At 41.7% G+C, this 52,117-nt stretch overlaps 1 protein-coding gene across 1 annotated transcript; it reads left to right on the top strand.

Moving 5' to 3' along the window:
- Positions 1-3,532: 3,532 nt before the first annotated feature.
- TMEM237 (transmembrane protein 237) lies at positions 3,533-50,090 on the top strand. The gene is made up of 13 exons (XM_056536193.1): positions 3,533-3,669; positions 9,899-9,930; positions 10,052-10,062; positions 10,184-10,246; positions 12,970-13,062; positions 15,672-15,789; positions 16,035-16,195; positions 43,074-43,197; positions 43,279-43,470; positions 43,572-43,645; positions 44,139-44,232; positions 48,999-49,120; positions 49,554-50,090. The coding sequence occupies exons 1-13, from the start codon at positions 3,655-3,657 to the stop codon at positions 49,616-49,618; spliced, it is 1,164 nt and encodes a 387-aa protein (XP_056392168.1). The 5' UTR covers positions 3,533-3,654; the 3' UTR covers positions 49,619-50,090.
- Positions 50,091-52,117: the final 2,027 nt, after the last annotated feature.

Below are 52,117 nucleotides of genomic sequence, written 5' to 3'. Positions count from 1 at the left end.
GTGTATCATTGAGTAGTGATGCTGTGTATCAGTCTTTACCTCCTTTAGACTCTGTGGGCCGGGAGCTCTGCATCAGACTCATGGAGTAATACCATGAAGGCAGAAAAAAACACTAACACCATCAAAAACGCCAGAAAAACTGCCAAAACGCTGGAAAAAGCTGTCAGTTTTTCTGGTGTTTTTGCTGGTATTTAAAAAAAAAAACAAGTGGTAACCTTAGCCTAATACCACACACAAACTCGGGACAAGAGTGGAGTTGCTGGGAGTTGTGGTTTTGCAACAGATGGAGACACACGGGGGGGGGGGGGGGGGCGGGGTATCAAAACCTGTGCAGAGGAAAAGTTGACCAGTTGCATATAGCAACCAATCAGATTGCTTTTCTCTGCACAGGTTTTGATATATCTCCCCAACTGTTTGGAAAAGACTGGGCTATATAGTCTATTGCCATCATGTATAGCAGGAAGAGCCGAGCAGATATGTATAGTTATGGAAAAAGATTTAATATAACCTGTCATTTAAGAAATAAATTCCTGTTCCTTCTATTCTTAGGAGTCCAGTGGATGGATTTTTAAAACGGCCCATAAATTTGGTGGGTTTTTTTTAAACAAAAAAAATGCTATGTGTGAGACCAACCTAAAACACATAAAATATGTATCTCAAAGCATGTATGCCAGTTTTTTTTTTTTTTTTTTTGCTGTATATTAAGCCTGAATTTGTGCATCTACCGACTCCAGTAAGTTAAACAGATTTGTAAATTACTTCTATTGAAAAATCTTAACCCTTTCAGTACTTATGAGCTGCTGAAGTTGAATTATTCTTTTCAGTCTAAGTGATCTCTGATGACATGTGTCTCGGGAACTGTCCAGAGGAGAAGCAAATCCCCATAGCAAACCTCTTCTACTCTGTGCAGTTCCCGAGACAAGCAGAGATGTCAGCAGAGAGCACTGTTGCCAGACAGAAAAGAACAACTCACCTTCAGCAGCTGATAATTATTGGAAGAATTAAGATTATTTGAATAGAAGTAATTTACAAATCTGTTTAACTTTCTGGAGCCAGTTGATACAAAAAAAAATCCATTTTTTCCCCCCCTGGAATACCCCTTTAAGACTCTAAAGTATACATATTAGAACTTTGTGTGCCACCTTCTGGCCAATTGTGATAATGCAGTTGTCTTATTTCATATTACTATCTAAAAAATATTTGGTTTCCTATCATGCCAGTGATGAATAAAACATTTGAAAAATTTATCATGTGTCCATAATATTTTTATATGTGAAGATATAAGTGATTTATAGCAGGAAATGTTATTGAATGCATAGAATGCCTTGTCATGCTTCCAGACCGCACATATCTGAACAGGGGGCTTCCAGCACAGTGGCCCCTTTTTAATCAGAACACCTGGAAAATCTCTTGATGCTTAGGCAAGTTACAGCCGAGCATAGTATAGATGCATTTCCCGGGCAAGTCCCAGGCCTGCCGCAGGTCTAATGAAGTAACCGCAACATAGGGAGCAATGATGCTTTCTGTTTGGGCAATTAGACCCACAGTCGGGCTAAGACGTGCGGCCATATTATGCTTATCTGGAAATGTCATTTAGAAAAACATACATGGTTTATTAGGCTAAAACGCAAAAGTATGCCACAATTGCTGCACTGCACTTTTTTTTTTGCGGAAGAAATGCTGCGGTCAGATGTTGTCAAGGGAGTCAATAGGAAATTCTAAAAAGGCCAAACCCACTTTGTGTTTTTGATTTTGGCATTTTTTTCCCTGCTCTCACCGGTAGTTTCTCATAGTTGCAGCATGCTGAGACTATGGTGTGTTTTTGCAAGAAAGTCTATGGGAGGGGGGAAAAAAAAGCAAGAAAAACATTATGTTAGTTTAAGTGGCAGCATCACTACTTACCTTCGCCAGCCGTACAGTTTACCGTGGTGCCCAGTGCCTGTCACTATACTGACCAGAATCCCTGTTCCTAGTAGAACTGAGCTATGTAGGTCTTACCTTGTATACCTCTTGCCCATCGCAGTAAGGCAGCGATCTCTATACAGTGATCCCTCAACTTACAATGGCCTCAACATACAATAGTTTCAACATACAATGTTCTTTTCTGGACCATTGTAACTTGAAACCAGACTCAACATACAATGCTACAGACAGTCGAGATCTGTGAGACATTTCACAACTGGAGGAACTGACCAATCAGAATGGGCATTTTACTGGTAAAACCCCTGTATTACTAAAGTGCATGCACTGACCGGCTGTCTGGTAGCGCCCCCTACAGTACAGGGAGGAACTACAAATCCTGTACTACTCCTTACCTGTGCCAGAGAATGAGCTGCTCCTTTGAACACAAAGTAAGTTGAGATGAGCGAACTTACAGTAAATTCGATTTGTCACGAACTTCTCGGCTCGGCAGTTGATGACTTATCCTGCATACATTAGTTCAGCTTTCAGGTGCTCCCATGGGCTGGAAAAGGTGGATACAGTCCTAGAAGACTCTTTCCTAGGAACCTGTATAGGAACCTGAAGAAGCTCCTGTCCTCTTCATAAACCATTGTTTCCCAACCAGGGTGCCTCCAGCTGTTGCAAAACTACAACTCCCAGCATGCCCGGACAGCCGTTGGCTGTCCAGGCATGCTGGGAGTTGTAGTTTTGCAACAGCTGGAGGCACCCTGGTTGGGAAACACTGACATAGACAGTGATTTACAGCTCCCAGCAGATCTTTCTTACTTTTATATGTAAGGATTTGCTTTATCTCTATTAGTTATCTATTTATTTTTCTTTAGCCCTCACCTTTTCATTTTTGACGACATTTTGGTGGCTTCAGTACCAATTACCAGGTTTCCATAGAGTTATGGTCTCAACATACAATGGATAAAACTAGAGATGAGCGAATTTACAGTAAATTCGATTCGTCACAAACTTCTCGGCTCGGCAGTTGATACTTTCCCTGCATAAATTAGTTCAGCTTTCAGGTGCTCTGGAAAAGGTGGATACAGTCCTAAGAGACTCTTTCCTAGGAATGTATCCACCTTTTCCAGCCCTCCGGAGCACCTGAAGGCCGAACTAATTTACGCAGGATAAGTTTTCGTGACGAATCGAATTTACTGTAAGTTCGCTCATCTCTAGTTTCAACATACAATGGTCGTCCTGGAACCAATTAATTTGGCTAAACACAACACACTACTGGAAAGTTAACACTGAAAAAAAGTGCATTGTTTTTTTTTCAGCAAAAACACAAACAATCCGGATTTTTTTTTTCTGAATTTGATTGTTCCCAAATAATATTCAACATTTATGTATAAAAAACAGATTTACTGCTGAGAAGTAAGAGGAGAAAAGGTTTATTAGTCATCTATAAGACAATACTCGAATAAGAAACCAACTCCAGCCTCGTGATGCTGTAGAAAGAACCCACCTAGACCATCTTTCCTCTAGACACAACCTTGCCCCAACAGTGCGGCACGTGATGATAACAGCCAATGGAAACAGCTTCTGCTGACTAATCACACATCAGCATTCTGCAGCCCAATGGGAGCAAAAAGCGGAAGTTGTAGGTGACACCGGAAGTAGTTACCGTGCCTGGGTTCTCATGGCAACGGAGTAGAAGCTCTTATGCTGCAGCTTGTGATCGCGGTATAAGGCAGACGTCGTACTATGGACAGGACCCGGGTGAGCGCTATGTCTGCCCTTATATCCATCATACTAGACCAGTGTTTCCCAACCAGGGTGCCTCCAGCTGTTGCAAAACTACAACTCAAAGCATGCCCGGACAGCCGTTGGTAGTTTTGCAACAGCTGGAGGCACCCTGGTTGGGAAACACTGTACTAGACGCATGAGTCCAGCAGAGAATACTGTTATTGTGTTACATGATGTGCACGTAGTAGCAGGATACAACATTCACAGTGAATGGATACAGTCCTTTCTTCACAATAAGAGTCATTATGAATTCGGTTCAGGTGTTTCCTAGTGACATCTGTTTATGGGAAAGTTGGGTGAGAATCTAGAACTGTTTGCACAGTGGAAATGTGAATGTTTAGTAACAGGGAGATAATGGTAATATGCATGTTCCCATGATGGTTTGGTGCTTCCAGTGCTGAGGGGACATACTAAACAGCAGTGTGGGATGATGGGATGATTGACTGAGCTATATCATTTCATAGAAGTGTATGGATCTAGTGAAGTGTTTCCCAAACTGGGTGACTCCAACAGTTGCAAAACTATAACCCCCAGCCTAAGGCTGCCCGGGCATGCTGGGAGTTGTAGTTTTGCAACAGCTGGAGGCATCCTGGTTGGGAATCATTGGTATAGTTTTTACACAGCTTTTCTTGAAACAGAAAAGGACTGGAAGGGGTAACTCCACCGTGTGAACAGGGCAGCAGAACCCCACTGAAATTAAGGGGACTCTGCTACAGCTGAATGTCTGCGCGGAATATTCAGGCGAAACTCCGCATGGACATTCGGCTGTGTGAACATACCCTTGCATACCTACTGGGACACTAAGTAGTCCTGCAGCAGCATCATGCTTGTCTATGAGTCATGGACAAGAGATGACTGATGGACAAGGCTGCAGGAGCAGATGCACCAATCATCTTCCACCACCACAAGAAAGGGACACGCCCCCTTCCCCAGAGAGGATTTCTAACACTGTGAGCTTAGGAAAAGAGGGATTTTTATCATAAATATAGGTGACAGGTTATACATGGTCAGAATTAGGTACTGAGTAACTTTTTTTTTGTGAAATCTGACAGGTACACTTTAAGGATCGTGATCAGAAACATGTTATCAATGCATTTTTTCGGTGGTTGCTCTGTTTTGTATTTTTGATTGAAGCTATTAAATATTGCCATTTGGTGAATAATACCTTATGAAGAATACAGTCTACTCATAATCATCTGTTGCGGGGACCACTCAGCAACTTTCTTGATTTTAAAATTTTGGCAACCACCATAAGCTCCAGAAAGAGTGCAGATTGCTTTTATTCCCTAACAGCTATCCATTGGTGTCCGATAATGTCTGCGTTTCTTACCAGGAAGTACAGCTGTCAGATTGGATTGTTTTAGGAAAGGAATGGAAGGAGATGAACTTGGTTTGAGAACAATATATCACACTGTACAGATGTAGAATCATTGGTAGCCTTGTATAAGTCTGTATGTTGCTTAAAGAGTAGCTCCCACCATCCTTTATTTTTTATTTATTTTTTCCCCTGTCCCTGCCTATTGCCCATCTATCCCCAGGGGTGTGGAAATTTAATTAAAAAGCTACTTTTCTACGGGAAAGGAGCAAAATCTACTTGTCCCTCATGAAGATCTACTTGTCCTGGGCAATTTTCGCTTTTACACTCGGTTTTTTCCTCCTTGCCCTATAATAGCCATAACTAACTACTACATAAACTAACTACTACATAAACGCGCGGATGTCCGCCATTAACCCCTCCGATGCCGTGATCAATACAGATCACAGCATATGCAGCTGTGCGGTACTTTGCACGGATGATCGGATCGCCCGCAGCGCTGCCGCAGGGATCCGATCATCCAGCATGACGGCCGGAGGTCCCCTCACCTGGCTCCGGCCGTCTCCCGGGGTCTTCTGCTCTGGTCTGCGATCGAGCAGACCAGAGCAGAAGATGACCTATAATACACTATAAGATGTCCTATACATAGCACTGCACAGTATTAGCAATCAACTGATTGCAATGAATCCCTATGGGGACATAAAAAGTAAAAAAATGTAAAATAAAAAAGTAAAAAAAAATGTGAAAAATCCCCTCCCCCAATAAAAAAGTAAAACGTCCGTTTTTCCCATTTTACCCCCAAAAAAGCATAAAAATAAAATTTAATACACATATTTGGTATCGCTGCATGCTTAAAAGTCTGAACTATTAAAATATATCGTTAATTATCCCATACGGTGAACGGCATAAATGTAAAAAAATGAAAAGAAGTCCAAAATTGCTGCTTTTTTGTCACATTTTATTCCCCAAAAATTTATAAAAAGTAAAACCTAATCAAAGTGGTACTGATAAAAACTACAGATCATGGCGCAAAAAATGAGCCCTCATATCGCCCCATATACAGAAAAATTTGAAATTTATGGGTGGTCAAAATAGGGCAATTTCAAACATACTAATTTTGTTAAAATGGTTTGAGATTTTTTTTAAGCGGTACAATTATAGAAAAGCATATAATGATGGGTATCATTTTAATCGTATTGACCCACAGAATAACGAAAACCTTAAATTTTTCCTGGAAAGTGTACCGCGTGAAAACAAAACCTTCAAAAATTTGCTAAATTTCAGTTTTCTTTTCAATTTTCCCACATAAATAATATTTGTTTGGTTGCGCCATACATTTTATGGTAAAATAAGTGATGTCATTACAAAGTAAAATTGGTAACGCAAAAAACAAGCCCTCATATGGGTCAGTGGATGGAAATATAAGAGAGTTATGATTTTTAGAAGGCGAGGAGGAAAAAACTAAAATGCAAAAATAAAATTGGTCTGGTCCTTAAGGCTAAAATGGGCCATTTTCTGACCCCTGTAGCTTATTTTTTTCGAGGCTGTATGAGGGCAAATTTTTTGCACCATAATCTGTTTTTTGTATTGGTACCATTTTGGTATTGACCTGAATTTTTAATCGCTTTTAACTTTTTTTCTGGGATATTATAAAAATTGTAATTCTGTGTTTTTGTTTTTTTTATTTACGTAATTTTCCGTACGGGATACATAATATTTTAAAATTTCGTACAATTGCGCACACAGCGATACCAAATATTTATTTTTATTATGTTTACATGTTTTAAAGGGAACCAATCATCAGATTTTACCCTATATAACGCTTGGCAAAGCGTTATATAGGGTAAAATCTTTATTTTCACCATTCCCGGGGAATGCTCCTGCCCCCAGGGATGGTGAAGATATGAAGTTATAAACTAGTCGCCGCCGTAAGTAGTCACCTGGGCGGGGAGCTCTTCTCATCTGCTCCCGTTCTTCGTCCGGCAGCGACGCCCCCTCCGCTTGATTGACGGGCCGCGTCATCACTCTGCTCCATCTGTTCAGTGAGCGGAATGATGACGCGACCCGTCAATCAAGCGGAGAGGGCGTCGCTGCCGGCCGAAGAACGGGAGCAGATGAGAAGAGCCCCCCGCCCAGGTGACTACTTGCGGCGGTGACTAGTTTATAACTTCATATCTTCACCATCCCTGGGGGCAGGAGCGTCCCCCGGGAATGGTGAAAATAAAGATTTTACCCTATATAACGCTTTGCCAAGCGTTATATAGGGTAAAATCTGATGATTGGTTCCCTTTAATATAGGAAAAGGTGGTGATTTGAACTTTTAATATGGAAGAAGTTAATGTGTGTCTTTTTTAAACTTTTATTTAAACCTTTTTTTTTTTTTTTTACACTTTAGTAGTCCTTTAGGGGACTTTTAGGAGGAATCATTAGGATTCCTCATACAGATCTATAGAGTTCTATTGAACTCCATTGATTTGTTTGCTCTGCGATCCATTGATAGAGCCTAGTCCAGCCAGGCTCTATCAATGACAGAGCCATGGACACCAGGGAATCAGAGATAAGCCTTCCTGAAAAATTCACCTGTCCGGCGCCCGGAACTGCATGTCTCGGGCATTGGGCGATAGGAATTCCACATCCCTGATCCCTAAACCATCCCCCCCTTCCCTGCCTTTAAATTTTTTTTTTACTATCTTAGAAATGGCTTTTTCTCTACCTGGTAGTGTGCTCACTTACCAGGCAGACTTTGACGTCACTGATGCCTGCTGGGGGCCGACTTCTGCCCTTAGCTTATCTATACAGGCCGTGATTGTTTTCCTAACTGTGTACCTCCAGCTTTTTCACAATTACAACTCCAGCATGCCCTGAAATCTATTGGCTGTCAGGGCATGCTGGGAGTTGTAGTGGTGAAACAACTGGAGGCACCCTGTGTTGTAAACAATATATCTTTGTTACGGCCGCCACCTCCCCCCGAAACAACTCCCCCCCCCCCCCCCCCACTCCCATGCAGCCATTATATTGTTTTACTTGAAATTTTCTTTCATATAAGACCTCAGATTAGACATACCCAAGTACAGGACACATGCGTTCTGAGGCAGCAGCAGCACAGCACTGAGATTCAGTGCGCGCTGCCGCACTTATATGCCAGAAGGCGGGGTCGGCGCGAGGCCAGGGGGCCAATGCGCGCAGCCCCGGCGTTCATAGCGCTCCCGCCTGTCTGATTGACAGCTAGGGGGCGAGTGCAGGCTGACAGAATTCGGACTATGCCTGGCCGGGATCAGTCCGAATTCAGGTTGTATATGCAACCTCATGGATCGGCGGTTGCTGACTTTAGCCTGCATGAATTAGCTTAACTTTCAGGTGCTCAGGTGGGCTGGAAAAGGTGGATACAGTCCTAGAAGACTCTCTCCTAGGACTGTATCCACCTTTACCATCCCACTGGAGCACCTGAAAGCTGAACTAATTTATACAGGCTAAAGTCAGAAACTGCCGAGCCATGAGGTTCGTGACGAATCGAATTGCTGTAACGTCGCTCATCTCTAGCTATATGTGCAAGGATGAGAGGAAGAGTGCTCATTAATAAATAAGTGGAGGAGGGCAGCCCTATTAATCTCTCTACTATATATGGCCTTGGTTCATTAGCATCCGCATTTATAATGGGTTAAAATCCCTTAAAGCAATGGTCTCAAACTTTGGCCCTCCAGATGTTGCAAAACTTCAACTCCCAGCATGCCCGGACAGCCAACAGCCTTACAGTGTCTTACAGTGTCCCTGTAATTTAGAAGAACATTTAACGTGTCAGACAGAGACGTCAAAAGTTTTGATCGCTCAGGATCTGACTGTTCAGACCCCGACCAACTCTAGATATTGCTGGGAAAAGTGTGTTATAGTGTGCTTCACTCTGTATGTACATTACCAGCAATTCCCTTTGGAGCAATCCATGTAGTAGTGAAGTGGTTAGACTGCCCCCAGCCCTTTAACAGCCCTTTTGTTATAAAGCTAGAAGGCTCATAGAGATTGTGTTTATTACCTCATATACACAGCACTATATATCACTTTGCATTGTACATTCATCATGCCTCATTGGAGATACATACTAGTTCACTTTTGTGTGCCATACCCTTACAGTTTGATACAGTCTGTATGATGTGTGTCACCCATTGTTATCCTAGCAGTCTACTCTGCGTTGTATAAAAGCTGTGACCTGTTCATAAAGGACAGAAGGTTCTAACCTTTATAATCCGGGAGTTTATCTGGAGGATATTTCTGGGGGGGGGGGGGGGGTTAAGAAGATCTGCGTTACCAGTGTTGTGTAAAGGACCTGTCCTGCATCCTACATGAATACTGACTTTTGACGATGGCAAAGCGGCAAGTGGTAGGTACCTGTATGTTGTTTTCTAGATTTCACATTGCCGCAGATGTGGCAGCTATGTAACAGCACAACCATTTTCCTGATATTGCTTTCTCTTCCCTTTTATGTTGTGAAATAATAGGTATATATGTAAATCTTTTCATTGTCACAGACCGACAGTGTTGTGTGATAAGGCAGGTATTGTACATATAATGTGACTACAAAGAAATTTCCTGTCCAGTATTGCATTGGTTTTTGTCGTCGTGTCCTTACACTAGATGTCAGTGGTTGATGTATTTACATTCAATGGCAGATTACACTGGCTATATTGTAGAGACAATAAGAAATCCCTTTGTGTTCAGGGCAGATACAAACAACTGGTGATCTTTCACTGCCCTTTTAATCCCCTCAAGTAACTGTATGTACAGTGTGGAAGCCATGTCAGTATTCTTCATTTAAAGCTACATTTATAAATACAAGTAATATGCTTTCTCCTAATATTTATTTTTCTTTTTTTTTTTTTTTTTTGCCTACTCCAGGCACCACCACGTGCCCTCCCACCAATGCCAAGGTAAAGGGAAGTTTATGTTTTTTTTTTAATGCTCACTTAATTTATTGTCCCTGATTGTGTTTGACTTTATTTATCTGTTTGTTTTTTTTATGTTTGCTTCGACATCTTTTTGGTGTTCAAGCACATATCAAGGTATGTAGATTATCTTTTTTCCTTTCATTGAATTTAGATATAGCATTGTGGAATAATTTTTAAAAAGTTTTTTGTGTCTTCTCCAAATCTGTTTTTGAATTTTTAATTTTTTTATGTTAAGAGGATGAAATTCCCATCAGCCGTCCAAAAAAGAAAAAGTCCAAACCATCAAGTAGTGCATTAGGTAAGAGTTATGTTCTATTCCTACCTAGTATAACTATGTATATGTATTTACATGCCACAAAGTCTTGGGTCGTAAACTGTTTGTTCAGGCACATCAATCTGTAAATGTCAATATACCTTTCTCCAGGAGATTCTGCTCCTGTACAATATCTGTACATGTGCTTAAAGGGGTTATCCAGGAAAAAAAAAATTTTTATATATCAACTGGCTCCAGAAAGTTAAACAGATTTGTATGACTTCTATTAAAAAATCTTAATCATTTCAGTACTTATGAGCTGCTGAAGTTGAGCTGTTTTTTTCTGTCTAAGTGCTCTCTGATGACACGTGTCTCGGGAACCGCCCAGTTTAGAAGCAAATCCCCATAGCAAACCTCTTCTACTCTGCTCTCTGCTGACATCTCTGCTCGTCTCGGGAACTGCACACTGTTGCCTGACAGAAAACAACAACTCAACTTCAGCAGTTGATAATTATTGAAAGGATTAAGATTTAATAGAAGTAATTTATAAATCTGTTTAACTTTCTGGAGCCAGTTGATATATAAAATAAAGTTTTTTCATGGAATACCCCTTTAACGTTTTCAGTGAATACACATATCAATTCTACAGAACAAAGAGGAGCACATACAAGGTCAGTGAAATCTTCAAACCTTATATTAGTAACACTCAAATCAATTTTCTCCAACCTGTGGTTCTGCATCAGTTGCAAAACTACAACTCCCATCATGCCCCGACAGCCAAAGGCTGTCGGGGCATGATGGGAGTTGTAGTTTTGCAACCGATGCAGAACCTTGGGTTGGGGAAAATTGCCTACAAGAAGTCCCATTTAAATTACTCACAGCTCTCTTGACAACCACAATAAACCCGCTATAGAATAGACATTACTATTGTTATATATACCTGTTATAATGCATTAATCTTGCGGATGCAGCCAGGGACAGCTGAGAAAGTAGTCACATGGGTAAATCAGGACCGCCACCATCTTATGTCTCAAAGACAGAGTCCATGGCTCTGTAGTGTTTACGTAGCCCATACATGGGCAGCTGGAGGGGGAAGTTTACTGAGCAGCTGGGCAAAAGCATAATGACATTTAAAGATTTATTTGCCATAGCAAACAGTTTAGGCCTCGTTCAAATCACCGCTGTGCTCTGCTAAAAAGACGGGAGTTGGGTGCTGAAAAAAAAAGTACTGCATGTCCAGTATTTTACTCTGCTCCCCTAAAATAAGACACCCGACAGACCCCATCCAAAGTCATGGGATCCGTCGGGACCCGATGTTACACGTTGTGCTCAGGGTCTGTTAGGTGCAAAAAAATAAATAAATAAAAAGATTCACTGTTCCTAACCAGGGTAGTGCCTAAAAACTAACTTTTATTTGGATCATTAAAAATCACCCAAAAATGTGTTTAATTCCAACACCACTAAAATAAATGTATACAGACCACCGGGAGCAGAATCCTTAATTTGCAACTGTTTGTTACCAAAGTTGAGTAGCAATGTGTCATACCACTAATATATTATACCACCGACGCGTTTCTGCCATATGTTTAAATGGCGTCCTCAGGGAGGCATATAATATGTACAAAATCGGTATGTCAGATCAATACAAAAGATATTATATGTACAAAATCGGTATATCAGATCAATACAAGAGATATTATATAGGTCCTTGGCATGGGTGACAGGTCATACAGCTGCAAAAAGAGATTCTCCTATCCCTATGTATCCTGTTGGGAAAAGCAGCAGATATACATAAATGGTAATATGCTGTCCCTATATTGTATGCCAGGACTCTGTCCTTTGGTCCACAGAGACCTGGTTAATGGGGCGGGCTCGACAACCTGCTGTGGCGCAGGGAGCTGGCTCTGTCCAGCTCTATTCACTCCGGTGTGTGAACTGTCGGCGTCTGTCAGCTCCCTGCGCCACAGCAGGTTGTCGCGCCCGCCCCGTTAACCAGGGTTCTGTGGACCAACGGACAGAGTCCTGGCATACAATATAGGGACAGCGTATTACCATTTATGTATATCTGCTGCTTTTCCCTACAGGATACATAGGGATAGGAGAATCTCTTTTTGCAGCTGTATGACCTGTCACCCATGCCAAGGACCTATATAATATCTCTTGTATTGATCTGATATACCGATTTTGTACATATAATATCTTTTGTATTGATCTGACATACCGATTTTGTACATATTATATGCCTCCCTGAGGACGCCATTTAAACATATGGCAGAAACGCGTCGGTGGTATAATATATTAATGGTATGACACATTGCTACTCAACTTTGGTAACAAAAAGTTGCAAATTATCTGTGGCACAGGTTGAGCATTTCCTTTGTTCCAAGAAGGATTCTGCTCCCGGTGGTCTGTATATATTTATTTTAATGGTGTTTGGAATTAAACACGTTTTTGGGTGATTTTTAATGATCCAAATAAAAGTTACTTTTTAGGGACTACCCTGAACACTCTTTTATAATTTTGTTCTTTTGATATATCTGAATGCTGGGTGGAATAGCGCTAAAGGGCGGTCTGACGGTGGGACCTAACATATCTACGCTTAGTGATTATTACTGTTCCTAACCACCAGGTATATTCACTGGCATTGACAGAGGGAATGGACAGTTGTAATTTAGCTTTGTATATACACCTGGATAATAAGAGCATAGATAAGTGTTTTTGGCTATGAGATATACGTGTTGACAATTTTTTTTCTTTCTTTTTTGCAGAGGATATTTTACAGGACACCGTTTTTAAAAACTTAGAAAGTAAAGAACCTCTTTCACCAGAAAGGCGAAAAAGGAAAAAAAAGAGGTCTGCAGGTAAATTGGACAATATAAAGTTACTGATGTGTTCAAATATGTGTGATTCCATCCCCGAATACCATTTTACTATTTAGATCTAAATAAAATACACATCAAATGGTTTGTAACTATATTACTTTGCTTTATTTTATGAGTTCTGATCCAAAGTCATAGCCGGGATTTGTACATGGTGGCTCAATGGATAGCAGTGTTGGCTTGCAGCGCTGGGGTCTTGAGTTTAACCCCTTAAGGACCAATACAAATAAACTTGTACGCCCCTGAAAGACCAGGCCTGTTTTTTCAAATCGGGGATGTCTGTCTTTATTAGAGAATAACTCTGGTAACGTTTTGCCAATCACGATAATTCTGACATTGTTTTTTTGTCACAAGTTGCCCTTCATATACATGTATTTTATTTATTTTTTTACAATGCAAAAAATCTGGAAATTTTTAAAAAAATTAAGATTTTTGCTATTTTAACACTTATAGGTTGCATATATTAATACTTCCTGACCAAATAGTTTATGAAACTTATACTTTCAGATGTCTACTTTATTTTCACAGCATTTTTTTTTGTTTTTAATTAACACTTTAAATTAATTAGAAGCCTAACAATTTAACTTGAAATTTAGAAAATTTGAAAAGTACATCTTTTTTTTTATGTGCTATGCAAGGTTTGCAGCAATTTGAAGGTGGTAGAACATAGGAACCCCCCCCCCCCCCCCCAAATGACCCCATTTTAAAAACTAGACCCCTCAAGGTATTCGCTAGGGGGTACAGTGAGTATTTTAACACCATAGTTTTTTGGCAGGAATTATTACAATGTCAGTGTTAAAAATTCGAAATTTGCAATTTTTCACAAATGCATCATTTGGGGGGCATATTTTTTGTACATCACTTCTGATATTGCAAGAAATGCACCCTATATTTTATTAAGCTGCTCGGCCCGTGTTTGGAAATACCCCCACTTAGGCCATATTTGGTTCCTTGGCCGCGTGGTAGGACCCCAAAGGAGAGGAGCCCCCTTTGGCTTTCAGGGCATCATTATATGAATAGTCCACATTCATACTGTATTTCTGCAGTATAAGTGTCCGTTGTCATGTCAAAAAAGGGATGCCAATGTATATTGTACCGTCTCATTCAGAAATGAATGGAGCTGCTACAGTATACGTCAGCATCACTCTTTTTGACATGATGCTGATGGATACCTCTAACACTGCGGAAACGCAGTATGAATGGGACGCAGTGTATGGTCACATAGAGTGCATCCGCAGGATATTTCACACCGCGGATGCCCCCCAGCAGTCACAAGGGTAAGATCACTGCTGTGGCTGGGTAGCTCAGTGTGTCCGCTCATGACTTCCGGCAGGAAATCCAACGCTATTAGTGGACACACAAAGCTACCCAGCCGCAGCAGGGAGCTCATTATTGTGACTGTTGGCGGGCATCTGCAGCACGTAATATGCACGTAATATGCACATTATACATTTTTATTTTTCATTATATTTATTTAATTAATGTATTTTTTTACCCTTTTTTTTTTTTACACTTTTTTTTATACTTATTGTTGTTACACTTTGATTTATTTAATATTTTTTTCACTTTTTGTAATGCTTTGGAATACTTAGTATTCTAAAGCATTGCAGATATATGCGGCCTGCTAGTTTTACACTAGCAGGCAGCATATGAGAACTTGCCTCTGGCACATCCTCACAGGCAATAACCGGGGCAGACCTTGGGGTCCTAGTAAAGACCCCAGGCAATAACGCATGTCCCCGCCCACCGGGGATTACACACACAGCACCCCGCGATCGCGCTGCGGGGTGCTGCAGGGGTGACAGAGGGAGCTCCCTCCCTCTGTCATAACAGTTACAGCCCGCGGTCACTTCCGACCGCGGCTGTAAGGGTTAAACTGCCGGGACCGAAGTTTACTTCGTTCCCGGCAGTGCTGCAGGGTCCCGGCTGTGTGTTACAGCAGAGTCCCCACCGCGATCTCGTGGGTGCACTGGGCAGCACCCACGAGAACCAAGGACGAGTATAGACGTACAGGTGCCGGAGCGGCCGCCAAACAGGACGTCTATACTCGTCCTTGGTCGTTAACGGGTTAAATCCTACCAATGGAGTTTATATGTTTTCTTCCTTTTTGTGTGGATTTACTCTAGGTTTCATCCCACACCTGAAATAAACATTAGTTTATTGGCTCTCTTTGAAATTGGTCCTTCTACCCTACTGGGAACTTTGGGGAAAGGGACTAATCTGTTAACAGTCTTTGTGTAGTACTGTTAAACTTGTTGCATATAAGCAATGAGAAATAAATAGTATATTGCATGCCTTGGTTATTTACATTCTGGTAGTTCTCTCATGCAGAAAAACTACCTTCATAGCATGTTCACACATCATAAATGAAGCAGTTTTTTTTTAACCATAATTGGCTAAAAAAATAATTTGTTTATGGTAAATCAAAAAACAACCGGTGTTGCAAGCAACATGTGGCTTTTGGGCCACTGGTTGGGGTCCACTGCCTTATGTGCTTTATCATCCCATTGTAATTTTGTTAAACTTGTTTCTGTAATGCTGATTTTTTTTTTAAAGATGTTTTTTAAGGATTTTTTTTATTTTTATTGTAGAAGCTGAAACCTCTTTCATTCAACATAACCTTAATACTTCAGTTATCCAGAATGGTAATGATGTAGACTCCCAGCCTTCTGAAGAAGGAGTTGTCCGCAAACCACGCAGAAGAGCAAAGTAAGGTTCACTGTAGTGTAATGTAGTTTGTGGCTACACACAAATACAGTTTAGGTGGGCTTATAGTTAAAAAAAAAATCCTCTTTCTCATAAGCACCATATTTAGCAGATCCATTTACACTGCTGCACTAAAAAATACATTCTAGACTAATCTGCTGCACTAATAAATACATTCTAGACTAATCTAGATTCTAGACTAATTTGCATTCTTCTCCATAAATGTATCTATGTATCTTTTCTACTAGAAAAAACAGGCCTGCAGAACCTGGGTTTCCTAATGACTTGGGGGTAGAAGAAGAGGACATCATTCCAGATGGACAGATAAAACTCCAGGAACAGCATCCTGCTTTCATTGTTCCCTCCTTGACAAGCCAACCTGTAGGCAAATTATTTGTGGAAAAGAATAGTAAGTTACATTTATAAGTGCATTTCTTTGAGAATATGTATTAAAGAAACAGGAAAAGTGGTAACATTACAACAATAATATTCCTAATGTGAAATATCCCTAAATCTTCTGATGTATCAGTGTGAGATGCTAGAACCCATCTTCCATGGGGGTATGTGAGCATAGACTGATATCTTTGTCTAAAGTAAAGGATTTGTTGCCCTCAAAACTGTTTTGTTGACAGGAACACATCATAGTAACTTACTCAGGGGAAGACAACAACTGAGGGTCCCTGTGCAAATGTTTTAGTTATATACACTGCTCAAAAAATAAAGGGAACACTTTAACAACACTATGTAACTCCAAGTCAATCACAAATTACTTCTACTTACTTTTCTTAAAAATTACTACAAATTACTTCTATTAAAAATCTTTCCAGTACTTATCAGCTGCTGTGTGCTCCACAGAAAGTTATTTTCTTTTTTAATTTCTTTTCTGTCTGACCACAGTGCTCTCTGTCCATAGGTTGCATCAGGAACTGGCTAGAGAAGCAGCAAATCCCCATAGAAAACCTATCCTGCTCTGGACAGTTCTTGACATGGACAGAGGTGTCAGCAGGGGGCAGTGTGATCAGACAGAATATAAATAGAAAATAGCTTCCTCTGTAGTATACAGCAGCTGATAAGTACTGGAAGGATTAAGATTTTTAAATTACAAATCTGTTTAACTTCCTGGCACCAGTTGATAAAAAAAAAAAAAAAAAAATTCCACTGGAGGACCCCTATACCCCTTAAGGACCGGGGGTTTTTCCGTTTTTGCATTTTCGTTTTTTGCTCCTTGCCTTTAAAAAATCATAACTCTTTCAAATTTGCACCTAAAAATCCATATGATGGCTTATTTTTTGCGCCACCAATTCTACTTTGTAATGATGTCAGTCATTTTGCCCAAAAATCTACGGTGAAGCGGGAAAAAAAATCATTGTGCGACAAAATTGAAAAAAAAAACCGCTGTTTTGTAACTTTTGGGGGCTTCCGTTTCTACGTAGTAAATTTTTCGGTAAAAATGACACCTGATATTTATTCTGTAGGTCCATACGATTAAAATGATATCCTACTTATATAGGTTTGATTTTTTCGGACTTCTGGAAAAAAATCATAACTACATGCAGGAAAATTAATACGTTTAAAATTGTCATCTTCTGACCCCTATAACTTTTTTATTTTTCCGTGTATGGAGCGGTATGAGGGCTCATATTTTGCGCCGTGATCTGAAGTTTTTAACGGTACCATTTTTGCATTGATAGGACTTATTGATCGTGTTTTATTCATTTTTAAATGATATAAAAAGTGACCAAAAATGCACTATTTTGGACTTTGGAATTTTTATAATTCGGACATTTCCGCACGCGGTGATACCATATATGTTTATTTTTATTTTTATTTACACTGTTTTTTTTTTTTTTTATTGGAAAAGGGGGGTGATTCAAACTTTTAATAGGGGAGGAGTTAAATGATCTTTATTCACTTTTTTTTTGCAGTGTTATAGGTCCCATAGGGACCTATAACACTGCACACACTGATCTTCTATGTTGATCACTGGTTTCTCATAAGAAACCAGTGATCAACGATTTTGCCGCATGACTGCTCATGCCTGGATCTCAGGCACTGAGCAGTCATTCGGCGATCGGACAGCGAGGAGGCAGGAAGGGGCCCTCCCGCTGTCCTGTCAGCTGTTCGGGATGCCGCGATTAGCCGCGGCTATCCCGAACAGCCCGACTGAGCTAACCGGGAACTTTCATTTTCACTTTTAGCCGCGCGGCTCAGCTCTGAGCGCGCAGCTAAAGGGTTAATAGCGCGCGGCGCCGCGATTGGCGCTGCACGCTATTAGAGGCGGGTCCCGGCGTCACTATGACGCCGGGCCCGCCGCGATATGTCGCGGGGTTACTGTGTAACCCCGCGTTATATCAGAAGAGCAGGACCAAGGACGTACCGGTACGTCCTTGGTCCTTAAGGGGTTAAAGGCTAGTTTTCCCTGGCTTTGTTTGGAAAAGTGCCACTGCAGTTTTTGAGCCAAATTCAGAAGTGTATTCCAAAGGAATGGGAAATATAAAAGAAGGACTTATACTTCTACTGGATCCACTTCTGACTTTTGCTCCATCCAGTCAGCCTGCCAGCCAGCTGGCTATAGCTATGCCCACCTCCTCTGTTTCTTATTTTCATTTTTTTTTTTCTAAAGGGTCAAGTTAAATGATACAACCACCCTCTTGCCTTCATGTGGTGTCCTGGATCATGGTGGCCTTTAGCTACCATGAACACGCTGTTTGGTTGACTGTTGCCTCAGAGGTCCCCAGCTTAGTCTCAGGTCTGTGTCTGAGTCTGTGCAAATATATTTTTTTATATATATGTATGTACACTGCTCAAAAAAAATTAAGGGAACACTTAACACAATGTAACTCCATGTCAATCACACTTCTGTGAAATCACACTGTCCACTCAGGAAGAAACACTGATTGACAATCAATTTCACATGTTGTTGTGCAAATGGGACAGACAACAGGTGGAAATTATAGGCAATTAGCAAGACAACCCCAATAAAGTTCTGCTGGTGGTGACCACAGACCACTTCTCAGTTCCTAAGCTTCCTGGCTGATGTTTTGGTCCCTTTTGAATGCTGGCGGTGCTTTCACTCTAGTGGTAGCATGAGATGGAGTCTACAATCCACACAAGTGGCTCAGGTAGTGCAGCTCATCCAGGATGGCACATTAATGCGAGCTGTGGCAAGAAGGTTTGCTGTGTCTTTCAGCGTAGTGTCGAGAGCATGGAGGCGCTACCAGGAGACAGGCCAGTACATCAGGAGACGTGTAGGAGGGCAACAACCCAGCAGAAGGACCGCTACCTCCTTGTTTGTGCAAGGAGGATCACTGCCAGAGCCCTGCAAAATAACCTCCAGCAGGCCACAAATGTGCATATGTCCACTTAAATGGTCAGAAACGGACTCAATGAGGGTGATATGAGTGCCCGACGTCCACAGGTGAGGGTTCTGCTTACTGTCCAACACCGTGCAGGACATTTGGCATTTGCCAGAGAACATCAAGATTGGCAAATTCGCCACTGGGGCCCTGTGCTCTACACTGATGAAAGTAGGTTCACACTGAGCACATGTGAGTCTGAGTCTGGTGATGCCGTGGAGAACGTTCTGCTGCTTGCAATATCCTCCAGCGTGACCGGTTTGGCGGTGGGTCAGTAATGGTGGGGGCTGGCATTTCTTTGAGGGGGGGGCGAACAACCCTCCATGTGCTTGCCAGAGGTAGCCTGACTGAGATGAGATCCTCAGACCCCTTATGAGACCACATGCTGGTGCGGTTGACCCTGGGTTCCTCCTAATGCAAGACAATGCTAGACCTCATGTGACTGGAGTGTGTCAGCAGTTCCTGCAAGAGGAAGGCATTGATGCTATGGACTGGCCCGCCCGTTCCCCAGACCTGAATCCGATTGAGCACATCTGGGACATCATGTCTCGCTCCATCCATCAACGCCACACTGCACCACAGACTGTCCAGGAGTTGGTGGATGCTTTAGTCCAGGTCAGGGAGGACATCCCTCAGGAGACCTTCCGCTACCTCATCTAAAGCATGCCCAGGCATTGTAGGGAGGTCATACGGGCACATGGAGGCCACACACACTACTGAGCCTCATTTTGACTTGTTTTAAGGACATTACATCAGAGTTGGATCAGCCTATAGTTTGGTTTTCCCCTTTGATTTTGAGTGTGACTCCATATCCAGACCTCCATGGATTGATAAATTAGATTTCCATTGATAATTTTTGTGTGATTTTGTTGTCAGCACATTCAACTATGTAAAGACTAAAGTATTTCATACGATTAGTTCATTCAGATCTAGTGTTATCTTAGTGTTCCCTTTATTTTTTTGAGCAGTGTATAATAGGTGGTCAGAAGAAGTATCTGAGTGGTAGGAAACAGACTGTCAGTTACCACAGGCGTTTCTTCCTCTGTGTCTCTCTCTCCTGCTTGCTACATGTTGTGAATTGATGCATATCACATTGGATCAATTAACCCCTTAAGGACCCTTGACGTACGCATACGTCATGACACCCTGGTACTTAAGGACCCATGACGTACGCGTACGTCATGGAGAATTCCGGCCCCCGCTGCTTGCCGGGCAGGGATCAGACTGGGATGCCTGCTGAAATCATTCAGCAGGCATCCCATGCAAACACCCAGGGAGGGGTCACCAGACCCCCCCCCCCCCCCATGTCGGCGATCGCGGCAAATCGCAAGTTAATTCACACTTGCGATTTGCTCAATTCCGGGTCATTACAGGTCTATGGTGACCCGGAATATAAGGGGGATCGCCGTTGTCCAAGACACCCACGATCCCCCTGAAGGGATAGGAGTGAGGTGGCAGTGGTGCCACCCCTCCTATCCCTGCTATTGGTCGCCAGAAGCGACAACCAATAGCAGATAGGGGGCGGGGGGGGGGGGTTAACTTTTGTTTTCCCCATCCTGCCCAGCCACAATAGGCGGGGCAGGACGGGGAAACGACGGGGACCGGTGCCGAAGATCCACTTACCCATCCGGGCGGGCGATGGAGGCTGCGGACGACTGAGACAGTGGTCTCTAACTGTACAGTGGTCTCTAACTGTAGCCCTCCAGATTTTGCAAAACTACAACTCCCAGCATGCCCAGACAGCTGTTTGGACATGCTGGAATATGTAGTTTTGCAACAGCTGGAGGGCTACAGTTTGAGACCACTATATAGTGGTCCCTAAACTGTAGCCCTCCAGATCTTGCAAAACTACAACTCCTAGCATGCCCAAACAGCTGTTTGCTGTATGGGCATGCTGGGATTTGTAGTTTTGCAACAGCTGGAGGACCACAGTTTGGAGATCACTTTGCAGTGTTCTCTAAAAATGTAGCCCTCCAGATGTTGCAAAACTGCAAATCCCAGCATGCTCAAACAGCTGTCTCGGCATGCTGGGAGTTGTAGTTGTGTACCTCCAGCTATTGCATAACTACATCTCCCAGCATGCCCTTCGGCGATCAGTGCATGCTGGGAGTTGTAGTTTTGAAACAGCTGGAGGTTTGCCACCAAATGTGAACATACAGGGTACATTCACACGGGCAGGTTTACAGTAAGTTTCCTGCTTCAAGTTTGGGCTGCGGCAAATTTTTCGCCGCTGCGCAAACTCCTAGCGGGAAACTCACTGTAACACGCCAGTGCGAATGTACCCTAAAAACACTACACTAACGTAATAAAGAGTAACACACTACATATACACCCCTTACTGTCCCCCCCCCAATAAAAATGAAAAACGTATTGTATGGCAGTGTTTCCAAAACGGAGCCTCCAGCTGTTGCAAAACAGCAACTCCCAGTATTTCCGGACAGCCACTGACTGTCCAGGCATTCTGGGAATTTAGCAACAGCTGGAGGCACCCTGTTTGGGAATCACTGGGGTAGAATACCCCTATGTCCACCCCTATGCAATCCCTAATTTAGTCCTCAAATGTGCATGGCGCTCTCTCACTTTGGAGCCCTGTTGTATTTCGAGGAAACAGTTTAGGGCCACACATGGGGTATTTCCGTACTCGGGAGAAATTGTACCACAAATTTTGGGGGGCTTTTTCTCCTTTTACCCCTTATGAAAAGGAAAAGTTGGGGGTTACACCAGCTTGTTAGTGTAAAAAAAAAAAAAATTTTTTACACATGCTGGTGTTGCCCCATACTTTTTATTTTCACAAGCGTTAAAAGGAAAAAAAGACCCCCAAAATTTGTAACGCAATTTCTCCTGAGTACGGAAATACCCCATATGTGGGCGTAAAATGCTCTGAGGACGCACAACAAGGCTCAGGAGTGAGAAGTGAGAGCGCACTATGTACATTTGAGGCCTAAATTGGTGATTTGCACAGGAGTAGCTGATTTTACAGCGGTTCTGACATAAACGCAAAAAAAGAAACACCCACATGTGACCTCATTTTGCAAACAACACCCCTCACGGAACGTAACAAGGGGTATAGTGCGCCTTAACATCCCACAGGTGTTTAATGAAAATTCTTCAAAGTTGGATGGAAAAATGAAAAAGATAATTTTTTTTCTCTAAAATGCTGGTGTTACCCTACATTTTTCATTTTCACAAAAGAAAATAGGAAAAAAGCCCCCCCAAAATTTGTAACCCCATTTCTTCTGAGTAAGAACATACCCCCTATGTGGATGTAAAGTGCTCTGCTGGCGCACTACAATGCTCAGAAGAGAAGGAGCGCCATTGGGCTTTTGAAGAGAATTTGTCCGGAATTGAAGGCCATGTGTGTTTACAAAGCCCCCATAGTGCCAGAACAATGGACCCCCCCCACACACATGTGACCCCATTTTGGAAACTACACCCCCTCAAGTAATGTAATATGGGGTACAGTGAGCGTATCTGACAGATTTTTGGAACAGTGGTCCGTGAAAATGAAAAATGGAATTTTTCATTTGCACAGCCCACTGTTCCAGAGATCTGTCAAACGCCAGTGGGGTGTAAATACTCACTGCACCCCTTATTAAATTCTGTGAGGGGTGTAGTTTCCAAAATAGGGTCACATGTGGGGGGTCCACTGTTCTGGCACCACAGGGGGCTTTGTAAACGCACATGGCCCCTGACTTCCATTCCAAACAATTTTTTCCCAAAAGCTCAATGGCGCTCCTTCTCTTCTGAGCATTGTAGTGCACCAGCAGAGCACTTTACGTCCACACATGGGGTATTTCCATACTCAGAAGGATTCAAATTTTGAGGGGCATTTTGTCCTATTACCCCTTGTAAAAATTTTACATTTGAGGGAAAACTAGCATGTTAGTGGAAAAAAAAAAATCATATACAAATCCAACTTTCACAAAAAGTCATCAAACACCTGTGGGGTGTTAAGGCTCACTGGACCCCTTGTTACGTGCCTTGAGGGGTGTAATTTCCAAAATAGTATGCCATGTTTTTTTTTTTTTTTGCTGTTCTGGCACCATAGGGACTTCCTAAATGTGACATGTCCCCCAAAAACCATTTAAAAAAAAACTCACTCTCCAAAATCCCACTGTCGCTCCTTCCCTTCCGAGCCCTCTACTGGGCCCGCCGAACACTTGACATACACATATGAGGTATTTTCTTACTCGAGAGAAATTGGGTTACACATTTTAGGAAGATTTCTCTCCTTTTACCCCTTGTAAAAATTCAATAACTGGGTCTACTAGAACATGCCAGTGTAAAAAATGAAGATTTTGAATTTTCTCCTTCAATTTGCTGCTATTCCTGTGAAACACCTAAAGGGTTAACAAACCTTTTTGTAGCGGCTTCCTCAGTCCCACCGCCATCTTGGGAATCCGGCAGAGATCTCGGTGTCTCCGGCAGAGGCGACAGACCGGAACATTTGCGCCATTGTGAGATTGCCGGCGGGTGCTGACACATCCTGCCGGGCAGACTCGGAGCGGTGGTGAAGGTGAGGCTGTGACACAGCTGCGGTGTTGGCTGCCATTTTAGAGCACCAGGGCTGCCTATTTGTCCCCTCGGGTAGCCTGCATAAAGGGAGAGCTTACCTGGGGAGTGCTGTATTGGGGTGAAGTAGGAATGAACTGTTTCTCAGTGTACCCCTTGCATTGGTGGGGTGTTGGACGTGTGCTGGACATTTCTCTATTACCCTGGTGACCCCTTGCTCCTGCTCTCCCTCCCACATCTGAGGACCTACTAGTTCTCGGTCTCCTCATTGCCAGGGATTCAGTATCTCATCCCCTATCTGCCACTGTGAAGTCCCCCCTGCTGTGGTGCACTGTTGCTTGCCTACTGGTCTGTGCTAGTGCTGTTTGTGCCTGCATAAATGCTGTGTCTCCTCCATTATCTCCTGCTGTGTGCATTTTCTATTACACTACATGGCTGCTAACAAGTGGAAAAAGAACAAGGAAGGGGCTGGCTCCTCGCAACAGGGAGCTGGCATGTCTGCTAATTTTGTGTAGGCGGCGGCTAAGCTGGTGAAGTTTGCATTGCGGCCCCCATCCCTGGATTCTCCTGATTGCAGGGGAGCTCCTCTCCCTTTGGCCGATGTTGGGGCTCCACCAGACCCTCTGGAGGACTATGATGCCTTCTTACAAGCCTCTGTTTCGGATTTGCATGTTTCCCTACCCGGCACTCCACCTGCACTGCCTGTGGCGTCTGCCTCACCTCGGCCTCCTGCTGCACCTACTCTGGCTGCTGTCTTTGCTGAGATACAAAGGTGTAACATGACCCTCTCAACTGACTACTCAATTGGGAACTGTGCAGTCTGACATCTCTCTCATCCGCCATGACTTGCAGAAAGTAACGGATCACACCTCTGCTGCAGAGGGCAAGATAAGTGATGTGGAGGATGCGGTTGTCCCTCTGGTGCGAAATTCTACTAGACACAGTCAGGACATTGCATTCCTAAAAGCTAAAGCTGATGACCTGGAAAACAGGTTACGCAGAATTAATGGGCGTATTGTGGGCCTTCCAGAAAAATGTGAGGGGCGGTATCCCACAGAATATATGGAATCCTGGCTCAAAGATGTTTTTGGGACTGACCTCCTGACTCCTCTCTTTGCTGTGGAGCGTGTAGACTGCCGAGTCCTTACTAGACCCTTCCGCCCCGGTCTATGCTTGTGAAACTCCTACATTATCGGGATTGGGACTTGGTTCTGAGGCTTGCCAGGGAGAAACAGCCATCAATGTGGACAGACATGTTATTTCCTTCTTCCCCGATTTCTCAGCGGAGGTGCAGAAGAAACGTTCCTCATTTATTAATGTCAAGAAACGACTGCGTGCCTTTGAGGTCCAGTACTCTATGTTGTATCAGGCTAGACTTCGTGTGGTGGCTATGGGTACTACCCACTTCTTTAACCCCTTAATGACGCAGGACGTATATTTACGTCCTGCGCCGGCTCCCGCCATATGAAGCGGGATCGCGCCGCGATCCCGCATCATATCGCTTCGGTCCCGGCGCTCATCAACGGCCGGGACCCGCGGCTAATACCACACATCCCCGATCGCGGCGATGTGCGGTATTAACCCTTTAGAAGCGGCGGTCAAAGCTGACCGCCGCTTCGAAAGTGACCCGGCTGCTCAGTCGGGCTGTTCGGGACCGCCGCGGTCAAATCGCAGCTGACCGGACACCGGGAGAGCCCTTACCTGCTTCCTCGGTGTCCGATCGGCGAATGACTGCTCCGTGCCTGAGATCCAGGCAGGAGCAGTCAAGCGCCGATAACACTGATCACAGGCGTGTTAATACACGTCTGTGATCAGGATGAGAGATCAGTGTGTGCAGTGTTATAGGTCCCTATGGGACCTATAACACTGCAAAAAAAATGTAAAAAAAAAGTGTTAAATAAAGGTAATTTAACCCCTTCCCTAATAAAAGTTTGAATCACCCCCCTTTTCCCATAAAAAAAATAAAACCGTGTAAAAAAAAAAAAAAAAAACATATGTGGTATCGCCGCGTGCGTAAATGTCCGAACTATAAAAATATATCATTAATTAAACCGTACGGTCAATGGCGTACGCGCAAAAAAATTCCAAACTTTTTATACCATTAAAAAATGAATAAAAAGTGATCAAAAAGTCCGATCAAAACAAAAATCATACCGATAAAAACTTCAGATCACGGCGCAAAAAATGAGTCCTCATACCACCCTGTACGTGGAAAAATAAAAAAGTTATAGGGGTCAGAAGATGACATTTTTAAACGTATACATTTTCCTGCATGTAGTTATGATTTTTTCCAGAAGTGCGACAAAATCAAACCTATATAAGTAGGGTACCATTTTAACCGTATGGACCTACAGAATAATGATAAGGTGTAATTTTTACCGAAATATGCACTGCGTAGAAACGGAAGCCCCCAAAAGTTACAAAATGGTGTTTTTTTTTTTTTCGATTTTGTCGCACAATGATTTTTTTTTCTGTTTCGCCGTGCATTTTTGGGTAAAATGACTAATGTCACTGCAAAGTAGAATTGGCAACGCAAAAAATAAGCCATAATATGGATTTTTAGGTGGAAAATTGAAAGGGTTATGATTTTTAAAAGGTAAGGAGGAAAAAACGAAAGTGCAAAAACGGAAAAACCCTGAGTCCTTAAGGGGTTAAGGGGGTGGAAGCGGCTGCGTTGGGTACTGTTGTCTACCTATATTTTCATGGCGGGGGGTGGGTTTACTAGTTGTTTTCTGGGGATTGTATAACGGTTTTATTTCAATGCTGGGTATTCTAATACTTTCTTGCAGAAGTGTTTCTCCTGCTTACTTTGTTATGTTTAGCTGGTTGACTGCATTCTTGCTGTATGTTTTCACTCTGTTCTGCACTTTTCTTGTTGTATTCTGTGTTATGGGATGGCTGTTCCAGTGTGTTCTGGAATGTGATGCTATTTGGTGTGAACATATTGGCACCCCCTGGTACCGCACGCCGCGGTGTTGTGAGTGTTTTGTTTTTTGTTTTGGGGTGTTTGTCTGGTTTGTTTTCTGTCTATTCCTCCTTCCTAGTATGTTGCTTGTCTCGATTGACTGTGGGTGTTTGCTGTCCTCCTCTGGGGCTTTATGGTCCCATGTGTTCATTTCTGGATTTTCATGCATGATGGCGGTGTTTAACGTTGTGAGGTGGAATGTCAGGGGACCCGGGGATGTAACTAAACTTTATGCCATATTCAATTCTGGGAGACAGTTCCAACCTGCTATACTCTGTCCTACTGAGACCCATTTGACAGCAGACACTACTGTGGTCCTCCATAGAGCTTGGGTTGATTATTCTTATCATTCTACCTACTCTTCTCATGCCAGGTGAGTTAGTATACTAGTACATAAATCCATTCCCTTTAAAGCAGTCTCATCTGTCATTGTTCCAGATGGGCGATTTTGTATGCTTGGTTTGGGAAGTTTCTCACCGAACACTTATTATTGTGGGCGTATATATTACCCCCCCCCCCCCCCCCGTATAGTGGCGCAGTGTTACATCGTATTTTATCTATAGTTTCTGGGTTCCCTGCTGCTCCTCTCCTTCTTTGTTGGGATTTTAAGCATGTGTTTGATGCTTACCTGGACAGATTTTGGGGGCTTCTGGGCCTACTGGCCTTGCTAGACTGTAAACAATATTCTTGCTACTCTGCCACCCATGGGACCCTTTCCAGAATTGATCTTGTCATAGGAGATGTGGGCATGGTGGGTCTGGTGCAGGAGGATGAATATTTTGGCGCGGGGTGTATCTGATCATTCTCCGATCCGTTTGAAACTGCAGGTGGCTTGGAATGTTGGGGGGGTAGTGCCCGCTGTGGAGGCTGAATTCATTCTGACTACAATTGTTGACGACGGCAGAGATTGTATGTGTGGAATTCAGAAATTTTGAGCTTAACAATGTTCGGCTTTGGTCTCCACAATTTGGGACTCCCATAGGGCGTTCTTACGTGGCCTTTTTATACAAGACATCAATATCCATAAATCCTTTACTAGAGAAAAGGGGGAATGTTTGGGCGCTGATGTTTACTAAACAGCGCTATTTTGAATGTGGTTAGGGCACAGGAAAACTGTTGGCCTCTATTGCTTGGGCTCAACAGGGGGTTACGTACATTGGTTGTCTGAGGGATGTTCAGGGAGGGAAGTTACAGAGGATAGGGACATCTTACAGATGATGCTGGACTTTACTGGACATACTTGTCCAACACTACATGCTCTGAAGTGGACTTGGAGGAAAAAATGAATAAATAAATAAATACATTTCTCTGGCATATTCTGCCCAAAAAAATTCATCATCCGAAGTTCTGCTATGGAACTTCTGACGTGTAAACTAACTAGCAGAATCCCATTGAGTTCAAAGGGAGGCTGGTTTAAACAAAGTTTCCATAGTTTCAGTGGGGCATTTAGACATGGATAGGAAGGAGCATATCTTCCTAATTTTTATAAAAAGTGTTCTTTTTAGGGGCTGGTCTATTCAAAGCAAAGGGTCACTATGTATAGTCAGGCAAGAAGAAAGCAAGTTGAGCCAGCAGGTAGATAAAAGTTCCAGCTTCATTTTCAATGTTTTAAAGTGGTTCATATCAATGTCCAAAGGGGGGGGGGACAAGCATCTGGATGCGTTTTGAACGGACACCCATTCTTTATCACAGATAACATGATAATGCTCGGATTCCTCTTATATAAGCAAAAAAAAAACAAGAAAGGGGAGGAGGAAAAGTGAGTGAGGGAATAGTATGTCACTAAATACAAGAGCAATCCATAAGATATAAATAAAAGCAACAAACTATTCACCAGCATTGCAGCTAACTGAGTGTGAACAGTGTCCTGGGTTAAAACTACATAGCATATCTACAACGAATTACCATTACATGAGGACTATGTAAAACAGAAACTTATGCATAAATGTCGACACATCCAGAGTTTGTAACTTATGTTTCAGAAAGTAAACCTGTGTTAATCTAACAAATAATGCAGTAAATAAACTCTTACAAAAAGCTTACATGTATAATGGTATAGATGAATGAGAAAAACCACAGCACGTAATGAGAATCTGTAGGTTAGAAATGCAACAATATTTTTTTCCGTATATTTAAACCCAATGGTTCTATTGTGTTGAGGGTGAATTGCCAGAATGTCTTTGTTGAGAAGTTTTCTGTGCAGATTACCTCCTTGTTTTCCCTGTAATATCTTTTCAATTGTATATACTGCAAACACACTGAACAATTGTGTGTGTCTGCAAAATGCATCGAGGCAGCCATTCTGGATCGAGAAGAGTTGTGATTTATGTCACTGAGATGCTCCAAAATTCTAATTTTAAGCTTGCGTTTTATACAACCAACGAATTTCAGATTTCCAATAGTACACTCAATTACATAATTCGCATTAGTTGTACAAAAATTGAGAAACTGTTTAAAATTTTAATATTGAAATGTCTGTCCCCAGTAGAATTACAAAATGAATTGAATTTTTTAAATCAACAGTTTTTTTTTATTTTTTATCTTAATTCCTCCAGTACTTCTTAGCTGCTGAATACTACAGAGGAAATTCTTTTCTTTTTTGGAACACAGAGCTCTCTGCTAAATCACGAGCACAATGTTCTCTGGACAGTTCCTAAAATGGACAGATGTCAGCAGAGAAGAGAAAAGAAAAGAAAAAAAAAAACAGGTGCGCTCCTAGTGCAATATTGTTAGCTAGAATTTGGCCCCAAAAAGGTAAATTCAGGCTTACCAGAAAGAGTTGCTCTAAGAGCACAGCACCTCTGCAGGCATGAAGACTCACTCTGATGTCGAGGTCAGTTGCTCCAGAGTCCCTTTTGGGCGACAGTTTTCAGACCAAAAACTTGTGTAGGATATATGGATATTGCGTGCCAGCAATAAAAAATATAGGGACTTTATCCAGGTGCTTCCCCTCAAATTGGAAATCGTAGGAACAACCAGTTGCTTTTAAAACATGGTTATTTTTATTTTTGTGCAACATAAAAGTTTCGAGACCTAGGACGGACTCTTCATCAGGCATCATACAAACAAGTGACAATGTGATCTCAAAAAGACCGGGAGGGCTATACCACCGGGTCAAGGGTCATCGGACGTCACACACAGAAAATCAATAAGTATGCATAAAACGTACAAAAGTTGACTCAAAACCCCCAAACCATAAATAGGGACTTAGTAATATATGAGGTTTCAATAAAAAACGGTAAAATTCATATAATTCATAGTTGTGACAAACATATACTGTATATTACAAAAAAGAGAAAGGGAGAATAGTATACCTGGTAAAGTTGCCATACCGAGTGCGTTCATTAGTACTGAGATAGTACTATACGAGAAGGTGCTTTATGCAGCGCTGGAGGTACTCGATCTAGAGACCGCGCCGTTAGATCCCTGCTGTAAGGATCCAAAATGAGGCTGTGACCGTATCCTCGTAATGAATGAAACTCAGATCGAGGCAATGAACGGCCGTGAACCTACAAGCGTAGTAAACCTGTTGGCATAGTTACTATGTCAGCTTGTTAACGTCATTTTAGAGGGAGACCCCAATAGATCTTCTCTTGCGGAGTATGGTAAGTGTCTTTCTGGTCTCCAAGGCATGTTAATTTGTGTTTAGCGAGTAAAGTTATACTAATAGTGATGTGTATAGTAAATATGATGATTAAATGTAACTAAAACTGTTGATAATGATAATATAAATATAAATGATAAAGTATAAAACAAATATAAATAAATATAATTATAATCATAAATGAATCACTACGCAAAAATATAGTATAACTTTACTCGCTAAACACAAATTAACATGCCTTGGAGACCAGAAAGACACTTACCATACTCCGCAAGAGAAGATCTATTGGTGTCTCCCTCTAAAATGACGTTAACAAGCTGTCATAGTAACTATGCCAACAGGTTTACTACGCTTGTAGGTTCACGGCCGTTCATTGCCTCGATCTGAGTTTCATTCATTACGAGGATACTGTCACGGCCGGTCACAGCTTCATTTTGGATCCTTACAGCGCGGTCTCTAGATCGAGTACCTCCAGAGCTGCATAAAGCACCTTCTCGTATCGTTTAGACAGCGATCTCAGTACTAATGAACGCACTCGGTATGGCAACTTTACCATGTATACTATTCTCCCTTTCTCTTTTTTGTAATATACAGTATATGTTTGTCACAACTATGAATTATATTAATTTTACAATTTTTTATAGAAACCTCATATTTTACTAAGTGCCTATTTATGGTTTGGGGGTTTTGAGTCAACTTTTGTAACTTTTGGACGTTTTATGCATATTTATTGATTTTCTGGGTGTGATGTCCGATGACCCTTGACACGGTGGTATAGCCTTCCCGGTCTTTTTAAGATCACATTGTCACTTGTTTGTATGATGCCTGATGAAGAGTCTGTCCTAGGTCTCGAAACTTTTATGTTGCACAAAAATAAAAATATCCATATTTTAAAAGCAACTGGTTGTTCCTACGATTTCCAATTTGAGGGGAAGCGCCTGGATAAAGTCCCTATATTTTTTATTGCTGGCATGCAATATCCATATCTACTACAGATGTCAGCAGAGAGCACTGTGTTCCAAAAAGAAAATAATTTCCTCTGTAGTATTCAGCAGTTAATAAGTACTGGAAGAATAAATATTTTTTTATAGAAGTAATTTACAAATTTGTTTAACTTTGGCACCAGTTGATTTAAAAAAAAAAAAAAAAGTTTTCCACTGGAGTACCCCTTTAAATTCAGTCTCTCTAAGTACAGTAAATATTCATTCGATCTTTGTGACTTCATTATGCAAGTTACATATTTTCTGATGTCTCACAATTCTTTCATTTTTAAGCAGAATTTTTTTCATCAAGTGAGCAGTGTTTCAATGGTTGCCAGGCACTCACCTTTTGTATTGGGAATACCACACCTTGTTTTCTGTTTCCAATCCTTTTTCTTACAGTATCCAGGTATATCGATGACTTGCTACTCATTTGGCGAGTCATATCTTCCGTACCAGATTTTATCAATTTCTTGAATCTGATTTTCTGCAGCTTATCTGCTGCTTTTTATTTTCTGCTGAAAAAAGCTGTAGGAAAATAAGCAGCTGAAAATCTGCACTAAAATCTGCAGCAAATGCCAGAAGTCTGTCCAATAAAACTGACGAACTGGAGTTGAAAATTTCTGAGGAGGATTATGACATAGTAGGTATAACAGAGACTTGGTTGGATGATACCTGTGACTGGGCAGTCAACATACAGGGTTATAGTCTATTCAGGAAGGATCGGACAAAACGGAAAGGGGGAGGAGTCTGTCTTTATGTAACGTCCAATTTGAAGGCCGCACTGCTGGAGGATATTTGGGAGGGAAACGATAATGTAGAGTCATTATGGGTAGAAATATATGGAGATAAAAAAAAAAAAATTCTGATAGCGGTTTGCTATAAGCCACCAAACATAATGGAAGAGCCAGAAGATCAATTATTGAGGCAAATAAACAAGGCAGCAAATCAGAATGAGGTGATAATAATGGGGGACTGTAACTATCCTGATATAAACTGGGAGACTGAGACCTGTGTATCTCATAAAGGAAACAGGTTTCTGACTATAGCTAAAGACAATTATCTGTCCCAAATGGTGCAGGGCCCGACCAGAGGGGGCACCCTATTAGACTTAATATTAACCAACGTACCTGACAGAGTAATTAATGTGCAAGTAGATGGACACCTAGGAAATAGTGATCATAATATAATACATTATATTTTGTTCTTCAATAAGGGAATCTCTCGAGGGGCCACAAAAACAATGAACTTTCGGAAGGCAAAGTTCGATCAACTCAGAGAAGCCCTTAACAATATAAAATGGGATAATGTCCTCAAAAGGACAATACTGACACTAAATGGGAGACTTTTAAAAATATCTTACATTTTCACTGTAAGATGTATATACCTTATGGGAATAAAAGGGTCAGAAATAAAAGAAAACCAATATGGATGAATAAAAATGTTAAAGGGGTTCTCCCTTGTTTATACTGTTTTATTTTATTTTTTTATTATGTTTGTGTGTTATATGTGTATAAGCATGTGTTTTTATATGTGTGTTGTGATTATGTATATATGTATTTTCTTACCTTTTGTGAAGATCCGGAAGCTGGCCCCTTTTTCTTCCAGCGGCTTACTGTGTAACCTCGGCCTCCGCCATGTTGTGTTCGGTAAGTGGGATGTCGGGGGGTGTGGCTCAGCGACGAATCTGCGGCCGCTTCCGGCGCATGCGCAGGTAGTTTATTTTATTTTTTACCAAAAAAAATTTTTTGTCTAATTGACAAACTGTCTGCGCTTGTGCGAAGCTACGCTATTAGCGTAGACCTAACGTACTCTACGCTGTTAGCGTAGCACTTGCGTACTCGCGCATGCGCAGACAGTTTGTCAATTAGACAAAGAAAACTTTATTTGTAAAAAAAAAAAAAAAAAAACTACCTGCGCATGCGCCAGAAGAGGCCGCAGATTCGTCGCTGAGCCACGGAGGAAACAGGAAGAAAAGATTCACCTCGGACGTCAGAAGATAGGAAGGACAGAAGCAAGAACACACCCCCCTGACATCCCACTTACCGAACACAACATGGCGGAGGCCGAGGTTACACAGCAAGCCGCTGGAAGAAAAAGGGGACAGCTTCCAGATCTTCACAAAAGGTAAGAAAATACATATATACATAATCACAACACACATAAAAAAAAACACATACTTATACACACATAACAAACATAATAACAAAAAACAGTATAAACAAGGGAGAACCCCTTTAAGGGGGCAATAAATTACTAAAATAAAGAATTTTAATTACTAAAACAGGACAGCAGTGAAGAAGCATTAAAAAGCTATAAAGAAAAATGTAAAATATATAAAAAACAGATAAAAACTGCAAAAATAGAGACAGACTCATTGCCAAAGAGAGTAAAACTACCCCCAAAATGTTCTTTAACTATAGAAATAGCAAAACGGTCAAAAATGAAAGTGTAGCCCCTTTAAAAAATGATGAGGAAGAAATTATAAACGGGGATCAGGAAAAAGCAAATATATTGAACAAATTCTTCTCCACTGTATTCACTGAGGAAAATGAAATGCCAGGTGAAATACAGTGTGATAAGGTAAACTCCCCAGTACAGGTCACCTGTCTAACCCAGGAAGAAGTACAGTGCTGCCTACAAAAAATCAAAATAGACAAATCACCAGGTCCAGATGGCATTCACCCCCTTGTTCTAAAGAAATTAAGTAATGTAATAGACCGACCCCTATTAATATTCAGGGACTCTATATTGACAGGGACTGTTCCCCAGGACTGGCGCATGGCAAATGTGGTGCCAATATTTAACCCCTTAAGGAGTTAGGACATATGAGTACGTCCTAAGTCCGGTCCCTGTCTATAAAGCGGGCCCTGCGTCATAGCGGGTTGGTCCCGGCGCCTATTCACAGCCGGGACCCTCGGCTAATAGCGCGCGGCCGCGATCGTTCGGGCACGCGCTATTAACTCTTCCGATGCGGCGCTCAAAGCTGAGCCCCGCATCGAAAGTGAAAGTAAATGCTTCCCGGCTGCTCAGTCGGGCTGATCGGGGTCATTACGATAAAATCGCGATGCCTTGATCAGCTACCCGGAGAGAAGAAGGTCCCTACCTTCTTCCGTCGGTGTCCGGGCTCCGATTGATTGCTCCATGCCTGAGTTACAGGCTGGAGCAATCAACCGCCGATTACACAGCTTGTTGCCATGCAACGGCAAGGCAACAATCTGTGTATGCAATCAGCCATTGCAAGCTCATAGGTCCCTATAGGAACTATGAGCTTGCAAAAAAAAAAAAAAAAAAAAGTTAACCCTTTCAGGTATTCCCTTCTGAATTTAAAAGTTTAAATCACCCGGCATTTCCTAGTAACAAAATAACAGTGTAAATAAAAATAAACATATGTGGTATCAACACATGCAGAAATGTCCGAATTATAAAAATATACCGCTTTTAAAACCGCACGTTCAGTGGCGTACGCGCAAAAAAAATTCATAAGTCCAAAATAGCGCATTTTAGATAACTTTTTATACCACAAAAAAGTGAATAAAACATGATAAAAAAAAGTCTGATCAGAACAAAAAGGATACTGCTAAAAACTTCAGATCACGGCGCAAAAAATGAGCCCTCATAGCGCCCTGAACACAGAAAAATTAAAAAGTTATAGGGCTCAGAAAATGACAATTTTAAACGTATAAATTTTCCTGCATGTATTTATGATTTTTTTCTGAAGTAATACAAAATCAAACCTATACAAGTAGGGTATCATTTTAACCGTATGGACCTACAGAATAAAGATAAGGTGTAATTTTTACCGAAAAATTTACTGCATAGAAACGGAAGCCCCCAAAATTGACAAAATGCCCTTTTTTCTTCAAGTTTGTCGCACAATGAATTTTTTTTTCCATTTCGCCGTGTATTTTTCGGTGAAATGACTAATGTCACTCTAAAGTAGAATTGGCGCAAAAAATAAGCCATAATACAGATTTTTAGGTGCAAAATTGAAAGGGTTATGATTTTTTAAAGGCAAGGAGGAAAAAACGAAAATGCAGAAACGTGAAATCGCTCATTCCTTAAGGGGTTAAGAAGGGGTCAAAAGGTGACCCCGGGAATTATAGACCTGTTAGTTTAACCTCGGTTGTATGTAAATTGTTTGAGGGTTTCCTAAGAGATGCTATTTTGGAATATCTTGATAAAAATAAATGTATGACCCCGTATCAGCATGGATTTATGATGGATCGGTCCTGTCAAACTAACCTGATCAGCTTTTACGAGGAGGTGAGCTCCAGACTGGATCTGGGGCAATTGCTGGATGTCGTATATCTGGATTTTTCCAAAGCATTTGATACGGTTCCACATAAAAGGTTGGTGTATAAAATGAGAAGGTTTGGGCTGGGGGAGAATGTGTGCAAGTGGGTAAGTAACTGGCTCAATGATAGGAAACAGAGGGTGGTTATTAATGGTACTTAATCTGATTGGGTGACTGTTACTAGTGGGGTACCACAGGGGTCCGTCTTGGGTCCTGTCCCATTTAATATATTCATTAATGACCTTGCAGAGGGGTTGAATAGTAAAGTAGCAATCTTTGCAGATGATACTAAACTCTGTAAAGCGGTAAACACATTAGAGGACAGTGAACTGTTACAAATGGATCTGGATAGGTTGGAGGTTTGGGCTGGGAAGTGGCAGATGAGGTTCAACACTGATAAATGTAAGGAAATGCACATGGGGAAGAATAATCTGGGCTGGGATTATGTATTAAATGGGAGAACACTTGGGACGACGGACATGGAAAAGGACTTAGGAGTGAGTCTTAGTTAACAGTAAATTTAGCTGTAGTGACCAGTGTCGGGCAGATGCTGCCAAGGCTAATAAAATCATGGGGTGCATCAATAGGGGCATAGATGCCCACGACAAGGAGATAATTCTACCGCTGTACAAATCACTAGTCAGACCACACATAGAATACTGTGTACAATACTGGGCACCAGTATACAAGAAAGATATAGTGGCGCTGGAGAGGGTTCAATGAGAGTAATACGGGGAATGGGAGGACTACAGTACCCAGAAAGATTATCAGAATTGGGGTTATTTAGTTTAGAAAAAAGAAGGCTTAGGGGAGACCTAATAACTATGTATAAATATATCAGGGGACAGTACAGAGATCTCCCCCATGATCTATTTATACCCAGGACTGTATCAATAACAAGGGGCATCCTCTACATATAGAGGAAAGAAGGTTTCTACACCAGCACAGATGGGGTTTCTTTACTGTAAGAGCAGTGAGACTGTGGAATTCTCTCCCGGAGGAGGTGGTCATGGTGAACTCTGTAAAACAGTTCAAAAAGGGTCTGGATGTATTTTTTGAGAGTAAGAACATTGCTGGTTATGTATACTAGTTCTATAGGGACAGAAGGTTGATCCAGGAATTTATTCTGACTGCCATATTTGGAGTCGGGAAGGAATTTTTACCTCTAGTATGAGGGTTTTTTGCCTTCCTCTGGATCAGCTCAACTCAATAGGGACTTATTAGGGTTATAGGTTGAACTTGATGGACTCTGGTCTTTTTTCAACCTTATGAACTATGTTACTATGTAAATTCCGCTTGTGTGAACGAGCCTTAATACTGTTTCGTTTTTGGATTTAACCCTGACTGCAGAAGTAGGCCAATCTATACAATCTACCACTTACAGAAAACCCATTTCGGCCAATAGGTTATTGTGAGCTAATTCGAAACACACCATGAGAGCAATTCCCATTGGGAAAGTGACAAGGTTAAAAATAAATAACACGACCCCAGCAACATTTAACACACAGAAAATAGATTTGATGCACCACCTCAACCTATGTGGCTATTCCAACAATTAATATGTGCAGATCATATTGTCAGTAAGAAAAGTAGAACAGAGTTATTATCTAATACTAATAAAAATAACATTAATAGTAAGCCTGTATTAGCTCTCACTTATTCACCTTATTTTATTACTGCCCAGAATATTATTAGAAAACACTTAAATCTATTGAGGTATGATCCCTCTCTGTCCAGGATGTTATCTAATGGGTGCATAATTGTACCAAAGAGAGCTAAAACCTTGGGTGATCAAATACAGTCATGGCCGTAAATGTTGGCACCCCTGAAATTTTTCTAGAAAATGAAGTATTTCTAAGAGAAAAGGATTGCAGTAACACATGTTTTGCCATACACATGTTTATTCCCTTTGTGTGTATTGGAACTAATCCAAAAAAGGGAGGAAAAAAAAGCAAATTGGACATAATGTCACATCAACCTCCAAAAATGGCCTGAGAGGGCTCAGAAGGGAAGGAGCGACAAGGGGATTTTGGAGAGAACATTTTTCTGAAATGGTTCTTGGGGGGCATGTCACCTTTAGGAATCCCGTAGGGTATCAAAACAGCAAAAAAAAAAAACACATGGCATACCATTTTGGAAACTAGACCCCTCGGGAAATGTAACATGGGATAAAGTGAGCCTTAATACCCCACAGGTGTTTCATGACTTTTGCAATTGTAAAAAAAAATTATAATAATTTTTACCTAAAATGCTTGTTTTCCCAAAAATTTTACATTTTTAAAAAGGGTAATAGCAGAAAATACCCCCCAAAATTTGAAGCCCAATTGTCTTTTTGGAAGCAAATTTTGCTCTGGGGGCATGCCCCTATGGTGCCAGGACAGCAAAAAAAAACCCACATGGCATACCATTTTGGAAACTAGACCCCTTGGGGAACGTAACAAGGGGTAAAGTGAACCTTAATACCCCACAGGGGTTTCACGACTTTTGCATATGTAAAAAAAATAATAATAATTTTACCTAAAATGCTTGGTTTCCCAAAAATTTTACATTTTTACAAAGGGTTAAAGCAGAAAATACCCCCCAAAATTTGAAGCCCAATTTCTCCCAATTCAGAAAACACCCCATATGGGGGTGAAAAGTGCTCTGCTGGCGCACTACAGGTCTCAGAAGAGAAGGAGTCACATTTTGGCTTTTTGGAAGCAAATTTTGCTCTGGGGGCATGCCGCATTTAGGAAGGCCCTATGGTGCCAGGACAGCAAAAAAAAAAAAAACCCACATGGCATTACATTTTGGAAACTAGACCCCTCGGGGAACGTAACAGTATTACTGTGAGTACTTACACCTCACATGTTTTTTGTTTTTTTTTTCCAATTCTTTATTTTCGAATTTTGCAATACAACAGAACATACAAGTGTAATATGAAGTACATTACATAATGCTGATCAAGAAGGAAGAAAAAGAGAGAAAAGCAATATAAAAGAGGGTGTGTGGGCTAGGCCCCAGGCAACATTTAAGAAGACCAGTGAGCTCCTGTGTTGATGCATTATTGTAAAATCAATAAAACAACTCAATCAAGAGAAGTATTGGCAAACATCTATTTAAGCTGTACATAAAGCAGAAGGTCAGACATGCCTATAAGCATCTTATAAGTACGAGGTGATTTCACCTAGGAGCCCATTTAATTAGGTGAAACTGTAATAGGAGTATGGTACTGAACATAATAGGGTCAATGAACATGAGCACAAATGTGCCAGAGTACTGAAGGAGAAAAAAGAAAGAGGAGAAATGAAAAGGTGAAGGATTTCTCCAAGGTGGGAGGCAGAGGAAAGAGAAAATAGGAAGAGAGAGAGACGAGTGGAATAGATACAAGATTTTTGGTCGTGGGTGAGGATGTGGAAAGGGGGAAGGGGGGGGTGGGTTGGGAAAGAGGGGGGGAATTGTCCATGGGGTCATTGGCTGGAACCCAGTTGCGATGTCTGGTGCGAGAGAGGGGGAGCAGTGTCAGCATCACGAAAGTCCAGCCAAGGAGCCCATATACTCCAGTATCTGTCATGAGAGCGATCACTCCAACTGGAGAGCTCCTCCATTCTACACAACTGGGAGACCTTAGAAATCCACTGTTGAACTGTAGGAGGTGTTTCATCTAACCAATGAAGTGGAACTAATGCCTTAGCTGCAGTTAGCATGTGTGCAATCAGAGACCTCACAGGTTTTCTGAACAGTGGGCCATAAAAGTAAAAAATTTGATTTTTTTTTTGCACTATATTGATAGTGTTACCCCAAATTTTCATTTTCACATTGGGTAATAGGGCAAAATGCCCCCAAAATTTGTAAAACAATTTTGTCTGAGAAAAAAATACCCCATATGTGGATGTAAATTGCTCTGTGGACGCACTGCAATGCTCAGAATGGAAGGAGTGAAAATTTTGTTGAAATTGAAGTCGGGGGTCATGTGCATTTATAAAGCCCCCAACAGCAAAAAAAATAAATAAAAAAACACATGTGACACCATTTTAGAAACTACACCCCTCAATGAACGTAACAAGGGGTACAGTGGGAAATAATACCTCACAGGTTTTTTGAAAAGTGGGCCATAAATTGAAAAATTTTATTTTTTATACACTAAAATGCTGGGGTTACCCAATTTTTAACATTTTCACAAGGGGTAATATGAGGAATTGGGTTACAAATTTTGGAGGGCTTTTTCCCCTGACTATGACAATACATCCACATATGGGGTAACTTGCTGGGCGGGCGCACAACAAGGCTCAGAAGTCATAGAGGTCAGTTTGTATTTGTGGCCTATGGCATATCAGTAGCTGACTGTTACATACATTCCGAGGAAAATACAAAAATGAAATACCCACATGTGACACCATTACAGAAAGTACCCACCCTGAGGAATGGGTATAGGGGTAAAGAGGACATTTTGAACGCACGGGTGTTTCCTAAATTTATTTTCCAGGAATGGATGAAGGGTAGCTTTTGAAAATTGCAATTTTCAACCTATGCTCTGCTTCATCTTTCTGGGAACAACTATGTGACTCCGAATTGTCGCCTGGAAATATGACAGAGCTCAGCGAGAACTCTTTGCATTTGAGGCGGATGTTTGTTACGGACCTAACAGTTACATACATTCAGAGGAAAATACAAGAAAGGAACACCCACATGTGAGCCTATTACAAACAGTGCACCCCCTAGGGAAGGTGTATAGGGTGAAGTGGAGATTTGGAACAGACGGGTGTTCCCTTCATTTATTTTCCAGGAATGGATGAAGTGTACTATGGGGGGAAAGAAAATTGCAATTTTAGTACTGATATGCCAATTATTTTCCCAGAATGATGACCCAGAGTACAGCCAAAAGTAAAAATGATGCCCGCCCCAAACCCTATACTCTGAATCATCATTCTGGGAAGGGGATTTGTGGGGCCGTCCCTATTCTGTTACCTCAAATGCGCACCTGCTCAGGTGGGGAGAGAGAGCGTTGCGCATTTGAGGCAACTGCAAACCTCCAATGCTGTTGACTCTGTGTCCCATGACCCATTTTTTAGGGGGGGGGGGAAGATATTGGGGGTATTGGGAAAAAGTTTTTTTTTTTGTGTGGGGGTGTTGGTATAAAATTTGGAAGACAATGTACCCTGGACTGGTACATTGGAGTCGAATTGTGGGGAATGAAAATTAGGGCACAGGATGGTAAATTTAGTACTCCATGGAAGTGTGATACTCCCTGAAGCAGCCTATGCAGAGGCCCGGATTATCTGGGCAAGTGTCGCATTGAGTGGTGGTGTCCTGAGGGTCATGAGTTCCGCTTGACACAAAATTGAACACACTGAGGGGAATGAACGCTTCTTCCTGCCATGACTTATTTGTAGCTATTTCCCGCTATAAGTAATGGTGCTCCCATAATGTCTACAAGATAACTGTATCAGTTTTAATTATTGGTGTGTCTGGGGTGCCGTAGCAATTTTTTTTCTTTGAGCCTAGAACGATTTCTGCACATATCACAATGCTTGCACTGTTTTGATACTGTGTAAGGATTCATACCTTTTATTAGTGAGTTGTTCTGCATCGATGTTCTGACTGGAGCCCTGCTATGGATGCACAGACCTTTCCCCCTCTACATCTTACGACCGAGCCTGCTATAGAAGAACAAGCCACTCCTTAGCACTGATGTCAGAAGAGTCGGATGAGAATTCTTGCACTTGTGCAGTAACTATCATCCCTGCATTCCACTCTGCACATGTGCAGTATTTCACACTGTCCTGACATCTGCACTGAGGGGAGAGACTCATTCTTCTATAATAGGCTTGGCGGAAAGAGGAGAGGGGAGATGTCAGGATGGCCTTAGTGATACTCCAACATCTGTAACAACACTCCTTCAGTGCACAAAATACCTTATTTGCCTATGGGGTAAACATTTTTTGGGACACAGTAATTATTTACACAGTAATATCTTCTATAATGCACTGCGGGCGGTTTGATACGTGTATAAATGGTGGTAAACTTCCTTTAAGCCATGCTCATTCCCCAAACTACAGGTGAGGGCAGGACACAAGAGTAGGCAGCTGGGAATATACGAAGTGCTTGCAGCGGCAGCACAGTTACAGGCATGGCCGTAAATGTTGGCACCCCTTAAATTTTGGAACTAAACCAAACAAGGGAGGAAAAAAGCAAATTGGACATAATGTCACACCAAACTCCAAAAGTGGGCTGGACAAAGTTATTGGCACCCTTTCAACATTGTGATAAAATAAGATTGTTTCAAGCATGTGATGCTCCTTTAAACTCACCTGGGGCAAGTAACAGGTGTGGGCAGTATAAAAATCACACCTGAAAACAGATAAAAAGGAGAGAAGTTGACTTAGTCTTTGCGTTGTGTGTCTGTGTGTGCCACACTAAGCATGGACTACAGAAAGAGGAGAAGAGAACTGTCTGAGGACTTAAGAACCATAATTGTGGAAAAATATCACTAATCTCAAGTTGACAAGTCCATCTCCAGAGATCTAGATTTGCCTTTGTCCACAGTGTGCAACATTATCAAGAAGTTTGCAACCTATGGCACTGTAGCTAATCTCCCTGGGCGAGGATGGAAGAGAAAAATTTACAAAAGGTGTCAACGCAGGATAGTTTGGATGGTGGATAAGCAGCCCCAAACAAGTTCCAAAGATATTCAAGCTGTCCTGCAGGCTCAGGGAGCATCAGTGTCAGTGCAAACTATCGGTCGATATTTAAGGAGACCCAGGAGGACCCCACTGCTGACACAGAGACCTAAAAAGATAGAGCTTTTTGGTAAAGCACATCATTCTACTGTTTACCGAAAACGGAATGAGGCCTACAAAGATAAGAACACAGTACCTACAGTGAAATATGGTGGAGGTTTAATGATGTTTTGGGGTTGTTTTGCTGCCTCTGGCACTGGCTGCCTTGAATGTGTATAAGGCATCATGAAATCTGAGGATTACCAATGGATTTTGGGTCGCACTGTACAGCCCAGTGTCAGAAAGCTGGGTTTGCGTCCGAGATCTTGGGTCTTCCAGCAGGATAATTAACCCAAACATAAGTCAAAAAGCACCCAGAAATGGATGGCAACAAAGCGCTGGAGAGTTCTAAAGAGTCCAGATCTAAATCCCATTGAACACCTGTGGAGAGATTTTAAAATTGCTGTTGGGAAAAGGCGCCCTTCCAATAAGAGAGACCTGGAGCAGTTTGCTGAGAGGTGTAAGAAGCTTTTCTAAAGTATGTGCAACCAAATATTAAGTTGAGGGTGCAAATAATTTTGTCCAGACCATTTTTGGAGTTTGGTGTGACATTATGTCCAATTTGCTTTTTTTCTCCCTTTTTTGGTTTAGTCCAAATGCACACAAAGGGAATAAATATGTGTATAGCAAAACATGTGTTACTGCAATCCTTTTCTGTGAGAAATACTTCATTTTCTTGAAAAATGTCAGGGGTGCCAACATTTACTGCCATGATTGTATAAGCCAAGAGGGGCATGGTGCCCATGACTAGTGAATGATGTTGTGAATATTACCTATTTCTAAAGGCTTTTTTTCTATTTTATTTTATATTCTAGGGAAATTTCAAGCTGCAGATCGTTCTGGCATCATCAAAACCACAGAACATGTGGATGATTTCTTGGATATTAAACCTTTGTGGAGCAGTATGGATGTATCACTCACTGTGCACCGAAGCTTTAGGTATGCATACACACTTCTGATGACAAGATGTTGTTTCATGTGTACAATCCTTTAATTTCTAATAATCTTACGTCTTTTCAGGATGATTGGGCTGTTCTGCAGTGGATTCCTGTCTGGGTACACAGTATGGAACATTGTGGTCATTTATGTTATTGCTGGTAGTCAGTTTTCTAATCTATCGACACTACTTGCAATTTACAAAGATCTGGCATATCCATCTCAGTGCTTCTTGTATTTTCTGTTGGCGCTCAGCACAGTTTCTGCGTTTGACAGGTACTTTATTGATTGGATCATTCTCGGTTACCGTTACTTACTTACTTTTAGTTCACCTTTCTTAATACTGCAAATAATTCAGTAGTTTCCCTTATTACTAGAACTGACCTGGCCAGTGTGTCAAATGCCTTTCGTGGTCTTGTGACATTGGATCCATCTGCTGTGGCGTCTTTATGTAAGTAGAAATCTCTATAGTAGTAGCTTGTTAATTTAGTATATTCCTTACAAAAAACAAAGTGTTCTTTTTTTTCTCTCCTGAATAGAACTTCATTAATATAAACATTGATCATATCAATACTTGGCATCCTGGTGCTCTAGATATGCCAGATCATATGCAGACCTAATATTTCATTAGTATAAGACCCCTACTCTTGTATGGCCATCTTAAAAGAATAGCCCACTGTGCAGTATTCAGACTAAATGACTGTAGCAAATTTTGTCTTCAGTAATCATCTTTAGTTGTTATAGTTATTGTTTTATTGCTATTCTTATTTGTAGTCTTTCCCCCCCCCCCCCCAGTATTTATTTATAAACCTATTGTTTACAAAAACGGGATTACGGGAAAATACGGGATTAAAAAAGGACTATTGTGGACTATCCTTTGAGAAGACTATACAATGGTGATTGCGCTTGTTGTTTCATCCTAAATATACATTCTCTCTTTTCAGTGTATTTTGTCGCTCTCTTTCTTGCACTGAGTCAGCAAATGACAAGTGACAGGATAAACTTCTACACACCTCCAACACAGAATGGCAGCTTGTGGTAAGATCTTTGTCACTCTGATAACAAGTGAACCTTAGGATAAATGCCCATTAGGCAGATTTACTGCAGATATTTTCCACATTGAAATCTGCAAGACAAATCTGCACCAAATTGTTGAAAAAACTAACAAACATTAATTTAAATGGACATTGCAGATTTTACTGCAGATGCGTGGGTAATCTGGATCAAAACCCACAGCAATAGGGTTATTTGCAATTTTATTGCATATTTTGACTTCTCCACTAAAGTTAATGGGGAAACTAAAAAAAAAAAAACTATTTTGCAGCATAAACTGTCATGCAGCGGAGTGAAAAACACACAACACAGGTCAAATTTTGCACAGAATATTTTTGCTGTGTGCAATTTTTAAAATTCACAACTGTTTAGCTCATACTCTACTTCACTGAGGCTTTTTCCTTGTGCAGATAATTCCTAGTAAATCTTCTATGCGTGCATTTACCCTAAAGATGAATTATTAGTGAGGTTTAGGTCCACTTATGGAATCAGACAGCCTAAAAACTGATATCGGAAGACTTATCAATGTGACACAAAAACGTTCTGCTTTGCTCATAGTAACCCATCACTGCTCAGCTTTTATTTCTCAAATTGTTTTGGTAAAATAAAAGCAGAGCTGTGATTGGTTTCTATGGACAAATCAGACTGTTCTTGATAGATATGGGCCAGTATTTTAGCCCTCATCGTGATCATTATTTTCAACAAAACTTGGAGTGGTTCCAAAAGGTTAAATCATTTTGGTTCAGATATTGTTTTGGTTCCACTCCTGGTTTTGGGTAAAATACTGAGCGGAAAAAAAAGAACAAATACTTTAGTTGGGGAAATGTATCAAAACCTGTGCCGTGGAGAAGTTGACCAGTTGCCCAAAACAACCAGATTGCTTCTTTTATTTTTAAACCGAAAAATGAATGAAGCAAACTGACTGGTTCATATTGTCAACTTTTCCTCTGCACAGGTTTTGATAAATCTCCCCAAGTGTCTTTAGACCGGGATTATAATTGGAGCTGAAAGAGCCCTGGCTATTCCTGGTCCTATGGCCTAATAACTACATTTTTTTTGTAAATCTATCTTAGCAGCCTAGCTAAAGACTTGGGGGTTACTGCAGCCCAAGAAGGAGGGATTGTATGTTGGATAAGGACCAGGCGTTATATATAGCACAGTGTTTCCCAGTACAGTCCTCAAGTATCCCCAACAAGTCATGTTTTCAGGATTTCCTTAGTCATTCACAGATGCACTGACCATATTTATATCACTGATGAAAGACCTAAGGAAATCCTGAAAACATGACCTGTTGGGGATGAAGTTCATGAGCAGTGCCTGGTTTCCTTCAGACATGAGGCTGAGAGTTGAAGCCAAAAAGTTCAATCTTGGTTTCATTCATTCTGCAGTCCGAGAATCCTTGAGCTGTTTTTTTGTTTTTATTTCAAATTCCAAATTGGTTTTCATATATCTTTTTATGGAGAATAGGCTTCTTTCTTGCCACTCTGCCAAAAGCATATATTGGTGAGGTGCTGCAGTGATGAATTAACTTTTAGAAGTTTCACCCATTGGCACACAACATTGTTGGAGCTCATCCACAGTGATCATTGGGTTCTTGATCACCTCTCTTACTAAGGTCTTTCTCCCCTGATAACTTAGTTTTTTGGGGTGGGCAGTTTTAGGAAGAGTCCTGGTTGATCCAAAATACTTTTCTTTTAAGAGTTAGAGAGACCACTTTGCTTTTGGGAACTTTCAGTGCTGTAGAATATATTTTGTACAATTCTCTAGATCTGTACCTCCACACAATCCTCTCTTGGAGCTCCACAGGCAGTTCTTTCTACCTCGTGGCTTGTTTTTTTTTTTGCTCTGATATGCATTGTCAACTATATAGATAGGGCTGTATTTTTTCAAATCATGTCCAATTGACTGAATTTAGCACAGGTGACTACAGTCAAGGTGTAGAAACAGCTCAAAGATTAAATGGGAGGAGTCAGAGCTAAATTTCAAGTGTCATATCAAAGGGACTGAATACCTATGTCCATGCAAAATTTTAGCTTTTTCATTTTTAAATAAATTAGCAAAAATTTCTTAAAGGGTACTCCGGCACTAATACATAAGATGTCTGATCGCTGGGGTCTCGCCGCTGGGAACCCCGCACTCTCATTTAGCACCCACCTTTGCGAGCTCTCCGCAGCACTGGCGGCTCCGAGTGTGCAGCGTGACGACCAGGGGGCCGGAGTATTGTATGTCACTACTCCGCCTCCGTGTGACGCCCCCTCAATGCAAGTCTATGGGAGTGGGCGTGACTGCCCCTTTAAATGTTATTTTCACATCCTAATTATGGGCTATTAAGTGCAGATTATTAGCAGAAAACTAAACAATTTTTGATAGCACAAGGTTTTAACATAACACAATGTGAAAAAAAAAAATGAAATGTAGACTTTTCAAATCCCAAACATTCCAATGCATAACAGTACACACCACAACCAGCTCTCACCTCTTGATTATGACCAGACACTTCAACACGGACAAACAGAGTGGGGCTGAACACTTGCAGAAATTAAAAGGAGAGGTCCAGCTCAAAGGTCTTGGTAAAACTTGACTTTTATTGAAGAGAAGCATAAAGTCAGTAATCCACCAACGTGCAGGCACCGAATGCACAGGATCTGACTCGTTTTGGTCTAGGTGACCTTAAAGGGGTACTCCACCCCTAGACATCTTATTCCCTTTCCATCAGCACCCCTATCATCTATCAATAGAAAGTAAAGGTGGAAGAAGCAGGGATCTGTGCAAGCTACTGGCTTGTCAATCAGCCTGCTGTGTGAGCCGGGGGCATGTCACAGAGCCTCATGCTTGTCCACCCACACTTCCTGTATTTGGAATCCTCACAGAGACACACAGGCTATAGCTGCAGGGAGAAAAATATACACATTTTTTAACCAATGCACAGGGTGGGCCATTTATATGGATACACCTTAATAAAATGGGAATGGTTCGTGATATTAACTCCCTGTTTGTGGCACATTAGTATATGTGAGGGGGGGGGGGTAAACTTTTCAAGATGGGTGGTGACCATGGTGGCCATTTTGAAGTCGGCCATTTTGAATCCAACTTTAGTTTTCACAAGAAAAACAATGATGTGCTTGGTTTTAAGAAAACTTTATTCTTTCATGAGTTATTTACAAGTTTCTGACCACTTAAAAAATGTGTTCAATGTGCTGCCCATTGTGTTGGATTGTCAATGCAACCCTCTTCTCCCACTCTTCACACACTGATAGCAACACCGCAGGAGAAATGCTAGCACAGGCTTCCAGTATCCGTAGTTTCAGGTGCTGCACATCTCGTATCTTCACAGCATAGACAATTGCCTTCAGATGACCCCAAAGATAAAAGTCTAAGGGGGTCAGATCGGGAGACCTTGGGGGGCCATTCAACTGGCCCACGATGACCAATCCACTTTCCAGGAAACTGTTCATCTAGGAATGCTCGGACCTGACACCCATAATGTGGTGGTGCACCATCTTGCTGGAAAAACTCAGGGAACGTGCCAGCTTCAGTGCATAAAGAGGGAAACACATAATCATGTAGCAATTTTGCATATCCAGTGGCCTCACTATCTTTGTACCCCATATACCACACCATACCATAAATTTTTGTGTTCCAACAGTCTTGGAGGGATCTATCCAATGTGGGTTAGTGTCAGACCAATAGCGGTGGTTTTGTTTGTTAACTTAACCATTCACATAAAAGTTTGCCTCATCACTGAACAAAATCTTCTGCGTAAACTGAGGGTCCTGTTCCAATTTTTGTTTTGACCATTCTGCAGCACCTGAAACTACGGATACTGGAAGCCTGTGCTAGCATTTCTCCTGCGGTGTTGCTATCAGTGTGTGAAGAGTGGTAGAAGAGGGTTGCATTGACAATCCAACACAATGGGCAGCACATTGAACACATTTTATAAGTGGTCAGAAACTTGTAAATAACTCATGAAAGAATAAAGTTACTAAAACCAATAAGTTTGATGTGTCACATGACCCTCTTCCTATTTCATAATGGCCGCCATGGTCACCACCCATCTTGAAAAGTTTACCCCCTCACATATACTAATGTGCCACAAACAGGAAGTTAATATCACCAACCATTCCCATTTTATTAAGGTGTATCCATATAAATAGCCCACCCTGTATATTACATATAATATCTTCTACATTATATAAAAAGTTTTTGCTAATGACAAGTACACTTTAAGGGCCTCAATGCAGCTTCAGTGGTTCCACAACTCCATCCATGGTAAAATGTTTATATTTTGGAAAATATATTTTTGTATATGTCAGTTTACAGACAAGTGTTCCTATATTTAAAAAAAATAAATAAAAATCATACATGGATTTCCTTAATGTTTAAGTTTTACAACATAGTCTTCTACCCAAGGGCTAGATGTTTTAAAGAATCTTTGAAAGTGTCCATCATTTAAAAAAATCATCTGACATGTCACAGAGCTTTGATCAGGGACTGGGTGTTCAGACCCCCAAGAATGAGCTGAGCTAAGTGCTTTTTCCCCTGGCATGCTGCTCTCCTTGTCTCGCTGATGGAGACAGATTCTGTAGTAAGATGGGGAGAGCAGTACACAGCCACACCTCTCCCAATTCATTTTTATGATTGCAGGCGTCTCTTCTTTAATATAGTCTTAATACAATTGACCCTGGTTACAAAAGAAACAATGAATGTCTTACTTCTTGTTTTTTTTTGTTGTTTTTTTTCCATATTTCCAGGCAAGAAGCTACAGAGAGTCAGATCATTCAACCTTGGGTTGTTATCAATTTGGTTGTAACTCTGCTGGTTGGCCTAGCCTGGCTCTTTTTATCATGCCGTCCAGACCTAGATCACAGTGAAGGTATTACGTTTTTCACATAACTATGGATCGAAAACATTGTGCATTCTAAAAAAAAAAAAATCTTAAACCCGCTCCAAAGGATGGGGGGGTGAGCACTTGATCCGAGTGGTTGACGCGCTCCCTCCATGCAATTTCTATGGGAGCACCAGAGATAAACGAGCACTAACCCATGCACTGTAGGGTAAAATCCATTAACCTTTTTATGCAATTAAAACAGCAGGTCTTTGCATGACGCTAGGCCTTTTAAAGAAATACATTTGTTGCATTTTACCCTACAGCTCTTGGGTAAGTTCCACTACCTTCTCTACTTTTTCTTAGTCCTATTCTCTCACTTAGTGGAGCTGGCATACCACATTGAATTGTTGGACATGGAAAGATTTTCTTGTCATACTTGTTGGTTTCTTATGGACTGCGGTTTCATTTATTTTTTTAGAATCCATATTTGTCCCAGAAGACGACTACCCAGACATGGAGAAGAGGATAAAAATCCAAGCTTGAATTGAGTTCAGACACTTAAATGATGCCTTTGTTTTTATACCTCTTTTATATCCTGTTTGTATTATTTTTGTACCTTTTTAGTATATATATATATATTTTTTTATTGTACATTCATAATTGTAAATTAAATATTTAACAACACATTTTTAATATGTACACACAATCTATATTTCACAGATTCTCATTTGCCAAATGTATTTGTTTTTCCACTTTCATTTTTCCTCCTCGCCTTTTAAAAATCATAACGCTTTAAGTTTTCCACCTACAGAACCATATGTGGGCTTGTTTAATGGTCCCAATTTTTACTTTGTAATAACATCAGTCATTTTACCAGAAAACTCAACGGCAAAACCCCCAAAAATTATTTGTGGGACAAAATTGATTTAAAAAAACGCCATTTTGTAACTTTTTGGGGCTTCCGTTTGTAATCAGTGCATTTTTTGGTAAAATGACACTTTATATTTATAATTAATTCATACAATTAAAATGATACCCAACTTATATAGGTTTGATTTTGTTTTACTACTGTTAAATTATAACTTTTTGCATGAAAATTTGTACGTTTAAAAATGTCATATTCTGACTCCTATAACTTTATTTTTCCGCATACGGGGCGGTATGAGAGCTCATTTTCTGAGCTGTGATCTGAACTTTTTAGCAGTACCATTTTTGTTTTGATGGGACTTTTTGATCTCTTTTTATTAATTTTTTTTTTAGGTTATACAAAGTGACCAAAAATACGTAATTTCTCTATCGGCTCCATTGGGGGACACAGACAGTGGTGTATCTTGCTGTCTCTAGGAGGTGTGACACTATGGTGATAAAAAAAAAGTCAGCTCCTCCCAGCAGGATACAACCACCTTCAGGCTCTGAGCTAGTCAGTTTAAGCTTAGTGTCTGAAGGAGGTGGACATGGTCTGGTTTGCTCCAGACCAGGTCTTCTAATTTTTTTGTTTTCCTAGTTAGGGACATGTTAGTTTTTTATTCCTTTTCTTTTCTGTTTTCAGGTGAGGACTCAGGGACTGCGGTTCCCCGTTTCCCCATTGCGAGTAAGGGGGCACAGACATTGCGTATATGCGCTGTTAACCCCCCCCTCGCTAACGGTCAGCGCTTGGGTAGTACCTCACGGGTCCGGGTCCCCCTATTTCTCTGCTCGCCTCGCTCGCGCATAGCAGCCAGGCGTGATGCAGTTAACTAATGCTGACTGAAGACTTCACTGAAGACTCCAGTAGGTGAGTTCTTCTGACTGAGGCAAGTAGTTCCCCCTTTTTCTCCACAGGTACGGACTCGCAGCAGCTGGAGACCCCCTGTTTTGGCCCACCCTTTAGTTTTTTGGGGCTAACTTACAGGGGCTGCACTTTATTACAGGCTGCACTTTATTTTTGGGGGAGCAGTGGCACCTGAAGGGGCTTTATATAGGGGGCACTTCACTTGTGTGTGTGTGTGTGCTTGGGTGTCACGTCCATAGCGCCTTATTCCGTCACTTCACTTGTGTGCGTGTGTTTAACTTGTCTCACAGCGCCTTATACGCGGCTGTCGCCGTGGCGCTGTCCCGGGCCGGGCGCTGTCCCGGGCCGGGCGCTCTCAGCGCCGGCTTAGTTTCACTTTGTCGGCAGCGCCTTATAATCGGCTGACAGCCTCGGCGCTGCGAGTAGCCGGGCGCTTCTGCGCCGGCTTACTTCTTTTCACCGGCAGTCTCTGCCGGCGCTGGCCACCCACCCTATTCCCCCGAGCGCACAAACGAGCGACAGGTGCGCTCGGGGCAAGGAGCGGGTGCCATGACAGTTCTCCCGGCCGGTCTGTGGCTCCGCCCACGGGGCTAGGAGAGCTCAGAGGCGCGAAGCTGCCTTCAATCAGTGCCAAGGGCGCAAATTTCAGTAGGAAGGGGGCATTTACTTAGTGCCTTGCTTCAGGCACGCCCCTCTCTTCCTATTGGCTGGCCTTTTTCTCTCTCTCTAGCTGCACAGAGCGAGTCTCCTCACTGCAGCTGACAGGGGACACAGACTAGGGTGAGAAAGTTCCTATCTCCCTTCTTTTCCCTCATTATGTCCGTACCCAGAGCTGTTCCTCCCTCTAATCAGAAACCTGGAACTTCAGTGACTTACTATCTCTGTAAGCACTGTAATACCAAAATGTCTGGCTCTGCTGAGCCCACTTGTCCTGCCTGCGCCACTGCTCCCCCAGACCCCCTGATGCCCCTTCGGTCCCGGTGGATCCTGCCGCTCCCCCAGCCTGGGTTTCGTCCCTGACCCAGTATATGGCTGACGTGAACAAAGTCTCCCGCTCGGTGACTGAGGCCTCCGGGAAGTGGTGTTCGCCTTGAAGGGGCCTTCCCTGCGCAGGACCTCTGGAAGGGCTCGCTCCTCGTCTTCACATTCCTCATGCTCTCACAAGGGTCCTAGGGGTGCCTCGTCTGACTCTTCCAATGAGTCTTCAAGTAGACGTGAGCGTTCCCCTCATGGGTCCCGCCCCCCCCTGTCATCTGGGCATAAACGTCGCT

This window comes from Hyla sarda, chromosome 8 (assembly GCF_029499605.1).
Source record: "Hyla sarda isolate aHylSar1 chromosome 8, aHylSar1.hap1, whole genome shotgun sequence".
Classification (NCBI taxonomy): domain Eukaryota; kingdom Metazoa; phylum Chordata; class Amphibia; order Anura; family Hylidae; genus Hyla; species Hyla sarda.
Note: the sequence above shows the minus strand (reverse complement) of the source record. Positions and strands in the feature narration are given on the sequence as shown.

Coding starts and splice junctions, on each gene's coding strand:
- TMEM237 (XM_056536193.1), top strand. Junction 43,646..44,138: donor ATCTGCTGTGGCGTCTTTAT/GTAAGTAGAAAT, acceptor CTCTCTTTTCAG/TGTATTTTGTCGCTCTCTTT. Junction 49,121..49,553: donor AGACCTAGATCACAGTGAAG/GTATTACGTTTT, acceptor TTATTTTTTTAG/AATCCATATTTGTCCCAGAA.